Raw genomic sequence first — 72,089 nt, forward strand, 5'->3', positions numbered from 1 at the left:
TTATGTCCTTTGATGACAGCGCCAATGTTAGTTGTGGTTCTGAAAGCACCCATGCTGACATTTGAGCCCACCTACCCAAAGGCCACAGCACCTTTCAAGTGGAACAATGGGCTCTCTATTACTGTAGCCCAGACAATTAACTGCACAGCCATGGAGAAGGTACCCCACTATGTCCCACTCGAGCTTTGATCCCAAATGTAATTCTCTAGTACTGATACTCAGATCAAATTGTTCTCCCATGGAATAGCCTCTGTCTGCAGCTTGCTCTCTGTCTTCCAGTAGGCTAAGTTCTCAAACACTGCCTTTGTCCCTGATCGAGCATTAGCTGTCTTCAATACTTCAACCAGTTATTATGAACACTTCTGACTTGAGAATATGGGATCTGGTCCAGACAACATCAGTATGCCAATTACAACGTCTCCAAAGCTGCCCTATACGCATGTTAAGATGGAGTGAGTGTACATGCCTAATGAATGCCATTACGGAGGAGCTACTGTGCCGAGGACCTTGGTGACAGGAAGCTATGGAGGAGCAAAGTGGCTTATAGGATGGGTATTAACACCTAATGGACAGCCCATAGCAGGTTCCAAGAAGCCTCAATCTCAATTAGAGCTTAATAGACGTCATTGGTGGCTATGTGAGACATTAATAGCAAGATTAGCATGAAGAAGAGCATTGTACATTGGAGAAAAATTACCAATTGCAGCCCAGGCTTCCTATTTTTCATTAAACACAAATAGAGTAGGAGGGCGGGCGGGCTATGTACCAGTACCCTTAATAAGCCCTTATGGGGAGAAAGGGTACCATTAGCCATGGCTGGGATGACGTCAAAGCATTAATACCCCTGGGGGAAGCAACCCAACCCTAAGGGCACAGCAGCCTTCACCTAGTCAGACTCCTTTATCTCCTGCCAAGGTTTATTCGCAATCAAGAAAGGAAAGAGGAAGCAGCCATGTTTCACAGTACTGTAGCTGTAATCCACCTTCAAACATATCTGCCTCCCTCTTTGTCTGGAAACAGCACCCCACTAACGTCATCTGATCTCTGATCTCTATTGTTGAGAGAGGATGTGGAGGAGGAAGTAGCAGCAGTAGCAGTATTGTCACCACGCCATAGTTACCACTGCAGCCCATCTCATTTAGGGATGGTTGTGACACCCCCATACTGTGATGGCACTTAATTTTGAGTCATCACTTCCACATTAAAGAGAGAGTTAGCCTTCCTCTTGGCATGCTGTGAATAGACACACCAGGAGACCAGGGCAGTGTGGGCACACAGGAACCTCCCAGATGGATGATGTGTTTTTAATGGTGCTCACTAATGAGCGGTTGGTTATGATGTGATGGAGGATGGAGAGCAGACAGTAGGCCACCTTTCATCGAGTATGACGCCCTGTTTGTGTAATGGGAGAGGAGGAGACATTTCTACACGCATTGAGGCCAATTTGAAGTCATTGAAAGGGAAAGAAGCCCACCTGCTTATGATTAAACTAATTATTGGATAGTGTTAGGATCATGTTTCTTGCAGTATTCGTCTGGACATTTCTTTGGAACCTGATGCGAGAAGCAACAAAAAGCAAACTTGAATCGATCTGCATGTGTCATGTGTCAACAAAGCATGATCACATTGAATTTGTATTTATTTCGTTTTATTTAACCATTATTTAACTAGTCGAGTCATTTAAGAACACATTCTAATTTACAATTAAAAAAATATATATTATTTCACCTTTATTTAACCAGGTAGGCCAGTTGAGAACAAGTTCTCATTTACAACTGCGACCTGGTCAAGATAAAGCAAAGCAGTGCGACACAAATAATAACACAGAGTTACACATGGAATAAACAAACGTACAGTCAATAACACAATAGAAAAAAATCTATATACAATGTGTGCAAATGAGGTAAGATTAGGGAGGTAAGGCAATAAATATGCTGTAGTGGCGAAGTAATTACAATTAGCAATTAAACACTGGAGTGATAGATGTGCAGAAGATGAATGTGCAAGTAGAGATACTGGGGTGTAAAGGAGCAAAAAAACAAATAACAATATGGGGTTGAGATAGTTGGATGGGCTATTTACAGATGGGCTATGTACAGGTGCAATGATCTGTGAGCTGCTCTGAGAGCTGATGTTTAAAGTTAGTGAGGGAGATATGAGTCTCCAGCTTCAGTGAATTTTGCAATTCGTTCCAGTCATTGGCAGCAGAGAACTGGAAGGAAAGGCGGCCAAAGAGGAATAGGCTTTGGGGGTGACCAGTGAAATATACCTGCTGGAGTGCATGCTACAGGTGGGTGCTGCTATGGTGACCAGTGAGCTGAGTTAAGGCGGGGCTTTACCTAGCAAATACTTATAGATGACCTGGAGCCAATGGGTTTGGGGACGAATATGAAGCGAGGGCCAGCCAACGAGAGCATACAGGTCGCAGGGGTGGGTAGTATATGGGGTTTTGGTGACAAAACGGGTGGCACTGTGATAGACTACATCCAATTTGCACACTGAACTCTGTCTGAGAAGAAGCTGGTGAACCAGGCGAGGCAGTCATTTGAGAAACCAAAGTTGTTGAGTCTGCCGATAAGAATGTGGTGATTGACAGAGTCGAAAGCCTTGGTCAGGTCGATGAATACGGCTGTACAGTATTGTCTTTTATCGATGGCGGTTATGATATCGTTTAGGACCTTAAGCGTGGCTGAGGTGCACCCATGACCAGCTCAGAAACGATATTGCATAGAGGAGAAAGTACGGTGGGATTCGAAATGGTCGGTAATCTGTTTGTTAACTTGGCTTTCAAAGTCTTTAGAAAGGCAGGGCAGGATGGCTATAGGTCTATAATAGTTTGGGTCTCGAGTGTCTCCCCCTTTGAAGAGGGGGATGACCGCAGCAGCTTTCCAATCTTTAGAGATCTCAGATGATACGAAAGAGAGGTTGACCAGGCTAGTAATAGGGGTTGCAACAATTGCGGCAGATAAGTTTAGAAAGAGAGGGTCCAGATTGTCTAGCCCAGCTGATTTGTAGGGGTCCAGATTTTGCAACTCTTTCAGAACATCAACAATCTGAATTTGGGTGAAGGAGAAATGGGGGAGGTTTGGGCAAGTTTCTGTGGGGGGTGCAGAGCTGTTGACCGGGGTAGGGGTAGCCAGGTGGAAAGCATGGCCAGCCAAAGAGAAATGCTTATTGAAATGATAAATTATAGTGGATTTATCGGTGGTGACAGTGTTTCCTAGCCTCAGTGCAGTGGGCAGCTGGGAGGAGGTGCTCTTATTCTCCATGGAGAATCGGATTGGAGAATCGCTTCTTGAATCGGGGCTACAGCATTCAGGTCCTGAAAGATGCTGGTATAAGGGCTGGATTTACTTGGCAGAGAGAACTTGTTGCTAAGGGGAGTGCCTCGTGATACATCGGAGAGAGTGTATTTTGTTACAAAATACAGCACTGAAGCAGAGAGCATTAAAAGAATCATTAAAAATAATTGGAGAATCATCCAAAGTGATACGCTACTACTCCAAGTCTTTCCTGAGCCACCAGTCATAAGCTTTAAGAGATGTCCTACCCTATAAATGACAAATTAGTCCACAGTTATCTTCCGGGTGACTCTCCAAAAACTTGGCTTGACCACAAACCCAAGGGCTCTTTTAAATGTAACCATTGCAACCATTGCAGTAAGAAGAAGTATTTTGTTGACACAGCTTCCAAAATGGAGTATTACGTCAAGCATTTCATTAACTGCAAAACCACTCATGTCATCTATAGATTGGAATGTCCACAGTGCAAGGTGTTCTACATTGGACGGACAAAGGGACGCCTTCAAGACCGCTTAGCGGAACACAAGTATGCCGTACGGGTAGGCAATGAAGACTACCCCATGGCAAGGCACTACAAGTCCCTACACCATGTCAACCATGCCTCCCTACAAGCTATGGGTATTGATCATATTCCGGCCTCTATTAGAAAAGGGTACCATCTTAAACAGTTAAACCAAAGGGAAAGTTTTGGATTTACAAACTACGGACCACTAAATACCCTGGTTTAAATGAAGATATGGATTTCTCACCCTTGCTGTAGGGTCGTGATGGGTCCATTTTCTGTCATCTAGTGGACATTTTGCTCAACTGCCCTCAGCTATGGTTAGACTGTTGTTGTTCATGTTTTGCTGTGTTCTAGTGTACTATGGAATATACAGCTTTTTTATTCTTGACACTTCTCCCAGTCATATTTAAGGTTAGAACTACCTTTTAGTGTAGTTGTATTTTTATGATAACATAGCTACAGTATTTCACCTTTTAATGTGTGTAGTGTTGCTTACTAGGTGTGTCCAATCAATTGTGTAACCACTCCTTCTTCCAATTAGGACTAATTGAAAAGCTGTTAAAAAGAGGACTTTGTATTCCTTTTTTTGTTACTCCCTGGCGAAGGCCATGCAGCCGAAACGTGTTGGTTTAAAAAAAAAAATAATAATAATAATGTTTCTATTGAACATGCCATACTAATAAAGGCATTTTAATCAATTATATGAAGAGTGCCTTGGTCCTCCTTTCTTTTTGATGACCAATTTACCCCTTTTACCAAAGAGCACCTTCTATCTACCATTATTTACTATTGTGTACCTTAGTAGCACTTCCCTTCCTCCTCTTTCTACTAACAATGGCTAGACTTTGGAGATGACACAGGTGTAAGCATGTGAGTTGCCTGTGTCACAGTCTCGTAACACATTTGTGCGGGTGCGGCTGAGTCTGTGTCCTGAGAAAGTGAAGGTGACTGTGAGGCCCTAGGTGTTGACTGCTGGGTCAGTGTGTCACCTAGTAACAGTTCTTTTGGTGTGACTTTACTCAACAGTAACTGATCTATGTGCCTTTTTCCAGATGACGTCCTCTGCTGTGTGGACAGTGTAGGACAAGACCAGCCTGAGCAATGACTGTAGCAACAACCCACTTTGGTCCTTTGAGGTACTTCCTAGCTAAGATAGTTTCTCCAGGATTGAAAATTCTGTCCTTTGCTCTCAGTTCACAATGTTTGACTTGATTCTCCTGTTGACATCTCCTTTGCATTCTGCAGTTTGAGTAGGTCTAAACTTGTGTGTAGCTCTCTCTTCATGATTAGGGATACAGGTAAAGCCTTGGTGGTTTTGTGTGGTGTGTTCCTGTGGGATAGCAGGAAGCTGTTCAAGCATTGGTGCAGTGTCCCTTAACTCCGAGATGCTTTTAAGGCATGTTTCATGGTCTGTACAAACCTCTCCGCTAGCCCGTTGGTAGATGGATGATACGGTGCAGACCTGGGTTTGTATGCCATTCACCTGTAGGAACGTGGCCATTTCTTGGGAAACTAGCTGCAGTCTTCTCTGCAGTAATAGACCTCATAATGGCAACCTCAAGCCATTTGCTATGAGCATCCACAACCACGAGAAACATTCGGTTTTCAAATAGACCTGTGAAGTTGACTTGTATACGTTGCCACACCTCCTCCAGCCAATCTCACGGATGAAGAGGTGCAAGTTGACATACGTTGTGAACCGTCAGACATGAGGAAAGTGTTTTCTCTTTCTCCTCAATGCTTCCATCCAATCCAGGCCACCAGAAGTAGGTTTGTGCAATTTCCTTAACACAAACCCTCCCACAATGACCTGAGTGTAGCTAATGCAACACTTCTTTCCTCAGCGAAGGCGGAATAACAACTCTCTTCCCCCACAGCAGACAACCGCACTGTGCTAACAACTCAGTTCTCCAAAAGGTTTCAGTTCTGAAGGATCTCTAGAGGCTTTACCTTTGATGATAATGTCCATCACTTGATACCACCGGGTAATTTCCGGGTTGACTCTCACTTTTGTTGAAGTGACTGGTGTGTTTTCATTTTCCACTTGTCTGAAGTAGATGTCAACTTGGCGTGAATCTGGCTTGACCACAGGTATTATTATAGTGTTAACTGGGAAAGTCCAGCTGCATTGCAGTGCAGTTCTGTCTTGCGGTACTTGATGTTGTAGGTGTGTGCTGTAGGTGTGTGCTGACAACAACATGTCCTTTCACGACATAGAGTGGCAGCTTTTCAGTTTGTCTGTTTAACTGAACTGCGACATCAGTACTGCCTCTCACAGCGAGAGATTCACCTGTGTACGTCTTTAACACCATGTGTGCTGGCTGAAGTGGAAGGTGTTTTAGTGTCTTTTTGTAGACTGTGTCTGACACCAGGGACAGCTGCCTGTGTCACTCTCCCTACGCAACGACTGCCCCTCTAGTAAGGGAGAGACATAGTAGCCGTGCAGCCATCCAGCAACAGTCAGTATATTCAGTGTGACTTCCTCTTCTGATGAGTCACTCATCTCTGTGTTTTCTTTCTCAAATGCGTGAGCATCTCTTTATCCTTCATTGGTACTGTCTTTTTCTTGTTTTCAGTCTTTGACGTTTTCTCTGAGCTCTCTTTGTTTCTGCAGGCTCGCTCGATGTGACCCTTTTTACCACAGGCTTGGCAATCCATGTCCTTACACCAAGTTTAGGCACAAAATGCTGTGAAAGGATCCAGGAACCCAAATGACTTGGATGTATCCCATCTTTTTATAATAGGAGCTTTGTTTCCAGAAGATATCAAAATGTTGAATAAATGTTACACCCACAGAGCTGCAATAGTAACGTAGCCAGGTATAGAGGGTTTAAAGTCTGCTGAAATGTTAAATGTCACGATTTAGGGAGGGCAGGAGGACATATATTATGAGGCGTTGGTTGGTGTCAAATAGTGACCCAATCAGTTCTTTAAAATCCATCTTCAGCTGTTCTGAGCTGCCCTTCATAATGTCATTGAATCCCATGTGAACTATGATAGACTCAATTTCCTGATGCTGGTTTAAATTGTTTGGGATCAGCTTATTGATGTATTGAGTCAATACTATGTAGAGGCACCTTTGACAGCAATTACAGCTGTGATTAGAGTCTTTCTGGGTAAGTCTGAGCTTTCCACACCTGGATTGTACATTTGCCCATTTTTCGTTTCACAATATTTCAAGCTCAAATTGGTTGTTGATCATTGCTAGACAACCATTTTCAGGTCTTGCCATAGATTATGTCAACTGTAACTTGGCCACTCAGAAACATTCACTGTCTTCTTGGTAAGCACCTCCAGTGTAGATTTGGCCATGTATTATAGGGTATTGTCCTGCTGAAAGGTGAATTAATCTCCTACTGTCTGGTGGAAAGCAGACTAAACCAGGGTTTCCTCTAGGATTTTGCCTGTTCTTAGCTCTATTCCGTCTTTTTTTATCCTGAAAAACTCCCCAGTCCTTAAAAATTACAAGCAAACCCATAACATGATGCAGCCACTACTATGCTTGAAAATATGGAGATTGGTACTCAGTAACGTAATGTGTTGCATTGGATTTTCCCCAAACATAATACTTTGTATTCAGAACAAAAAGTTAATTGCTTTGTCACATCTTTTGCAGTATTTTGAACAACATAATTCCACTTTCATATTATGGTGTATTGTGTGTTGGCCAGTCACAATTTCTTTCAATTTAATCCATTTTAAATTCAGGCTGTAATACAACAAAATGTGGAAAAGGTCAAGGGGTTTAAATACTTTCTGATATCCCCGTAAATGCAAAAAAATACATAAAAATGTCCTGGACAATTTCCTTTCTAATTACAAGTGAGACATGCTTTGTTTCTGTAAAAGAAACCAACCTTAAACTTAAACTTTTTCACCAGCTCAGTGACATGTTTGTCATCAAGCCAGATACTAAGATGTTTGCAGGAAGGAACTCACTCAATTTGTGTACCATGCAAACTAATCATTACAAATTCATTTAAATATGGGTTATGGGACCTACAAAAAAGTATGCGTTTTGTAAGTACGGATTTACCACCAACTTTAGATCCAATAGTGACACCTGCAGTGCTTGAAAATCAGACTTCAAATGTGAAAACACTTGGCCAACTGATGGAGCAATGGAATATGACACGGTATTTGTATTTATTATGGATCCAAGGCAGCAGCTCCTCTTCCTGGGATCCAGCAAAATGAAGGCAGTTATACCATTTTAAAAACATTACAATACATTCATAACATATTTCACAACACATGCCAGTGTAATTATTATTTTGGGTATAGCGAAGCGTCACTTGTTTTTTTCAGCGTTAGGTAAAATGCGTTAGGTAAAATATATTTTCCTGAAGGGCTATCCATTTTCATTTCAGAGGTCCATTTTTCTCCATGTAACCCTCATTATACAGTACCAGTCAATAGTTTTGACACACCTACTCATTCAAGGGTTTTTCTTTATTTTGTACAATTTTCTACAATGTAGAATAACAGTGAAGACATGAAAACTATAAAATAACACATATGGAATCATGTAGCAACCAGAAAAAAGTGTTAGTAAATCAAAATATATTTCATATTTTAGAATCGTTAAAATAGCCACCCTTTGCCTTGAGGACAGCTTCGCTCACTCTAGACATTCTCTCAACCAGCTTCACCTATAATGCTTTTCCAACAGTCTTGAAGGAGTTCCCACATATGCTGAGCACTTATTGGATGTTTTTCCTTAACTCTGTGGTCCAACTCATCCCAAACCATCTCAATTGGGTTGAAGTCGGGTGATTGCCAGGTCATCATCTGATGCAGCAGGTCATCACTCTCCTTCTTTGTCAAATAGCCCTTACACAGCCTGAAGGTGTGTTGGGTCATTGTCCTGTTGAAAAACAAATGATAGGGGAAGGGAAACCCAGGGGAAGGGAAAACCAGGTGGGATGGCGCATCGCTGCAGAATGCTGTGGTAGCCATGCTGGTTAAGTGTGCCTTGAATTCTAAATAAATCAGACAGTGTCACCAGCAAAGCACCCTCACACCTCCTCCTCCATGCTTCATGGTGGGAACGACACATGCAGACATCATCTGTTCAACTACTCTGCGTTTGGAACCAAAAATCTAAAAATGGACTCATCAGACCACAGGACAGATTTCCACCAGTCTAATGTCCATTGCTCATGTTTCTTGGCCCAAGCAAGTCTCTTCTTCTTATTGGTGTCCTTTAGTAGTTGTTTCTTAGCAGCAAATCGACCATGAAGGCCTGATTAATGCAGTCAGTCTCCTCTGAACAGTTGATGTTGAGATGTGTTTGTTACATAAACTCTGAAGCATTTATTTGGGCTGCAATCTGAGGTGCAGTTAACTCTAATGAACCTATTTGAGCTGCTCTTGCCATAATATGGACTTGGTCTTTTACCAAATAGGTCTATCTTCTGTATACCACCCCTATCTTGTCACAACATAACTGATTGGCTCAAACTCATTAAGGAAAGAAATTCCACAAATTAACTTTTAACAAGGCACACCTGTTAATTTAAATGCATTCCAGGTGACTACCTCATGAAGCTGGTTGAGAGAATGCTAAGAGTGTACAAAGCTTTCATCAAGGCAAAGGGTGACTAATTTGAAGAACCTCAAATATATTTTGACTTGTTTAAAAAAAATGCTGGTTACTGCATGATTCCATATATGTTATTTCATAGTTTTGATGTCTTCACTATTATTATACAATGTAGAAAACAGTAAACATAAAGAAAAACCCTTGAATGAGTAGGTGTGTACAAACTTTTGACTGGTACTGTAAATAACATTCAGTCCCTAAATGATACGTCATTTGCAAGTGGGAGCTCTTACAGTATAAATTACTCTTCCTCGCCATCTTGTGGCTGCTCTTAGTAGTACAGTATATTGACTTTTCCATTTCACTGGTAGTTCAAACACAATTTGACTATGACATTATTTTGTATTAATTAGCATCATTTCAATACTGTTTACTCATTCAATTATGATGCAAAGCAATATGTAGGAGACTTATTACTATTTCATATATTATACAGTACATATGAAAATAATCAACTCCACTTATTCATAAATATGTATATACATTTTAGCTGCTCTTTTAAAATTTCACAGAGCGAAACCCACAAATTACATAAATACCGTTTTTTGGTCTTTACCATATATAGAAAAATGAATCATATTATTCCCTGACTGAAGCCCAAACAGTGACAATAAAAACTCAGAAGTTTGGGCTTGAGATTTAACAATAAAGATGTTTTAACTGAAACGGGTTGCATGATAAGCTTTCATACTTGATTTCTGATTTGATCTGTGGTCTTTGCGGATTTAAAGACTATAATTAATTTTTTTAACGATGCAAAAAAACAATTTTGATGTCAGTGAAGTTCATAAAAGGCTGCTGCATCTCCTCAGCACCATTGAATTACCTGTGTCCAACCAGAACAGATTAAATGACACTGCCATCAATCTGGAGACAGACTCAACCCCTGCATCTTACAAAAATGTTTTCAACCCACATAGTTAAATAAAGGTTACATTTAAAATAAGTCAGTTAATTAAGAACAAATTCTTATTTACAATGACTGCCTACCCCGGCCAAACCCGGACGACGCTGGGCCAATTGTGCCCTGCCCTATGGGACTCCCAATCACGGCCAGATGATACAGCCTGGAATTGAACCAGAGACTGTAGTGATGCCTCTTGCACTGAGATGCAGTGCCTTAGACCGCTGCGCCACTCGGGAGCCCATCTTAAAAAGTCAATTATAAATTGTAAGTATTCATTTTTGTTTTTGTAAAATTACTCATTGCTAAACATTATAACCCCTCATAGAAAAATGTGGTCTGCAACATCGTCATTGGAGCTGGGCCACATCAGCAGAACTGGAATAGAAAACAAATTAATATTAGTAAATTAATAGATTATTTATGTCTGTGGACCATTGTTATGCCTCAGACACCACTGTATGTGCTGGGCTAGCGTTATGTATTTTAATGGGCTTTATCTGAACTGGTGAGGGAAATGTCTCACCTTCCAGCGGTTCCCACACTCGTTACAAAGAACAAAAGAGGTCATAGGCTCGTCAGCGCTGCGGGTCTGCATCTACACACACACACACACACACACACACACACACACACACACACACACACACAGTTTATACGAAGGCAGCTTTCATTCAACAGCACAGGCTGTCTTCACTGTATCTCAATGTGTAAAATGTAACTGGAACTGGTAGAGCGTACAATATAAAACTGATATTGGGTCAGTATGTAGAGTATATGTCTGTTTTCAGTGCAGTGAGCAGTGTGTATCTGTTTAAGTAAAATATAGTATATACCTTGTAATATGCAGAATATGGTATGTTTACCTGGTTGTAGGTGCAGTTCTTTTTGCTGCACTGAAACAGATCAGAAATGGTACCGCTGGTTTTGGACAGCTGGTGTTCCCTAATGGCCTCCTTAGTCAGATTGTTCCTCAGCTGCTTCAGCTCATCAGATAGATAGATAGATAGATAGATAGATAGATAGATAGATAGATAGATAGATAGATAGATAGATAGATAGATAGATAGACGGACAGACGGACGGACGGACGGACGGACGGACGGACGGACGGACGGACGGACGGACGGACGGACGGACGGACGGAATCTCTGAGGGAAATGTGTCTACTCAAATGTTTTGGTAGGTGTTTGACTTTCTTGACTCTCTCTCTCATTAATACAACATCTTAGGAATATGTTAGAGGCAGGGGTGGGTCATGGGTTGATATGGCAGAAGTTTACAGTACCTCAGCAGACATGATGGCGAAGCGTCTCAGCTCGATGCCTCCAGCCAGGACGTTCCTCCGCAGCCCAGGGTTTTTGGGGTCCTTCAGGTTGCTGATGCGGCTCCGCACCCTGTTTTTATACTTCATATCTGTGGCTCCCATCTCCTTGTAAATATGTGCAGCGGAGGACAGTTAAGGAAGCTTTCATCACCACCTGGCTGAAATATCTGACGGTGACAATCAAAGATCAAACAAATATAAAATGTGTTATATTCAAAGCCAAGAGAGCAAATGGCAGCTCTGCAAACATACTGCAAACTGAAACCAACCCAAATTGGTAAAATACTTTAGAACCACATGCAGATTTAAAAGGATATGATCTTCAATCTCTGCTGCCAACGAGTCACAGTTTGTCTCAAATTCTTTGAAGTTATCTGAGGAGAGAAAACTGAGGGTATTACGTTTACTCTTTTTCATCTACAAAATCTATCATTTTTCTGTGTGTAATGTGACCGCTATTAATTTAATGTAACCGTTCATTTCCATACTGTACTGGGAATGAATTGAGTCACTTTATGTGTAGGTTGATCTCTTGTTACTTGTATCTCTGTGAGTCTCTGTACTTGTACTCTGATCCATTCAGTTAGTGGCTGGTCTTTTCCCCACCATCGTGCGTAGAGCAGCAACCAGCATCTCGATGCACTTGTCCCTGATGGTTACTCCAGTGGCCAGGCAAGGGGACAGGGGAACCCCTGCTGAGCTGAAGGAGGGGGACATGGGACTGGTGGGGGTGGTGGGGATCTTTGGCATCTCTTTCTTTCTCCTGGTCATCGTACATAAGCCAAACAGCATATACGTCAATCGAGAGTTTAAAATCGAATCCATATTGATATCAGTAGTACAGTAGATAGTATTTTCCAGTTAAAAAGGGTACCGTTCAATACTGTCCGTTGAGGACTTTCTCTGCAGAGGACCAGGGTGAGGACTTGGAGCCATGAGATTCTTTCCTGAAACAAACACAGAGACAGAAAAAGCAATGGAGTGAACTAACATCCGTATCTTAATGCGCTCCATTATGCAAAGTAAATAAAAAAGCCTTAATGACGCAGTAAAATACATAAGAAAAGGAAATTAGCTTTTCAATGTATACGAAATGCTTCAGTCTGGTTTTAGACCCCATCATAGCACTGAGACTGCACTTGTGAAGGTGGTAAATTACCTTTTAATGGCATCAGACCGAGGCTCTGCATCTGTTCTCGTGCTCCTAGACCTTAGTGCTGCTTTTGATACCATCGATCACCACATTCTTTTGGAGAGATTGGAAACCCAAATTGGTCTACACGGACAAGTTCTGGCCTGGTTTAGATCTTATCTGTCGGAAAGATATCAGTTTGTCTCTGTGAATGGTTTGTCCTCTGACAAATCAACTGTAAATTTCGGTGTGCCTCAAGGTTCTGTTTTAGGACCACTATTGTTTTCACGATATATTTTACCTCTTGGGGATGTCATTCGAAAACATAATGTTAACTTTCACTGCTATGCGGATGACACACAGCTGTACATTTCAATGAAACATGGTGAAGCCCCAAAATTGCCCTCGCTAGAAGCATGTGTTTCAGACATAAGGAAGTGGATGGCTGCAAACGTTCAACTTTTAAACTCGGACAAAACAGAGATGCTTGTTCTAGGTCCCAAGAAACAAAGAGATCTTCTGTTGAATCTAACAATTGATCTTAATGGTTGTACAGTCGTCTCAAATAAAACTGTGAAGGACCTCGGCGTTACTCTGGACCCTGATCTCTCTTTTGAAGAACATATCAAGACCATTTCAAGGACAGCTTTTTTCCATCTACGTAACATTGCAAAAATCAGAAACTTTCTGTCCAAAATGATGCAGAAAAATGTATCCATGCTTTTGTCACTTCTAGGTTAGACTACTGCAATGCTGTACTTTCCGGCTACCTGGATAAAGCACTAAATAAACTTCAGTTAGTGCTAAATACGGCTGCTAGAATCCTGACTAGAACCAAAAAAATTGATCATATTACTCCAGTGCTAGCCTCCCTACACGGGCTTCCTGTCAAGGCAAGGGCTGATTTCAAGGTTTTACTGCTAACCTACAAAGCATTACATGGGCTTTCTCCTACCTATCTCTCTGATTTGGTCCTGCCGTACAATACCTACACGTACGCTACGGTCACAAGACGCAGGCCTCCTAATTGTCCCTAGAATTTCTAAGCAAACAGCTGGAGGCAAGGCTTTCTCCTATAGAGCTACATTTTTGGAATGGTCTGCCTACCCATGTAAGAGACGCAAACTCGGTCTCAACCTTTAAGTCTTTACTGAAGACTCATCTCTTCAGTGGGTCATATGATTGAGTGTAGTCTGGCCCAGGAGTGGGAAGGTGAACGGAAAGGCTCTGGAGCAATGAACCGCCCTTGCTTTCTCTGCCTGGCCGGTTCCCCTCTTTCCACTGGGATTCTCTGCCTCTAACCCTATTACAGGGACTGAGTCACTGGTGGGGGCTGTGCTTTGGCAAAGTGGGTGGGGTTATATCCTCCCTGTTTGGCCCTGTCCGGGGGTGTCATTGGATGGGGCCACAGTGTCTCCTGACCCCTCCTGTCTCAGCCTCCAGTATTTATGCTGCAGTAGTTTATGTGTCGGGAGGCTAGGTTCAGTTTGTTATATCTGGAGTACTTCTCCTGTCCTATCCGGTGTCCTGTGTGAATTTAAGTATGCTCTCTCTAATTCTCTCTTTCTCTCTTTCTTTCTCTCTCTCGGAGGACCTGAGCCCTAGGACCATGCCTCAGGACTACCTGACATGATGACTCCTTGCTGTCCCCAGTCCACCTGGCCGTGCTGCTGCTCCAGTTTCAACTGTTCTGCCTGTGATTATTATTATTTGACCATGCTGGTAATTTATGAACATTTGAACGTCTTGGCCATGTTCTGTTATAATCTCCACCCGGCACAGCCAGAAGAGGACTGGCCACCCCACATTGCCTGGTTCCTCTCTAGGTTTCTTCCTAGGTTTTGGCCTTTCTAGGGAGTTTTTCCTAGCCACCGTGCTTCTACACCTGCATTGCTTGCTGTTTGGGGTTTTAGGCTGGGTTTCTGTACAGCACTTTGAGATATCAGCTGACGTACGAAGGGCTATATAAATACATTTGATTTGATTTGTGTACTAGTGCTAGTGGGAGGTGATTTTACAATTTCTTCTAGGTTTGCCGCTGTTACTTTCAAGGTCATTCTACCGTTCTTCATCTGTCTTGGTTACCACTGTCTGGTATGAAGACCATTTGAGGGCAGAGAAGTTGATGGTAAGAAAGTCTCCTTTCCATTCTCCTGTCGTTGTTTCTCCTTCCCCTTAGACAGCGCCTCTGTCAGGGGTATCTGCAGAGCAGGTGTGTCATCAGAAGCAACAGGCATGTCACTCCTCCCCATCCCTGGACTCTCTGGATATTCAGGTGAGAGCATCTGATGGCTGTTAGAAGATCCTTCTCTATCCGCCTCTCCTTCGGCTTCTTCCTGGCTCCTCCCTGGTACATTAACATCTTGGCTCCTGCCTGGCGCACTGACCTCTGCTCCCGTTCCGTCCGGACACCCGCCTGGTTTATCAGCATCCTCTGCATCTTCATGGCTCGGTGGTTGCCTCCTTCTCCCCACCGGGACTCTGTGCACTGGTTTAGATGGTACCACGTGATGCTTCCTTTCACCTGGATGACTGTTGGTGTTGCTAGGACCACTTCATAAGGACCCTCTCGCCTTGGTTAGTTCCATTTCCTCAGGAACACTTGGATGTAGTCCCGAGAGACTGAAAAACAGCTTCTATCTCAAGGCCATCAGACTGTTAAACAGCCACCACTAACATTGAGTGGCTGCTGCCAACACACTGACTCAACTCCAGCCACTTTAATAATGGGAATTGATGGAAATTGATGTAAAATATATCACTAGCGACTTTAAACAATGCTACTTAATATAATGTTTACATACCCTACATTATTCATCTCATATGTATATGTATATACTGTACTCTATCATCTACTGCATCTTTATGTAATACATGTATTACTAGCCACTTTAAACTAGCCACTTATTTCCATCTCTCATCACATAACAAAATGACATTCCAGCTGAAGCTGGCAACTTCCTCTCCTTCTGGTTCCTAAGATAGTGATAGCATAAGACTTGCAAAGCAACGAGAAACATAAAACATATCATTATTAACAATGTGATAAGCTATGCATAATTATATATGCCTGAATACCAAAGTCTGAGACCATGACAATTCCCACTCTCTCTTCACCTGACTCTGCCTCCAGGATACTTTTCTGTTGGATTCCACAAAAATAAAAGCCCTAAAGAAGCTTCCTCATGCTTTCGCCCAGTCTTCCCCTTTCGGCCCCAGGTTCCGAGAGGTGTTCCCAAGTCATGTCATTTTCACTTTGTTCCCCATCTCCTCCATTTCAACTTATAGGCAAGTCACCTGATATGCAAGTGTGTTTCCCTAATTATCATTACATCCTCTTGAGGTAACTCAGCACTGTATATGCTTTAACATTGATGCCTTCAACATGTTGTTTAGAGTACAATTACCCCAACATCTATCCTCTTCGTGTGATGCATTAACCAATAGAACAAGTAGCTCCTAGACTTAATCCATCTGCATGTATGCAATGTGATAAGCTATAGGAAGCAGAGCTAAAGATTCTCTCTCTCTCTTTAGCTCCGCTTCCTCTGTCATGGTGCTTTCAAGCTCACCCATTATGCAGCTGGACCTTACTTTTTGTGAGAATTATGCACCCACCGAAGAGAGACATGACAATCTTTACCATTGCAGATGCTGTAAGGAGTACCGTATGTGTGGACCGGACCAAATCTATAAATCTATAAACGGGAGCTATTTCGCCTACAAAAATAATCTTTTTGGAAAAAAGGAACATTTGCTATCTAACTGGGAGTCTCCTGAGTGAAAGCATCTGAATTTCTTCCAAGGTAAATGATTTAATTTGGTTACTTTTCTTATTTTCGTGAAAATGTTGCCTGCTGCCAGCAGAGCCTAGCATAGCATTTTGCCATGATAAACTTACACAAATGCTTGTCTAGCGTTGGCTGTAACGCATATTTTGAAAATCTGAGATGACAGTGTTGTTAACAAAAGGCTAAGCTTGTGTTTGAATATATTTATTTCATTTCATTTGCGATTTTCATGCTAATGCGTTTGAGGCTATGATTACGCTCCCGGATACAGGATTGCTCGTCGCAAGAGGTTTTAACTGACTTGCCTAGTTAAATAAAGGTTAAAAAAAAAATCATGAGTTGGAAAAATATTCAACCTACATATCATCCCATCTAGCACACTAGTCACTACTCCTAATGCACTTCTACAGTTATAGACATTACTAATACATTCTCAAATAATTTAGTCAATATACATCAATCCCTCCTCTGGAACAATGATCACGCTCATGTTCCACAAAACCTTAAAACACAATGACTTAACGAGAAAAATAAAAACAAATATTTGTTTAATAACTTCCCACTACTGTTAATGCAACTAAAACTGTGGGAAAAACGCCCATCCATTACGTTCTATGCCCATGTTTATACTGGTCTTCATACCATCTCCTTCATCTCCATCATTGGGTGTTATTGCGATCTCTCTTCTATTTGCTGTAATCTGTCCCCCTGATGTAACGGTCATCTGATGAAGAAGGATCGGACCAAGGTGCAGCATGGTAAGTGTTCATGATTTTTATCAACACTGAACACTAGAACAAAATAACAAAGTGAGAAATTAAACTGAAACAGTCCTGTCAGGTGCAGAACACTAAACAGAAAACAACTACCCACAAAACACCGGTGGGAAAAGGCTACCTAAGTATGGTTCCCAATCAGAGACAACAATAGACAGCTGTCCCTGATTGAGAACCATACCAGGCCAAAATACAAAACATAGACAAATGAACATAGAATGCCCACCCAAATCACACCCTGACCAAACCAAAATAGAGACATAAAAAGCTCTCTAAGGTCAGGGCATGACACCTAGGGTCCACTGAGCTGCAGAGTGCCTAATCACCCTTTGTTTCCTCTCACCGTTCTTCGCGGCACTTTAATATCTCTAGCAGGTGCTGATATAAGCTACACTACCATACTGTTCTTAATGTATCTATTACCGTTATATTTTCTAATAGCATAGATTTACTTCACCCGTATAGTATAGCTTATGCTTATCTGTATGTCATACTTTTCTACTTCACACACCAGTATATACTATATATGCCTTGTTTTATGATAGGAGCTTTGCCAAATCGGGTCAAAGTCCTATCACACCCTACACATTTATCCAAGCAGACCTCTATTTCTTTAGAGCGGTATCATAAATTACCTATCCAAGCAGCCCTCCTACTAATTCGATTGGAGTGGTATCATAGGATTTTACTATTTATTTGTGTTGACAATATGCATAGGCAGCTGCGGTCCCACACCGAGCCAAGCGGGTCAGCCGGTTAGGGCAAACAAACGCACCAACGAGACCAGACAAGTTCCCCAGATGAATGGTCCTGTGAGAGGGACAACCTGAATCACACACCCAACACGAACCACCTGATCAAGTTGATTGGGTTGTGTTTGCGCACAAGCCCAAATCAGGTCCTGAAACAGATGTGCCCGGCCGAGTAGATGACAGGACAATCCCTACACAAACAGGCCACCCATGCTGGTCCGTTAGGCAGTCCGACCAGAGCAAGTGAAAGCCCCTTCCTACCGACCACCCAACACCAGCAAAGCACACAACTCCCCATTCACCAAATCCACACAAATGCACATAAATAACTACTTTTAAAACCTCCCAAAGCTTAAGCATGCATGCAGTTATTGAATTCAAAAGCTCTGTATTACTTGGTTCGTTTAGAAATTTGGAGAGACCGACGTGGTGATCCTATCGCCGAGACAGGACTTCCGAAGCAAATCACACAAACATTCAACAGAACAAGCTTACCTGTAATTGTTGGGTACCACCCGTTTCTGAGACTGCCCGGAAGGACCAATGTCAGCTACAAAAAGCGTCATCATCCACTGGTCCCTGTAGCCACTCCTGGCAAGCTCACCATTTATGTTGTGGAATATTGAATCAAAATATTTCACAGATACCGGAACTTGTAAATTCAATTAGACTTTATTACAAACAGTAACAAAGCCGAGCAATTCCATGGAAGAACCATGGAATTGAGTGAGTTACAGATAGAGGAGCAGCTAATGGATTTACTAATGAGGGAAGTTATTTTGGGTTTCGGGCAGGGCTTTAAATTTGGCTGAAGCAATCGGGCCTGGGTAGGGCTGAATGTTGCAGGCATGGGTAGGGCTTGGGTGTAACGGTTTTCTTGTGGTGAAGGAGAGGCGGACCAAAACGCAGCGTGGTTTCTATTCATGGTACTTTAATAAAGCAACTACACATGAACAATCTACAAAACAAGAAACGTGAAAACCTAAACAGCCCTATCTGGTGCAAACAGAGACAGGAACAATCACCCACAAACACACAGTGAAACCCAGGCTACCTAAGTATGATTCTCAATCAGAGACAACTAATGACACCTGCCTCTGATTGAGAACCATACTAGGCCGAAACATAGAAATACCCAAATCATAGAAAAACAAACATAGACTGCCCACCCCAACTCACGCCCTGACCATACTAAATAATGACAAAACAAAGGAAATAAAGGTCAGAACGTGACATTGGGCTTAAATTTCATGCTCAGGGCTCTAATTGTTATTTCTCAAAAATATAAAGGTCCATTATCTTTTCTACATACTTTATATCTGGTTTTAGTCGATTAAGTTTACACAAAAATACATGTTCTATCCTGAAAATTCATTTAAAAAATCTATATACACTGAGTGCACAAAACATAATATTGAGTAGCTCTCAGAACAGCATCAATTTGTCAGGTCATGGATTCTACAAGCTGTCAAAAGTGTTCCACAGGGATGCTTCTCACAGTTGTGTCAAGTTGGCTAGATGTGCTTTGGGTGTTGGACCATTCTTGATACATACAGGAAACCGGTGCACATGGCACCTACTACCATACCCCAGTCAAAGGCACTTAAATATTTTGTCTTGCCCACTCACCCTCTGAATGGCACACATACACAATCTATGTCTCAATTGTCTCAAGGCTTTTCAATCCTTATTTAACCTGTCTCCTCCCCTTCATCTACACTGATTGAAGTGGATTTAACAAGTGACATCAATTAGGGATCATAGCTTTCACCTGGATTCATCTAGTCAGTCTATGTCATGGAAAGAGAAGGTCTTCCTAATGTTTTGTACACTCAGTGTATATACAGTGCCTTGCGAAAGTATTCGGCCCCCTTGAATTTTGCGACCTTTTGCCACATTTCAGGCTTCAAACATAAAGATATAAAACTGTATTTTTTTGTGAAGAATCAACAACAAGTGGGACACAATCATGAAGTGGAACGACATTTATTGGATATTTCAAACTTTTTTAACAAATCAAAAACTGAAAAATTGGGCGTGCAAAATTATTCAGCCCCCTTAAGTTAATACTTTGTAGCGCCACCTTTTGCTGCGATTACAGCTGTAAGTCGTTTGGGGTATGTCTCTATCAGTTTTGCACATCGAGAGACTGAAATTTTTTCCCATTCCTCCTTGCAAAACAGCTCGAGCTCAGTGAGGTTGGATGGAGAGCATTTGTGAACAGCAGTTTTCAGTTATTTCCACAGATTCTCGATTGGATTCAGGTCTGGACTTTGACTTGGCCATTCTAACACCTGGATATGTTTATTTTTTAACCATTCCATTGTAGATTTTGCTTTATGTTTTGGATCATTGTCTTGTTGGAAGACAAATCTCCGTCCCAGTCTCAGGTCTTTTGCAGACTCCATCAGGTTTTCTTCCAGAATGGTCCTGTATTTGGCTCCATCCATCTTCCCATCAATTTGAACCATCTTCCCTGTCCCTGCTGAAGAAAAGCAGGCCCAAACCATGATGCTGCCACCACCATGTTTGACAGTGGGAATGGTGTGTTCAGGGTGATGAGCTGTGTTGCTTTTACGCCAAACATAACGTTTTGCATTGTTGCCAAAAAGTTCAATTTTGGTTTCATCTGACCAGAGCACCTTCTTCCACATGTTTGGTGTGTCTCCCAAGTGGCTTGTGGCAAACTTTAAACGACACCTTTTTATGGATATCTTTAAGAAATGGCTTTCTTCTTGCCACTCTTCCATAAAGGCCAGATTTGTGCAATATACGACTGATTGTTGTCCTATGGACAGAGTCTCCCACCTCAGCTGTAGATCTCTGCAGTTCATCCAGAGTGATCATGGGCCTCTTGGCTGCATCTCTGATCAGTCTTCTCCTTGTATGAGCTGAAAGTTTAGAGGGACGGCCAGGTCTTGGTAGATTTGCAGTGGTCTGATACTCCTTCCATTTCAATATTATCGCTTGCACAGTGCTCCTTGGGATGTTTAAAGCTTGGGAAATCTTTTTGTATCCAATCCGGCTTTAAACTTCTTCACAACAGTATCTCGGACCTGCCTGGTGTGTTCCTTGTTCTTCATGATGCTCTCTGTGCTTTTAACGGACCTCTGAGACTATCACAGTGCAGGTGCATTTATACGGAGACTTGATTACACACAGGTGGATTGTATTAATCATCATTAGTCATTTAGGTCAACATTGGATCTTTCAGAGATCCTCACTGAACTTCTGGAGAGAGTTTGCTGCACTGAAAGTAAAGGGGCTGAATAATTTTGCACGCCCAATTTTTCAGTTTTTGATTTGTTTAAAATATCCAATAAATGTCGTTCCACTTCATGATTGTGTCCCACTTGTTGTTGATTCTTCACAAAAAAATACAGTTTTATATCTTTATGTTTGAAGCCAGAAATGTGGCAAAAGGTCGCAAAGTTCAAGGGGGCCGAATACTTTCGCAAGGCACTGTATATTGTAATTGTATTATTTTGGTAACTAGCCCAGTGAACAAGCACCAAACCAGCGTGCATGAGTGCAGAATTGGATGGTGAGCTGTGCATTGCATGACGTGCAATTTTGTGCTGTTCCTATCAGAATAAATCTACATGACTGGTGCTACACGTTGGAGTTCCGTTTTGATGACTGATTGTAGACAATGCAAGAAGAGTACTGTTACACCTAGTTAAATAAATTCAAAAAATATAACTCACATGCTCAGCTTCACCGTTCTGCTTCAACTCAAACCTACCTCCCAACCCCAACATCTACTGAAATAGGGCTGTTGCGGTGACCATATTACCGCCACACGTGGATATTCTAAGTTAACAAATGAGGAGAGACAAACTCAATCACCAATCAGGTTCTACTTAATCAAAAATATGTATTGTACTTATTAATTAGGGAGTCATCACAACATGCACACCAAGTGGATATAGTGAGAGCTCAATGTTTCTGAGTTGGGCTTGCCTTATATAGTACAACCTTGTTACATTTTCTAAATCCACCACAACTGTCTCAATGTGTCAAACCAACCATAGACTTCTGTGTTCTCATACTAAGAACTGTTTGTTCTTAGAATAGAAGATAACGAAAGACTTGTTCGGAATAGAGAGACCTCGTTCCGAACATGCAAGTTTCAGACTTACAGGGGGTGGGGGTAAGAACAAGAGATGTGCACAGCCGTGGTGGATTTAGAAAGATAGTTAGGTCACAACAGCATCTTACACAACCAGAGTAACAGGATTGTACATACCTATCATTTAAAGTAATGTTAATACTACCGCCGACAGCGAGCCAGGCCTAATCACCCAACATCAGTGCCCAACCTCACTAATGCTCTTGTGGCTGAATGGAAGCAAGTCCCTGCAGCAATGTTCCAACATCTAGTGGAAAAAAATCCAAGAAAAGTGCAGTTCAATTATATTCTTCTCACTATAAAATCATATAAAATAATGGCACAGGACTTATAAGCATATCTTGCCCGCTAAATGAACAAGCCTACAGCCTATGGCATGGCGCATAGCCAGATAACATAGGCCTTCAGTAGGCCCACTCATTCTGCACCTGAAATGCATTTCCTACATATCATAATGTTTCTTTAGACCTAGACTAAAATAAATAACGGATTTATTGTAATAGTGTACGTTTCAATTGGTTTATTAGACTTTTTTAAATGTAGATGTTCCAAAGACATGCATATTCAGATTGTATGCGTGGAGGCTAAACGTGTTTATGTGATTAACAGTCAATTACCATGAGACCGGCAGTCTTTTGTACTACAATAATCTGCTAACAAAATGTCATGACCGCCACAGCCCTACCCTGAATATCCTCTGGCTCTCACATCTCTATGGTTGGTCACTACTACATCTACATACATGCATTCAGTGGTGTAAAGTACTTAAGTAAAAATTCTTTAAAGTACTAGTTTTTTGGGTTATCTGTACTTTACTTTACTATATATTTTTGACAATGTTTACTTCACTACATTCCTAAAGAAAATAGTGTACTTTTTACTCCAAACATTTCCCCTGACACCCAAAAGTACTCGTTACATGTTGAATGCTTAGCAGGACAGGAAAATGGTCCGATTCACACACTTATCAAGAGAACATCCCTGGTTATCTCAACTGCCTCTGATCTGGCAGACTCATTGAACACGAATGCTTCGTTTGTCAATTATGTCTGTTTTGTAAAGTTCCCCTGGCAATCTATAAAAAAAAAAGATTTAAAAAATTGTGATGTCTAACCAGACACAATATAAGAAATGGGAAATTATTTATAATTTTACTTTGATGACAGAGTGCCTTTTGAATTACTTTTACCTTGATACTTAAGTATATTTAAAACCAAATACTTTGACTTTTACTCAAGTAGTATTTTACTGGGTGACTTTCACTTTTACTTGAGTCATCAAGGTATCTTTACTTTTTCTCAAGTATGACAATTGGGTACTTTTTCCACCACTTAAGATATTGGATCTTAACCACAAGACATGGGCTGTGTTTGAATACCCATACTAACATACTGTATACTACATACTTAATGAGTATATACTACTATTATAGTGCATCTTAGTATAATGTAAACAAATGGTATCATTTCAGTTGAGCATACTAGCACTTCGCCTGTCTACCAGAAGTTGATGCTGTTGCTATGAACCTCTTGCTAGCTTGTTAACATAACAAATGAGTATCTAAACATTTTACGATTTAGGGTGTGTTAATAAATTCAATCTGCAGTGCCAGAGTGCACTCTGGGGGTTCATAAATCCAGAGTGTTCTCAGATTGTAAATTCAGATCGTTTCACACTTGGAGCGTTCAGAGCCAACACTGGACGCTCTGGCCGAGGAGTAGGGTTGATCTGAGCTTTCAACTGCAGTCAAACACCCAAGCTAAACTGGCTAACGTTGGCTAGCTACTTCAAGACACAAATGAGAGAACACCTCACTCTGACCATTTTACTTGCCATAGCAGAGCTGGTTTTCATGGTGTCATGTTATCCAGAGTGTTGGTGACTGTAACTGTGCTGCTGGCTTCAATTTTTTCCGCTTTTTTTTGCCAATGTTTACTGACACCGGCATATTCAAAGGTGCATGAGAGTGCTCTGAAATCAGAGTAGATAGTCAGAATTAACAATGTCCATTGAAATGCATAGCAATTAGCTAAGAATGATGTAAATAATCAAGTCAATCAATACATTTTGGTCAGTTAGTTAGATAGCAGTGTGTTAATATACTGCTTGGCAAGTTTGATGTATTAGTATCCAACTGACGTTAGGTAACTAGCTAACATACCGGTACATACTGCTGTAATGCTATGCGGTTCATAAGGATAGAGTAACAAATTGTCAGCAAACATAACATGTAACGTAATTTATTTGAAAGTCATTACTTTATTACATTGCTCAACATTTTCTTAACATTTGTCATTAGTTAGTTCAATGGATTTGTATTCGCTCTCATCGGACTTCGGGGGCATATTTTCCAAAATGTTTTTCAAATCTGAAAACGTTGTGAAGCCACGCCCATTTTCTGAATAATTGCATTATGAGCCCTAAAAGTACAAAAATAGTGTCCTATTACAAAATCCCGGAACTTTTGGCATACTAACTATATCCATACATTGACCAGTAAGGATACTATAAACTCAATTCACGTCACAAATAGTAAGGTTAGTATTCGAACACAGCTTCGGAGAGAAGAGCAAAGACAAGAATCAGAGAAGCTCTTAGTAAATTCCACTGAGTGGAGCTCCATACATCATAGATACCAAGCTGAAAAGGCATATGTAAAGTTGCATTACAACCTTTCCACAACCACACGCTGGCATGCTTGACAGACATGGAGTAATTTCTATAGCATATCTGAAAAAAGATCCCTTTTCACAAGGCAGCGATTTGATCTCGGAGCTCCCTTCATCTGTGCTCATGCCCCTGCACTCTGCTGACAAACACAAAGCTCTGAGCCCTTCAGACTTGAGACAGTCAGGAAAACAAGGCCTTAAATTAAACCTGTCATATGAAGAGACGCGAAGAGACGCTTTCTAATAGCAAACATTTCATGCATGAATCCCCTGGGAAAACCTTTTTGAAATTATTTTCAGAGCATATATCTTGTTTTTATGTCAGGTCAAATTTGAGAATTAACAATGCCACAACGGGGTCATTGTGGTTTACGGTGAGTGTCTGCAAGTTTTCACGCCAGGGTAAAACAAGATATGTGTATTTGCTTAAGATAGCAGGCACTATAGCATGCTTGACAACCATAATGGCAATCTGTATTGCCCATCGACACTTGTAATTTAACCATTAAGGCCAGGCACCACAGGCAAAAATTGGGATTTCTGTCCATTTTCAGATTTAAAAAAAAATCATATAATTCAAAATCTTGTTTTCTGGAGCATATCGTTAGCTAGTCCATACATGGCTACATAGTGCTTTGTGCTGAAAGATGAGAAAATCACAAAGAATATACCTACAGTATGTGAATAAAAATAAGCAATCTCAGTTAGCCAATGCGAGGAAAGCAGTGAATGAAAGAAAAAATGAGCCTGATCAGCCGATTGAGGCAGTGGAGGTACAGGTAGAGGAGGATAAGGAGGTAGCCGGCAGCAACGCGTCGAGATGCACATTAGTCGAGATGAAGATGACAGCTAGCAGCGATCAACCAGACAGCAGCCAGACAGCCAGCCAGCCAACAGTGGTTTTTATTCCATATGTCACATATAAACCAACTTGTACATGATATGATTTGTGTCTAAAAACTGGACAGAAAATCACCATAGACCCCACCAACCAGGGATTCTGTAATTCTGTGATGATAGAATATGCACACTGTGAAGGTGACCGTGATACATTTAGGAGGAGTGTTTACTCTTCCTCCAGGCTGCAGAAGTGGTCCAGGAGTGGTGGCATTTGCTATAAATGTGAGGATGGTTCTTCTAGCCCACAAACTTGGACTTGGCTAATTATGCAGCTCCACAGAAAGTCCTAGGGATTCTTTCCTTGCGTCTCAGCTCATATCAGAGACATGACAGGAGAGTGACAGGTAAATAAAAAGGAGAGTAGCCCATTGTCAGGTGACTTGCTGTGTATAAATTATTATTTCCTTGTTCCAGCAAAAGTATTCAAAGTGAATAAACAGTGATTGGAAAGCATAATTGTACAATGAGACTGTCACACTGTAACATGTACGCTGGGAGTCGGAAAGCAAGTACAGGGAGTGAATCATTGAATAAAGAACTAGACCATGGTACAAACCAGGAAAACTCGTACAGACATGACACCACCTGAGGAAAGAACCAAGGGGAGTGACAGATATAGGGGAGGTAATAAAGAGAGTGATGGAGTCCAGGTGAGTGTCATGAGGCGCAGGTGCGCGTAACGATGGTTGCAGGTGTGCGCAATGATTAGACAACTGGCAACAACGAGCGCCAGAGAGAAGCGGGAGTAGACATGACACACATAGGCCAAGAGTGTAGTATCATAGGGCTGTAGCCTACTGTGATTACTGAGAAATTGCTAATATTTACATAAGGTAACATGCTGATATTTAGTCCTGCAGTTATGACTGACATATCAAAAGACAACAGACATAAGCACTATGTTGCAGAGATTCAGAGAGGGCTACAGTCAATGGAGAGTGCTGCAAAGCTAATTAGAAGAGCATACGCATATATAGACCCAGACATAGCAGAGATGCTGAAGGAGGATGAGGATGCCGTGATAGACATTCATATATCCTTTGATGGCAAATGTCACAAGAGAGGATTCAGTTCCAACTACGGGATAGGTGTGTGCATTGGTTCTGGTACTAGCGAGCCCTAGAAAATGATGAAGATCCACCCAGTCACAAAAACCTCAAAGGCCATACATTTTTGAATAGAGAGGTTGCAAAGAAAATGGTACCTGTATATCATATGATGACAAATGATAACCTCAAAAGAATGTAGCACAGAGGAACCCAGAATGCAAATGAATGTCTCGCTGCAATGCCCCAAAACGGTCTTTGTGGGCAAAAGCCGCATTGACGCAGCAGCTAGTATGGGTTCAACGATCACTGCTATTTCAAATGTGATGGACAAATTGTGGATTGACAGCACTTTAGTGACACTGGAAGCAATCAGAGAGGTGGATGCGAGGCGTGTTGTGAGAGCTGATGCTGCTTCAATGAAGTGTGCCAAGCGTAGGCGCAGGTCCCATGAGTAAATCGGCACCAGAAACAACTCAAAGAGGGCCTTAATACATTTGTTTCAAGCAATAGAGCATATGCTTTGTTGAATAAATATGTAGTTTTGAGCAAATTCGCATATCACTTTGCCCAATTTGTCACATACATACAAGGCTTTTTGTATGGCTGTTGAAATGCGCAGAACATTAATCAGCTATGTCTGTCCCTTATTTAAATATCAGTGCTTGTGTGAAATGTCGTTGTCTGATGCAGCTGTATTGACCCTCTGGGAGAATAAACTTGGTTAAGCTTTCATTGTAAATATGAATGTTTTCTTAACTGACTTGCCTAGTTAAATAAAAAGTTGGGGTCTCTATAAGCTTCAATATGAGGTCCTAAACCTAGCATGAAAGTATGGGCTAATATAGTCTAAATGTTTGCCTTGGGGTAAGTTGAGGTGATGGCAAGTAAAAATGCAGTGATAATATTTAATTCAGTACAGAAATTTCTATGTGCTTAAATTATACCCTGTCCCGCATCTTAGCTCCATATAGACGTGACACTTGGCATTCAGGCCAAAGAGATCAATATTGGTTTAACCAGACCAGATAATCTTGTTTCTCATGGTCTGAGAGTCTTTAGGTGCCTTTTGGCAAACTCCAAGCGAGCTGTCATGTGCCTTTTACTGAGCAGTGGCTTCCGTCTGGCCACTCTACCATAAAGGCCTGATTGGTGGAGTGCTGCACAGATGGTTGTCCCTCTGGAACGTTCTCCCATCTCCACAGAGGAACTCTAGAGCTCTGTCAGAGTGACCATTGGGAGCTTGGTCACCTCCCTGACCAAGGCCCTTTTGCCTCGATTTCTCAGTTTGGCCGGGCGGCCAGGTCTAGGATGAGTCTTGGTGGTTCCAAGTGATTCCATTTAAGAATGATGGAGGCCACTGTGTTCTTGGGGACCTTCAATGCTGCATACATTTTTTGGTACCCTTCCCCAGATCTGTGCCTAGACACAATGCTCTCTCAGAGGTGTGTGCCTTTCCAAATCATGGCCAAACAATTAAATGTTCCACAGGTGGACTCCAATCACGTTGTAGAAACATCTCACGGATGATCAATGGAAACAAGATGCACCTGAGCTCCATTTCCAATGTCATAGCAAAGGGTCTGAATACTTATGCAAATAAGTTATTTCTGTTTTTTAATTATTAAACTTTTTTTTAAACTTGTTTTTGCTTTGTCATTATGGGGTATTGTGTGTAGATTGCTGAGGATGTTTTTTTTAATTCAATCCATTTTAGAATAAGGCTGTAACATAACAAAATGTGGAAAAGGTCAAGGGGTCTGAATACTTTCTGAAGGCACTGTATTTACTGATAAAATGACACAAAATCAAAACAACAGAAGATATCAAAAAAGCCTCTGCATTAGTCTGACTGTAAGACCTAAGAACCTGTGTGTGGAATAATGTGAATATACGTCCTTTGAAAACTGAGAAAAAATGTTTTGGCGCACGGGGAACATGCCATTTTGAGAAAATGGTTGTTAAAGATAAAAATGTACTTTCCATAAATATGACCGTTTATGTCACATTAATTAATCTCTTATCATATATAACTTCTAAACTGACAAATACATGTCAAATATACCTTTAACAAATACATAAACACGTTTAACACTTCCTCCTAGGCCAGTGGTTCTTAACCTTGTTGGAGATACTGAACCCCACCAGTTTCATATGCGCATTCACCGAACCCTTCTTAATTGGAAAAATAAAATAGGATTTTTTTCAAATTCAAAACATAAGTATATATTTTACTGGTGCACAAAATGAACCGTGCATCAACATCACTGTGTTCAAAGAACAAAATCATCAAAACATGATTTTCACACAAAAACATAATAATGAATATTTACTGCAAATCAGTGTGACTTCTGCTGTTGCCTTTCAGAGACAAGTTCAGAAATGCGCGGCTTCACCTTGGCAAGTGCCACTCTCATGTCATTTTCGTAACAAAGTCTGTTCCTTTTCTTCATTTTTATGTCCAGCATCCTCGAAAAGGATTGCTCGCAAAGATATGTTGTAACAAACGGTATGAAAATATCCAGAGCTTTCTTAGCAATAACAGGGTACGTTACCATTTGTTGACACCAAAACGTTGAAAGCGTTGTTGTTCTGAAGAGTTGCTGTTGAACCTGGCTCTGCTGAATTTCAATGATTTCATCGAGGTATTCATCATTGACATCTGTTGTCTCAACACTAAACGTGAATGGCTGTCTCACCCATGCTGGATATGACTCTCTTGTAGGGAAGTATCCGTCGAGAGACTTTGCAAGCTCATCTAAGTGCGTGGCAATTGCTTGCTTCAGTTCCGCGGGTACAGAAATGTCTCCGATTCCAGATACATCTTCGATCTTACTTACACAGTCGTCCAGCAGGGGAAAGTTTGCGAAGTTATCGTTCTCTGTTTGTCGTTTCCATAACGGTAGCTCTTTTTGAAAAGCCTTCAGGTTTTCCTCCGCTTCGATGATGTTGACTCCACTGTCCTGCATCTTTTGATTGAGATGATTGAGAGCTGCAAAGATATCAGCCATGTACGCTAAAATGAGAATGAACTCAGAATTTTTGAAGCAATCTGCATGACAATGTTGGTGCTCTTGCAAAAACAGGGCTAATTCCACACGCACGGCAAAAATACGATTCAGCACCTGTCCCCGGGATAACCACTGAACGTTAGAATGGTACAGAAGTACCTCGAATTCAGAGCCCATTTCTTTACACAGATCACTGAAGATGCGGTGCCTCAGAGCACTAGTTTGCAGATAGTTCACGCATTCCACTACAATTTTTAATACTTCTGCCAGTTTTGGAGGCAAGGTTTTTGTTGCCAACGCATGCCTGTGCAGAATACAATGCGTAACAATGATGTGTGGTGCATCGGCTTTCACTAGCGCACCAAAACTAGACTTTCTTCCCAGCATGACTGGAACTCAGTCCGAACAAACTGCAGAAACCATATCCCACGAAAGATTGTGGTCTTTGAAGAAGTCATCCACAAGTTTCTTCACATCGGCTGCCTTAGTTGTTGTTGTAAGAGGCTTACAAAATAAAAAATCTTCCTTTATCACGTCGTCTTTCACATAGGGCACGAATACAGCAAGCTGGCTTAGATTGGAAACGTCTGTGGTCTCGTCGAGTTGAAGGCTGAATTTTGCCGGGCTTTAAATCAGATCTGCAACTACTTGAGCCAAGATGTCTTTGCTCATGTCCTCTATTCTGTCGCTGATGGTGTCATTTGAAAGAGGAATTTGGGATAACTTCAGCCTCTTTTCCCAGCATGATATTCGCCATCTTCAACACAGCTGGTTTTATGAGTGTTTCACCAATGGTGTGTGGTTTGCCCTGCTTTGCGATCAGGTAAGCAACTTCGTACGATGCTGTGAGGATCGGTTTGTTGATGGGTACAAAGCCGAGAACAGGCAGAGTAGCCTTTTCATCGAATCTGGCTCTCTTCACCTTGAATTCAGTGAGCGTTGTGTTCTTGTATTTTCCATCTCCATGCAGCTTAAGGAAGTGTTCTTTTAGTTTTGCCGGTGCTAGACTAGAATTGCTCAACTTGGCATTGCAAATCATGCAGTTAGGACGCTGACTCCCATCACGTTCCGTTATACATGTGAATCCATATTGTACATATTCGTCCGACCACTTTCTTTTTTTGCTTGACAAAGTAAGTATGAAGGGATTAAAATATTAAGAAAGAAATCACAAGACGTACCATCACGACAGTCACAAGTCGACTACTGAGGAGAGAGAGATTAAAGTAGACGGCACGCGTCAAAGTAATTGATTTATGACCCTGCGTCATGATGACGTGTGCATGTCCAAATATGGGCCTCCGGCCCGTCCATCCTGTTCCTGTGGTCACGTGTTAGAGGGTGTGTGTTATTTTATGTCTATATTGCATCCTTTGAAGTAGTCATGGTGATTGATGTCTAGGGGCCTGGTTGAACTGGGGGGGTTGAGTGTTTGAACTTTTGAAAGTGTATGGCCCCCCCACCACCAGTTTTATTGCACTTATGGTTGCTATCTATGAAGCAGGAATGTGTGTGTGTGTGTGGGGGCGGCAGGGGGGGGGGGTGTTAGAAACAAGGAATGGGTGTGTGTGTGTATGGGGGTTGAGTGTTTGAACTTTTTAACGTGTATGGCCCCCACCCCCAGTTTTATTGTCCTTATGGTTGTTATCTATGAAGCAGGAATGTGTGTGTGTGTGTGTGTGTGTGTGTGTGTGTGTGTGTGTGTGTGTGTGTGTGTGTGTGTGTGTGTGTGTGTGTGTGTGTGTGTGTGTGCGTGCGTGCGTGCGTGTGTTAGAAACAAGGAATGTGTGTGTGTGTGTGTGTGTGTGTGTGTGTGTGTGTGTGTGTGTGTGTGTGTGTGTGTGTGTTAGAAACAAGGTCCCTTGGCATTGTGTCCATTTCAGGCTTTAAACAACAATTAAACAGCCATCTAAATAATGTTTCTCAGCCTAGTTTCCTATTTAGTTCTCTTTATATGTACAGACACAGAGCTTCCAGATGGCTCCATCCTAAGGATTTTCAGTGCATGTACACCTGGGGAGATTAGAACCCCAAAGAAAAGATCCTAAAGGTAATTTCAGGTTTATCATGACAGCCACTTTATGAAAGGCCTTTACTTATGGCTAAACAGCTTCTACACAGCTTATTAATTAATGCTGTGGGATGAAATTAGGTGTTTCTAGGAGGGCTTAAACAAATACAGTGAAACAAACATATACACTTTACACACATATTTACTGACATTTAAAAAGACCACAGTAACATGACAGAATTTGTGCAAATGTGACGAAATCTGCTAGTGGATATTAAATGTACAACAGTAGTATTCGGTAACAAGCAATACGTGTTAAACATGTGGCACAGGCAATCATGACAGCCTCTTTATGAAAGGCCTTTAACTATGGCTAAACAGTTTTCTACACATCTTATTAATTAATGATGTGGGCATACCCAGAATTTACAGGCAGGACGGTTGATCTACACATGGAGATGGAGGGAAAAATTACGGAGTTTTGATGGAGCGGGCAAGCGTCTTTGAGTTGATGAATTCGAAACGGATAATGGTCAGGGCTAACCGGACCCTCTATCTGTAAGAAATAGTAAACATTTTGGAATTATAACATGTGTTAAAATGTAGGTACTAAATATTTTGAATTAAATCACTGGTTTTAAAAATGTATCTCACGCTTTAACGATAGGGGAAGAGGTCATTTCATATTTCGGTTTAGGGTGGTTATTAACTTTATGGAAAACAATATTCACACTATGTGGATTATAAACATGTACATACATAGAGAGCCAACACATCAAGATCTAACAGGGATGAGTGGGGATTCATAGTACAACAGGAGTCTTCTGTAACCTGCAATACGTGTTAAAGATGTTTTACATACATCCAAGACTGAATGGTTTCACAAACTACCTTTAAAGGTTTTGTAAGAAAGTTGTAACAGGCCTCATTCAGCAGTCTAGAGATGAACCTAGAGACACCAAAAACATCACCATTTAGAGCAGCTTGGAGATTATTAGCCATGTAAGTGGGGAGCAAAAGAGCTGATTTAACCAACTCTGTACAAACCCCGACACGGGGTATGATAACTCTGACGCGTACGTCTAATGATTATTGTAGATGTTTACAACTGAGGGAGTTGACAGTAGGTCAATGAGATGTATAAAGGCAAAGTGACATAACGGACCTCAAAGACCAACAGCCTACTTAATAATATAGAATGCAGGGGTGTGTACTGAACATGTAACCATTATAAAACAAAAAATGTCTCGAAACACCCCCTAGTTAGGGACAGAACATGGAGCATATACTTTAACCCTATGTTACCACAGCTTTAGCGCAAACCCACAGCCCCGAATATTTAGCTGCCAGGACAGATTAAAAAAGAGATGTGAATAAGTGAATCCCACCTAATAGATAATTCTGAAGGCTACTGGACATAGGTGATTGGGAAGCGCCTGTTAGACGTAGATTCTCAGAAGCAATTTATAGTCTTTCCTACAATGGTATGTTATAAAGTTTGTAATAATATACAACTGTAGGCCTCCAATGTTTTTACATAAAAACACTAATGATGCATGTTTAAATAGTAGTACAATATGGTAATTAATTCTAACATGTCTTTAAAAAGTTAGTACTATATATTTTGGTATTAAATCAATGGTTTTAAAAACAGTATCTCACCCATTTAACTAAAGGGGAAGCGGTCTTTTCTCTCACGCTAGGGTCTGGCGCAGACAACTGTAAGATCTGAAAAAAACATGTATTATTTTATAGTCTTTTCCTACAATGGTGTGTTATGAACATTACGGGTTATTAAAGTTTGTAATAATGTACAACTGCAGGCCTCCAAGGTTTTTTACATAAAACACGCGTGATGCATGTTTAAATATTATTCAAATTTGTTACTTAATTCAAACATGTCTTAAAGGTTGTACGAAATATTTTGGAATTCAATAAAAGGAATTTAAAAAAAACTGTATCTCACCCTTAACTATGGGAAAAGGTATTTCACATCACCCAGCTCTGTCGCGAAGGAAAAAGACCTGGCGAATCAGGGGGCGTGCGTGAGTGTGCGTGTGACGGAGCAGCAGGAGTGTGTGTGTGTGTGTGTGTGTGTGTGTGTGTGTGTGTGTGTGTGTGTGTGTGTGTGCGTCACAGAAACCAAAGGGGGTGTTCAACAGGGGTCCCAGCGCTCTATCTGTAGAGAATCGTTTGAAACCAAGGTTTGCACTATCAGGCATACGGCATGTCCAGATATCGGCCGACCGCCCGGGGTTAAACACTGATATCTAATCAGCGCCCCGGTACCCCACCAAACCGGCTGTAGACAGAATGTCTCTCTGAATTCACCGCCTTTTGGTCTCTAAACCAAACATACAGGGGGGTTGCATACATGATATCTCCCGAAACTCATTCCGTACTTTAGCAAGTTAGGGCCAGAACGGGGAGCATCTATTTTTAACACGGTTAGCACCGCTTTAGCGCAAACCCACAGGCCCGAATATTTAGCTGCCCGGACAGATTAAAAAAGAGATGTGAATAAGTGAATCCCTGCTAATGGATATTTCTGAAGGCTACTGGACATAAGTGATTAGGAAGCGACTGTTAGACGTAGATTCTCAGAAGCAAACTGCGCCCTGTCCTTTACGTAGCCCTTCACGATCACACAATTTTAGGCGTAAGTCCAAATAATCACATACCCAAGAATATTTATACATTAAAAAAAGAAAAGTGTGCACTCTGAACGACTTCGTAAGACAACAGGCAGCAGTCCCAGGACAGATAACATAGTCTGTGAAGCCCTCCTAATGGATATTTCGGGAGCTGAGTAAGTGAAAAATATATTTTAAGTTTTGTTTGAATATTATCGTGATATTATTGTAATATTAAACACGAGTTATGTGTGTTTTAAACAGGGGGGACAACGATTTATTTATTTATTTTATTTTATCTTTTTAGGTATGATGGACATCGGACACATAGGGTGACTTGGATGCATTAGGGACTCTGAACGACATCGGAGGAACCGATGAAACAGACAGTATTCTGTCTTTTTGTATGAACGTTTTTCCAAACACTCCAAGAACAGAGAATTTAAACGTCCCGACAACTCCCCCGGGAACCTCCACCCCCTCACGACATATTCCAGACCCCAACAACAAAAGCACAACTGTGGCCCAAGTGCATTGCGCAGAATCACCATAGGTATTAATTCTAGGCATTTACATGTATGTTTTTAAAAATGAAGACTATTTATACAATGAAACAATGTTTTTTTTATTCACACTGTTTGTAAACAATCATTTCTGCCCTCTTAGGGTCTACTTGACCCGCTTATTGATTAGAAAGTATGATTAGAAACCAAGGCTGTGGAATATATTCTCTCTCACAGGCTATGAAAAAGACAAAAGCTAGGACATTGACTCCGGAGTGTTGAACTTATGCCCACTACAACAACCCAGGTTGTTATATGCCCCTGAGGGTCATCTACGAACGTTGGAACATCTACAACTATTGAAGATGCAAAAAGGGGTTTTCAGAAATACATTTGTTTTGCAGATATGTATTATTATAAAAATAATATAACATTATTATCATAATCTTTAGTATTATTATGTTACATGCGAGACATAACCAGAAATGTTAACGTAGACAACTTACAAGAATGTGTTTACCAGGCTGTGATGAAAACACTTTAAAGGAGCTCTAATAAAAGGAGCTCTAATTGAAACAGGCAAGGATATATATATGATACGATTACCCACTTTAAAACTGTTGCTGCAATATCACTTCTCAATGTGTGTACATTTCAAGCTTTCAACAACAATAAACCAACCAGCTCAATAATGTTTCTCAGACTTACACACTGTTGAGTTTTCCTAGTTAGTAAAGAAACAACCACTAAGCCAAAACACAAAAAGTTGTAATATAATCGGTATACAAGTCATTCTATACAGAAAACAGGTACATTTTGATTGATCAAGAATTCCCAATAGGTTTGTGTCACGCCCTGACCATAGTTTGATATGTATGTTTATAGGTTTTGTTTGGTATGGGTGTGATCTGAGGGGGCATTCTATGCTGTATGTATAGTTTGTCTTTTTCTGTGTTTGGCCTGATATGGTTTTCAATCAGAGGCCGGTGTTAGTCGTTGTCTCTGATTGGGAACCATATTTAGGTAGCCTGTGTTGTCATTGTTGGGTGATTGGCTATGTTAGGTGCTTGTGTCAGCACATTTGGTATATAGCGTCACGGTCGTTGTTCATTTATTGGCTTGTTCAGTTTACTTTGTGTTTTCGTCATCCATTAAAACATTGCATTCACACCATGCAGCGCTTTGGACCGCTTCTTATTACCCATGACGATCGTGACAGCTTGATCTGATCCTCAACCCTATTACGACAGCATATAATGCACAGTCATATGCAAAACCATAAAACTCTGACAAGAAAACAATGAAAACCTTAACACGACTACACGCATTGCCCTTATTTTAGTTAACAGCCACCCAGGGTTGAGTTTGGTACTTTTTCTTTGTACATGTACCAAGACTCCAAGGGGGGTGACAACCGTATTCCTAATGAGAAATATAGTCTAATAAAACAAAGGTCTGCATAATGAAAGACATGAAAACTGTATCCAACAATGTATTTCGATCGGTTTTCAACGAGGATATTGTCAGTAAGGTCACTGAGACTAACAATAGACAATAGTTATTGTGGGAGGTTTAGGGTTAAAATATATGGGAAGGATCAGGAATGTTAGAGATTTGGTCACTGGGGCGATTTTGAAAGAGGGAGATTAGAACACAAAGTAATAGGGTGGTAAGAGATCCTAAAGGTAATTTAATATTTCGGTTTAGGGGTTATTAACTTTATGGAAAACAATATTAACAAAATATATGGATTATAAACATGTACAAACATTGAGAGCCAACACATCAAGATTTAACAGGGATGAGTGGGGATTCATAGTAAAACAGGAGTCTTCTGTAACCTGCTATACGTGTTAAATATGTTTTACATACATCCATGACTGAATGGTTTCACAAACTCCCTTTAAAAGTTCTGTAAGAAAGTTGTAACAGGCCTCATTCACCAGTCTAGAGATGAACCTAGAGACACCAAAAACATCAACGTTTAGAGCAGCTTGGAGATTATTACCCATGTAAGTGGGGAGCAAAGAGCTGATTTACCTCTACGGTCAAATGCATCTATAGTTTTTTAATGAAGTGGTCGCTGCATTCATTTAGATTATTTCAACAGAGTCTAGAACCAGTAAGAACAAAGATTGAATGATCTGCTATGTGCTATTGAGCAAGAGGCCTGACCCATTTCTATGTAAGAAGCCACACGTTTTATATTCAGCTTCTTAATTAACTAATGCATAAATATGTTTTTTTAAGTCAGCTTAACATATATACTAGTACAACATACTAGGTACATACACTTCAATCATTAGAATAATTTGCATAATGTAGTTCAGATAGAGCACGATCAGCAGGGCGGGCGATAGAGTACACAACTGTATCAACGGCTTGAATTTCTGACAAAATAATATTATCAATGTATACAATATATTTGTTTATTAGACCTACCAACATATAACACAATAGTGTATATCAGGGGTAACTCCCGTTTTCATGGTTAATTGATAGGTGTTCCATTCTGTGGACTGAGAATCCAAAATACTTTGCACAACATATACATTTAGATTATAAAAGAGTTATGTATATAAACTATAAACTATGTATATGTTGTGCAAAGTATTTTGGATTCTCCTGAGTCTGTGTTTGCCTGTGTTTCTGTCCTGGAGTGTGTTTCCGGTGTCTTGGAATGCACCCTGTCTGGTTGCCGGGCGAATTAGCTTGTTGGGAGATCGATGTTCACCCGCACCTGTATCCCATCAGTAATCTGCACACCTGTCCTGATCATCATCTCTCCCCTTCAAAAGCTCTGACCTGACATCCATTCCCTGCCGGATCGTTAGCCATGAACAGTATGTTGTGCCATAGTATCAGCCTCAAGTTGGATAGAATTTGTTTTGTTGTTTTTTACGTATTGCTTGCCTTAAGCTTACCTCCGTTTGTTCTGTCTTCAGTTACTCACCCGGATCATTTACCCCATTCCCGCCTGGTCGTCGGAGGATTCCGCTACCCCATTGGATCCACCTATTTACTCCCATCAACTCACCACCGCTGCCCGCTACGCCACCTGGATATATCTACCCATTCACATTCACTTGTAAATAAATACTCACCTTCTTCCTACTCTCCTTGTCCTGGTCTGCTTCTGGGTTCGATTTTGAAAATCGTGACAGAACGATCCGGCCAAGGATGAACCCAGCGGACCTGGACTCCGTTTGCCATGCCATTACCCAGCAGGGGAAGACATTGGGACAACACAAGACGGCGCTACAGGAGATAGCGGGTTCAATCCAGAAGTTATCTGCTAGCTTGACACAAATCCAGGATCAGCTCAGTTTGCCGGCGATTCATTCACCACCTGTTTCACCCATCTCACCTGCCGTGTCTGGTGTGGTTTCCTTCCGTGAACCCAAGGTACCGACGCCTGATAAATATGAAGGGGATTTGGGAAGATGCCGTTCTTTTCTTATGAAGTGTGGGTTAGTGTTTGATCTGCAGCCCCATTCTTACGCCACTGACAAGGCTAGGATAGCCTTTGTTATTGAACTGCTGCGTGGAAGAGCTCTGGAATGGGCTTCAGCCGTTTGGGAACGACAGGAGACCTGCATGGCTTCATACCAGGAGTTCACGGGAGAGATGAGAAAGCTTTTTGACCATCCAGTCCGAGGTAAGGACGCAGCTAAACGTTTGTTCACTCTTCGCCAAGGAGCTCGCAGTGTGGCAGACTTTATGATCGAGTTCAGGACATTGTCTGTGGAGAGTGGTTGGAATGAGGAGTCACTACAAGCGGCTTTTTACCAGGGGTTGTCGGAGCAACTCAAGGACGAGCTGATATCCTATCCAGAGCCTAGTGATCTAGACAGCTTGGTCACCTTAGCTATTTGGGTAGATAATAGAGTCTGAGAGAGAGGAGGGAGAAGCAGTGGGGTCCATCTAATCAATCTGAGACTCGGTTACCATTCGGGTCAGGAAGTGGACCAGAACGGGTTGATCATTTTCCTTCACACGGGATTAGTGGAGGAGTCCTGCCGCCAGATCCTGAACCTATGCAAGTGGAGCGGCACGGGTTAACTAAGGACTAAGGACGGGTTAACTAACTATTGTTTAATATTACAATAATATCACGATAATATTCAAACAAAACTTAAAATATATTTTTCACTTACTCAGCTCCCGAAATATCCATTAGGAGGGCTTCACAGACTATGTTATCAAAACATTGGAGGCCTACAGTTGTATATTATTACAAACTTTATAACATACCATTGTAGGAAAGACTATAAATTGCTTCTGAGAATCTACGTCTAACAGGCGCTTCCCAATCACCTATGTCCAGTAGCCTTCAGAATGATCTATTAGGTGGGATTCACTTATTCACATCTCTTTTTTAATCTGTCCTGGCAGCTAAATATTCGGGGCTGTGGGTTTGCGCTAAAGCTGTGGTAACATAGGGTTAAAGTATATGCTCCATGTTCTGTCCCTAACTAGGGGGTGTTTCGAGACATTTTTTGTTTTATAATGGTTACATGTTCAGTACACACCCCTGCATTCTATATTATTAAGTAGGCTGTTGGTCTTTGAGGTCCGTTATGTCACTTTGCCTTTATACATCTCATTGACCTACTGTCAACTCCCTCAGTTGTAAACATCTACAATAATCATTAGACGTACGCGTCAGAGTTATCATACCCCGTGTCGGGGTTTGTACAGAGTTGGTTAAATCAGCTCTTTTGCTCCCCACTTACATGGCTAATAATCTCCAAGCTGCTCTAAATGGTGATGTTTTTGGTGTCTCTAGGTTCATCTCTAGACTGCTGAATGAGGCCTGTTACAACTTTCTTACAAAACCTTTAAAGGTAGTTTGTGAAACCATTCAGTCTTGGATGTATGTAAAACATCTTTAACACGTATTGCAGGTTACAGAAGACTCCTGTTGTACTATGAATCCCCACTCATCCCTGTTAGATCTTGATGTGTTGGCTCTCTATGTATGTACATGTTTATAATCCACATAGTGTGAATATTGTTTTCCATAAAGTTAATAACCACCCTAAACCGAAATATGAAATGACCTCTTCCCCTATCGTTAAAGCGTGAGATACATTTTTAAAACCAGTGATTTAATTCAAAATATTTAGTACCTACATTTTAACACATGTTATAATTCCAAAATGTTTACTATTTCTTACAGATAGAGGGTCCGGTTAGCCCTGACCATTATCCGTTTCGAATTCATCAACTCAAAGACGCTTGCCCGCTCCATCAAAACTCCGTAAGTTTTCCCTCCATCTCCATGTGTAGATCAACCGTCCTGCCTGTAAATTCTGGGTATGCCCACATCATTAATTAATAAGATGTGTAGAAAACTGTTTAGCCATAGTTAAAGGCCTTTCATAAAGAGGCTGTCATGATTGCCTGTGCCACATGTTTAACACGTATTGCTTGTTACCGAATACTACTGTTGTACATTTAATATCCACTAGCAGATTTCGTCGCATTTGCACAAATTCTGTCATGTTACTGTGGTCTTTTTAAATGTCAGTAAATATGTGTGTAAAGTGTATATGTTTGTTTCACTGTATTTGTTTAAGCCCTCCTAGAAACACCTAATTTCATCCCACAGCATTAATTAATAAGCTGTGTAGAAGCTGTTTAGCCATAAGTAAAGGCCTTTCATAAAGTGGCTGTCATGATAAACCTGAAATTACCTTTAGGATCTTTTCTTTGGGGTTCTAATCTCCCCAGGTGTACATGCACTGAAAATCCTTAGGATGGAGCCATCTGGAAGCTCTGTGTCTGTACATATAAAGAGAACTAAATAGGAAACTAGGCTGAGAAACATTATTTAGATGGCTGTTTAATTGTTGTTTAAAGCCTGAAATGGACACAATGCCAAGGGACCTTGTTTCTAACACCCACACGCACACGCACACACACACACACACACACACACACACACACACACACACACACATTCCTGCTTCATAGATAACAACCATAAGGACAATAAAACTGGGGGTGGGGGCCATACACGTTAAAAAGTTCAAACACTCAACCCCCCATACACACACACACCCATTCCTTGTTTCTAACACCCCCCCCCCCCCCCACACACACACACACACACACATTCCTGCTTCATAGATAGCAACCATAAGTGCAATAAAACTGGTGGTGGGGGGCCATACACTTTCAAAAGTTCAAACACTCAACCCCCCCAGTTCAACCAGGCCCCTAGACATCAATCACCATGACTACTTCAAAGGATGCAATATAGATATAAAATAACACACACCCTCTAACACGTGACCACAGGAACAGGATGGACGGGCCGGAGGCCCATATTTGGACATGCACACGTCATCATGACGCAGGGTCATAAATCAATTACTTTGACGCGTGCCGTCTACTTTAATCTCTCTGAGGGCACCAAATTCCCTGCAGCACAGATAGGCCAAGCGATGTAGCGTGATCACCTGCAGCCAATGATGGCCAAGCGGGGCGTGTCATCACGAATCTTATGAGTCGGATGTGTGTCTTGACCCCTGCCGAACCCCTGAGACTGACTCGATCGAACCCAGGTTAAGAACCACTGTCCTAGGCCGAGTCTCCTCCTACACATCTGAACAGCCAATGCATCTCTGTTGCTAGACAGAACCTTAGTGATCTGTTCTTCCTCACTTCATCTGACCTGACCTCTACCCCAAAGTGCTCACTCCAGCCCAACTCATGGCTGTCATGGTGTCTGGTACGAGATTGTGCCTCTTCTCCTCCCAGAGCATCCCTCCCATAGGATCCCTGATGGCTAACAATAACATATCCTGAATAAGTATATTTCATATTCTCAGAACCCAACAGTCCCCCCTGCTGAACAATAGCTTTCTACTGTTCAACTTACTTAAACCTGGAAATGACAAATTAATGTGTGAAAGTTACATATTTTGGAAAAATATTTTTGAATTTCGCGCGCTGCCTTTTCCGCTAGCGGAACCTCTGCGCTATAAAGGTTAAAGGGAATTCATTTAAGGGGAATTATCCTTGTAAGGGGTGCGTACTGGCGGCAGAGAAGTCAGGTGAGGGAGAGCAAAAACTGTGTACAACGGAGCAGTTTAATAATAAAAAACACCGGAAACAGAACAAACAATCAATGGGTACAAAACCCGTTGCACACCAGATTTAACAAAGGGTTAAATACACATGTAATGATGGAATTGAAATCAGGTGTGTGGGAAGACAAGACAAAACAAATGGAAAATTAAAAGTGGATTAATGGTGGCTAGAAGACCGGCGACACCGAATGCTGCCTGAACAAGGAGAGGAACCAACTTTGGCGGAAGTCGTGACAGTACCCCCGACTTGACGCGCGGCTCCAGCAGCGCACTGACACCGGCCTCGGGGACTACCCGGAGGGCAAGGTGCAGGGCGATCTGGACGGAGACGGTGGAACAGCATTGAAGGGTCCAACACGTCCTCGACCGGAACCCAGCACTTCTCCTCCATACCACTCCCACTCCACGAGATACTGAAGGCCCCTCGCCAGATGCCTCTAATCCAGTATGGAGCGAACGGAGTACGCTGGGGCCCCCTCGATGTCCAGAGGGGGCGGAGGAACCTCCCGCACCTCAGACTCCTGGAGCGGTCCAGCCACCACCGGCCTGAGGAGAGGCACATGGAACGAGGGGTTAATACGGTAATCGGGGGAAAGCTGTAACCTATAACAAACCTTGTTCACTCTCCTCAGGACTTTAAATGGCCCCACAAACCGAGGACCCAGCTTCCAACAGGGCAGGCGGAGGGGAAGGTTTCAGGTCGAGAGCCAGACCCGGTCCCCCGGTGCGAACATCGGGGCTTCACTGTGATGCATTATGCACTGTCTGCATTATTTTTTGGCCGCAACGTGGCCCGCTGAAGGTGAACACGGGCAGATTCCCATGTCTCCTCCGCGTGCCTGAACCAGTTGTCCACCGCAGGAGCCTCGGTCTGACTCTGATGTCAAGGTGCCAGAACCGGCTGGTCCACCAGTACGCACTGGAAGAGAGCGATGTTAGTGGAGGAGTGGCAAAGCGAGTTCTGTGCCATCTCGGCCCAGGGCACAAACACCGCCCTCTCAACTGGCCGGTCCTGGCAATAAGACCGCAGAAAACTGCCCACATCCTGGTTTACTCTCTCCACCTGCCCGTTACTCTCGGGGTGAAACCCCGAAGTAAGGCTGATCGAGACCCCCAGACATTCCATTGGACGCCTTCCAGACCCTAGACGTGAACTAGGGACCTCGATCAGACACAATATCCTCAGGCACCGCGTAGTGCGTAAACAAGGTATCCGCAGTCTGTAGGGCCGTAGGGAGACCAGGCAGAGGGAGGAGATGACAGAACTAAGAGAACCAATCCACAACAACCAGGATCGCGGTGTTACCCTGTGAGGTGGAGATCGGTATGAAAATCCACCAACAGGTGCGACCAAGGCCGTTGTGGAATGGGTAAAGGGTGTAGCTTCCCTCTGGGTAGGTGCCTGGGAGCCTTACACTGGGCACACACCGAACAGGAGGAAACATAAACCCTCACGTCCTTAGCCAAGGTAGGCTACCAGTACCTCCCGCTCAAACAGCGATCCCAGGATGACCAGAGGAGGGTGACGTGTGGGCCCAATAGATCAACCGGTCACGGACAGCAGTCGGTATGCACAGACGCCCAGCGGGACACTGGACTGGAGCTGGCTCTTCACTTAACGCCTGCTCAATGTCCGTGTCCAGCTCCCACACTACCGGCACCACCAGGCAGGAGGTTGGGAATATGGGTGTTAGATCCATGGGCCGCTCCTCTGTGTCATACAGCCAGGGCAATGCATCTGCCTTCACGTTCTGGGAGCCTGGTCTGTAGGAAAGGGTGAACACAAATCGGGTGAAAAACATGGCCCACCTTGCCTGGCGAGGGTTCAGTCTCCTCGCTGCCCGGATGTACAGATTGTGGTGGTCAGTCCAGATGAGAAAAGGGTGTTTAGCCCCCTCAAGCCAATGTCTCCACGCCTTCAGAGCCTTTACAACAGCCGACAGCTCCCGGTCCCCCATGTCATATTTTCGCTCCACCGGGCTGAGCTTCTTCGAGAAGAAGGCACAGGGGTGGAGCTTCGGTGGTGTACCCGAGCGCTAAGAGAGCACAGCTCCTATCCCAGCCTCGGACGCATCCACCTCCATTATGAATGCCAAAGAGGGATCCGGATGGGCCAGCACGGAAGCAGAGGTAAACAGAGCCCTTAGGTGACCAAAAGCCCTGTCCGCCTCAGCCGACCACTGCAAACTCACCAGGTCCCCTTCAGCTGTGGGAGCCTCTACCTGACCAAAACCCCGGATAAACCTCCGGTAGTAATTGGCAGACCCAAGAAACCGCTGAACCTCCTTTACCGTGGTGGGAGTCGGCCAATTACGCACGGGTACAATGCGGTCATTCTCCATCTCCACCACTGAGTTGGAAATTCGGTACCCTAGGAAGGAGTCTGTTGGAAGAACTATAAAACTGCACAGCGTATGTGATCAGAACTAGATTAAGCATACGACACAATTAAACAGACCAATAACAGCAATAAAACAAACATACCAAAACAAGAGAAACATATATTCAGCAAGGTGAATCATTTTGAGGTCATGTTCCAACAATTGTCCAAGCACCGTGCGCACTAGGGACACATGCTCCACATGTGTAGCGGAGTATATCAGAATGTCATCCATATACACCACTACACCCTGCCGTCACCCTGCAGGTCCCTGAAAATCTCGTCTACAAAGGCTGGGCACGACTGATGGAGCATTCATCAACCCGTACGGCATGACGAGGTACTCATAATGCCCTGAGGTGGTACTGAATGTCGTCTTCCACTCGTCTCCCTCCCGGATACGCACCAGGTTGTAAGCACTCCTGAGATCTAGTTTGGTGAAGAAGCGTGCCCCGTGCATTGACTCAATCGCTGTGGCGATGAGAGGAGCGGGTAACTGTACCTCACAGTGATCTGATTTAGACCTCGATAGTCAATACACGAGCGCAGACCTCCATCCTTCTTCAAAAAAAAAATTAACTCGAGGAGGCGGGTGATGTGGAGGACCGAATGTACCCCTGATGCAGGGATTTGGAGACATATGTTTCCATAGCCACCGTCTCCGCTTGTGACAGAGGATGCACGTGACTCCAAGGAAGTGCGGCGTCTACCAGGAGATTTATCGCACAATCCCCCTGTCGATGGGGTGGTAATTGAGTCACCTTCTTCTTAGAGAAGGCGAGAGCCAAATCGGCATATTCAGGGGGAATGCGCACGGTAGAGACCTGGTCTGGACTTTCCACTGCGGTAGCTCTAACGGAAACCCCTAAACACCTCCCTGTGCACTCTCGTGTCCACCCCGTGAGAGCCCCCCCGTTGCCAAGAAACAGCGGGGTCATGACAAGCTAACCAGGGTAAGCCTAGCTCCACGGGAAACGCAGGAGAGTCAATGAGGAAGAGACTAATTCTCTCCTTGTGAACCCCCTACATCACCATACCCAGAGGAGTGGTGGCCTCCCTAATCAACCCTGACCCTAATGGTCAACCATCTAAGGCGTGAACGGGGAAGGGCACAGCCACGGGAACAATGGGGGTCCCTAAACTATGGGCAAACAATCTATCTTTAAAATTCCCAGCCTCACCTGAATCAACAAGCGCCTTGTCCTAGGAAGGGGGGGGGGGGTTGTGGAGACCCCGGTTGTGCTGGTGGAGGCACTGGTAGAACTCCCTGTCTCTCCCAGCAGTCCATTGTCTGGACAACGCGGTCCATGGTGGTGCCAAGATGGTGGAGCATTGCTGCGTGCTCCCGGACGTACCTGCTCCTGCTGACTCCATATAGCTGCTCTGGAATTCTGTAAAGGTTGCGTACTGGCGGCAGAGAAGTCAGGCACAGGCGAGCAAAAACTGTGTTTACAACGGAGAAGTTTAATAATAAAAACCACCGGAAACAGAACAAAAAATCAATGGGTACAAAACCCGTCGCACACCAGATAAACGTGCACATGCACTTACAATAAACAATTCCGGACAAGGACATGTGGGGGAACAGAGGGTTAAATACACAACATGTAATGATGGGATTGAAACCAGGTGTGCGGGAAGACAATACAAAACAAATGGAAAATGAAAAGTGGATCGATGATGGCTAGAAGACCGGCGACACCGACCACCGCCCGAACAAGGAGCGGAACCAACTTCGGCAGAAGTCGTGACAATCCTAAATGTTTATTGCATTTAGTAAAGTTCGGAATACTGCAGCCAGTGATGTGTCCCAAAATTATTGATATATTACGTTTCCAACAGGATCGGCCATCAGCAAAAAAAAGTTGTTTAGTGAAAGTTTTCAAAAACATTACAACCAACCAGAATCAATTGGACACATTAATACATAATGCAGCTTTAATATTTAAATAAACATATGATTTCTTAGAGTGGGTAAACTGAGCATTATGCAATATGGTTAAGTAATGTATGTCAAGGGACTATACAATGTTACAATATGTGCAATGTTACCATAAATACATCTTTAAGTAAATATGGACAACATTTCATTTACATGTGCTATGGCAATAAAAACAGACACTGTAGTTGCAGCAAGTTGATGAGGGTTAGGGAGAAGCGCCGGTGGGACTTTTTGAGTTAAGTGTCTAAGGGCAGTAAAGGATATCAGGGTGCCTAGGAACTTGAAACTGCTGATCATCTCCATGGCAATGTACAGTAGATGGGAGAATGGTCATTAAGTCTAACCATCTACTTTGTTCTGCTTACGCTGAGGCTGTTGTCCTATCACCATTTTGCCAGGTCCCACAGCTCCTTAATGTACTCATGATCACTGGTGTTCAGGTGTACCATGGTAGTGGCATCAGCATGTTAAGGTGTTGGGTCTATTCTGGGGATCCACATTTTTGTGATAATGTAAAAAATGTCATTTGTTATTATAGGGTTTTCACCCAGAGGCCTGAGTCTGCTAACTTTCCCCTGATGTTGATCCCTGTACAGGGAATCACAGCCATAACAGTTAACAAGTCCAATACAGCAAATTAAAGATAAACATCTTGTTAATCTACCCATCGTGTCTGATTTCAAAAATACTTTACAGCTAAAGCACAACATATGACTATGTTAGATCACCACCAAATTGAAAAAACACAGCCATTTTTCCAGTCAAGATTGGAGTCACAAAAAGCAGAAATATAAATTAAATTAATCACTAACCTTCGATGACCTTCATCAGATGACACTCATAGGACATCATGTAACACAATACATGTATGTTTTGTTCGATAATGTGCATATTTATATCCAAAAATCTCAGTTTACATTGGCACGTTACTTGCAGTAATGTTTTGATTCCAAAACATCCGGGGATTTTGCAGAAATACTCATAATAAACATTCATAAAAGATACTAGTGTTATTCACGGAATTAAAGATAGACTTCTCCTTAATGCAACCGCTGTGTCAGATTTTTAAAAAACTTTAAGGAAAAAGCATAATCTGAGAACGGCACTCAGAGCCATTTTGGAATCAACAAAGTTAGAAACAACACCATAAATATTCACTTACCTTTGATGATCTTCATCAGAAGGCACTCCCGGGAATCCCAGACTGATGTGTTCCATAAAGTTCCATCATTTATGTCCAAATAGCCACTTGTTGTTAGCGTGTTCAGCCCAGTAATCCATTTTCATGAGGCGCGAGCATTTCATCCAGACAAAAACTCAAAGTTCCGTTACAGTCCTTTAGAAACATGTCAAACGATGTATGGAATCAATCATTAGGATGTTTTAAATATAAAACATCAATAATGTTCTAACAGGAGAATTCGTTTGCCAGAAGAAAAGCACTTGAACGAGAGGTGACTCTGTCAGGAGCGCGCGTCATGAGACCAAGGCTCTCTGCCAGACCACTGACTCAAACATTTCTCATGAGCCCCTCCTTTATAGTAGAATCCTCATTCAAGTTTCAAAAGACGGTTGACATCTAGTGGAAGCCCTAGGAAGTGCAACCTCATCCATATCTCAATGTTTATTCGGTAGGCCAAGCTTTGAAAAACTACAAACCTCAGATGTCCTACTTCCTTGTTGGATTTTTCTCAGGTTTTTGCCTGCCATATGAGTTCTGTTATACTCACAGGCATCATTCAAGCAGGTTGGAGTCATTAACTCGTTTTTCAACCACTCCACACATTTCTTGTTAACAAACTGTAGTTTTGGCAAGTCAGTTAGGACATCTACTTTGTGCATGACAAGTCATTTTTCCAAAAATTGTTTACAGACAGTTTATTTAATGTATAATTCACTGTATCACAATTCCACTGGGTCAGACGTTTACATACACTAAGTTGACTGTGCCTTTAAAGAGCTTGTACATTTCCAGAAAATTATGTCATGGCTTTAGAAGCTTCTGATAGGCTAATTGACATAATTTGAGTCAATTGGAGGTGTACCTGTGAATATATTTCAAGGCCTACCTTCAAACTCAATGCCTCTTTGCTTCACATCATGGGAAAATCAAAAGAAATCAGCCAAGACCTCAGAAAATAAATTGCAGACCTCAAGTCTGGTTCATCCTTGGGAGCAATTTCCAAGCGCCTGAAGGTACCACGTTCATCTGTACAAACAATAGTACGCAAGTATAAACACCATGGGACCACGCAGCCGTCATACCGCTTAGGTATAATAGTATAGTAGTATAGTATAATATAGTATAAAAGTATAGTAGAGAGAATGATTTATTTCAGCTTTTATTACTTTCATCACATTCCCAGTGGATCAGAAGTTCACATACACTGAATTAGTATTTGGTAGCATTGACTTTAAATTGTTTAACTTGGATCAAACGTTTCGGGTAGCCTTCCACAAGCTTCCCACAATAAGTTGGGTGAATTTTGGCCCATTCCTACTGACAGAACTGGTGTAACTGAGTAAGGTTTGCAGGCCACCTTGCTCGCACACGCTTTTTCAGTTCTTCCCACAAATTTTCTATAGTATTGAGGTCAGGGCTTTGTGATGGCCACTCCAATACCTTGACATTGTTGCCCTTAAGCCATTTTGCCATAACTTTGGAAGTATGCTTGGGGTCATTGTCCATTTAGGAGACCCATTTGTGACCAAGCTTTAACTTCCTGACTGAGGTCTTGAGATGTTGCTTCAATATATCCAGATAATTGTCCTACCTCATGATGTCATCTATTTGTGAAGTGCACCAGTCCCTCCTGCAGCAAAGCAACCCCACAACATGATGCTGCCACCCCTGTGCTTCACGGTTGGGATGGTGTTCTTCGGCTTGCAAGCCTCCCCCTTTATCCTCCAAACATAATGATGGTCATTATGGCTAAACAGTTCTATTTTTGTTTCATCAGACAAGAGGACATTTCTCCAAAAAGTACAATCTTCGTCCCCATGTGCAGTTGCAAACCGTAGTCTGGCTTTTTATGGCGGTTTTGGAGAAGTGGCTTCTTCCTTGCTGAGCGGCCTTTCAGGTTATGTCGATATAGGATTCGTTTTACTGTGGATATAGATACTTTTGTACCTGTTTCTTCCAGCATCTTCACACGGTCCTTTGCTGTTGTTCTGAGATTGATTTGCACTTTTCGCACCAAAGTACGTTAATCTCTAGGAGACAGAACGCGTCTCCTTCCTGATAGGTATGATGGCTGCGTGGTCCCATGGTGTTTATACTTGCGTACTATTGCTTGTACAGTTGAACGTGGAATCTTCAGGCATTTGGAAATTGCTCCCAAGGATGAACCAGACTTGTGGAGGGCTACAATATATTTTTCTGAGGTCTTGGCTGATTTCTTTTGATTTTCCCATGATGTCATGCACTGAGTTTGAAGGTTGACTCAAATGATGTCTATTAGCTTATCAGAAGCTTCCAAAGCCATGAAATCATTTTCTGGAATTTTCCAAGCTGTTTAAAGGCACAGTCATCTTAGTGTATGTAAACTTCTGACCCACTTGAATTGTGATACACTGAATTATAAGTGAAATAATCTGTCTGTAAATGATTGTTGGAAAAATGACTTGTCATGCACAAAGTAGATGTCCTAACCGACTTGCCAAAACTACAGTTTGTTAACATGAAATTTGTGGAGTGGTTGAAATACTTAGGTTGGAGACATTAAAACTAGTTTATGTAAACTTCCGACTTCAACTGTAAGTGTTTGATGTGATTTTTGATTGCATTGATATCAGTGTGGTTACAGGGACAATAGAGCCCTGAGTACCAGGCCATTATTAACCTGATGGTCTTTAGCAAATTGAGGACCAACACATGTCCAGAGTACATAAAAGGAGATTACCATCACATAGAATTTTACTGCGTTCATGACTCATAACTGCCGGTGTGGCGGTAATATGGTCACAGCAACCACCCTAGGCCAGACAGTTTACCAGGGCGCATACTCAGAGCATACGCTGACCAGGTGGCAAGTGTCTTCACTGACATTTTCAACCACTATCTGACCCAGTCTGTAATACCTACATGTTTCAAGCTGACCACCATAGTCTCTGTGCCCAAGAATTCCAAGTTAACCTATCTAAATGACTATCACCTTGTAGCGCTCACATCTGTAGTCATAAAATGCTTTGAAAGGCTTGTCATAGCTCACATCAACTCGATCATCCCAGACACCCTGGGCCCACTCCAATTTGTATACTGCCTCAACAAATCCACAGATGATGCACTCCATGCATTTTGCACTCCACACTCCCACCATCAAGAAAGGAACACCTATGTGAGAATGCTGTTCATTGACTCCGTGTTCAACACCCTCCTGCCCTCCGAACTCATCACTAAACTAAGGACCCTGGGATTAAACACCTCCTCCTCCAACTGGATCCTGGACTTCATGAGGGGCCGCCCATAGGTGGGGAGGGTAGTCAACAACACATCCACCACGCTGACCCTCAACACGGGGGCCCCTCAGGGGTGTGTGCTTAGTCCCCTCCTGTAATCCCTGTTCAGCCATGACTGCGTGGCCACGCATGACTCCAACACCACCATTACGTTTTCTGACAACATGACGGTGATAGGTCTGATCACCAACGACGATGAGACATCCTACAGGGAGACGGTCAGAGACCTGACAGTGTGGTGCCAGGAAAACAATCTCTCCCTCAACATCAGCAAGACAAAGGAGCTAATAGTGGACTACAGGAAATGGAGGGCAGAGCAAGCCCCCATCCACATGGACAGGGCTGTAGTGGAGCAGGTCGAGAGGTTCATCGGTGTCCACATCACTAAGGAATTATCCTGGGCCACATACATCAACACATTCTTTAAGAGGGCACAAGAATGCCTCTTCCCCCTCAGGAGGCTGAAAAGATTCAGCATGGGCCCTCATATCCTCAAAAAGATTTATACAGCTGCACCATTGAGAGTATCTTGACTGGCTGCATCACCACTTAGTATGGCAACTGCTTGGCATCCGACCACAAGGGGCTACAGATGGTAATATGTACGGCTCAGTACATCACTTGGGCCAAGCTCCCTGCTATCTAGGACCTCTACACCTGTTAGTCTACACCTGTTGTTTATGAAGCATGTAACAAATAACATTTGATTTAATCCCCTTCCCCTCCCTGTGAGCCAAGAGTGAGATAGCTGCTACAAATCACATCCCTGACTGGAGCCCCCTTACTTCAGTGAGAAGAAAGCAATGTGAACAGGATGAACCATTGTCCAAAGACAGGGGAGAAATATCAATACATTTGGACTATACATCTGGAGAAAGTGGTGGGTAGGGTGGGTCCACCCTCACCACTCACTATGAGTTTGCCTTAGAGGGAAAACTGGACAAGTGGAGGCTTGTAAATGTGATGCCAGTTGACATGACTGGACGAAACAGTCATGGTTGTTGATCCCACACAGGCCTGCACCTGCTCTGGGTAAAACCAGAGACTGCTGATGAAACTAGAACTCTGGCCAAAGCATACGCATTGTGAACCAGTGTCTGGATTATTGAACACTGCAGTCTGGATTATTGAGACTCCTGAGGAGCAGTTTGAAGAACATGTAATTTCGGGAAAATAACTATCATAAATTCAAGAGTACTTTACCATGGCACAACATCCAGAATCAGGTCATATCTTTGCATATCAGAGATTAATGTCAACCAATGAAATGGAATCATTGCAAATAGATCTCATTAATCTAGACAATGTCCTGGAAGCCAATATCCCTGACAGAGAGAGGACGGCTTGCAGACTGACAGAGAGAGAGAATATGAGGGGGAGTGAGGGAAGGATTTCAGAATCAGACGTGGAAAACTTTAAAACAAACCGACATCTGATTGGATAATAATCTAAACATCTAACCCACCAACCCCAGGGGACGAACCATGTCTCCTGATGTGATACAGCCACTGAGAGGCCTGCGAAGCACCTCTCCACCAATGATGAAGAGCAAGACGACACCTTCTCCATCCAACATCCCGTCTGCTTCCAGGAATGCAGGCTGTGGAGACAAAGAAGGGCCTTAGACGAGCTCCACATGACGCCAGGCTGTGTAGGTGGGCCCATGGAAAAGTGAGGTCCTAACCCATCACCTGATCCGACTGTAGACTGTTTTTCAGTTTCATAGGGAGGCAACTGGAGAACTTACATCAACATTCTGAAGTCTTCAACAATATTCGCTTACAGCTAAAATAAGTGAAAACTTCTATGACCATTATTTTACCTTTATTTAACTAGGCAAGTCAGTTAAGAACAAGTTCTTATTTTCAATGACGGCCTATGAACAGTGGGTTGACTGCCTTGTTCAGGGGCAGAACGACAGATTTGTACCTTGTCAGCTCAGGGATTTGAACTTGCAACCTTCCGGTTACTAGTCCAACACTCTAACCACTAGGCTACCCTGCCGCCCGCTACCTAGACAGTTAGATTTTTTGTTCTGACAAAGACTTCACATGATGAACTCAAGACATCAAGATGAACAATAACTTTTTGGACATTGAAAGAGGGCAAAGACAATGGAGCGAACCAGAAAAGACAAACAGACACATGCACACACAGATGGACACACACAGACACTCACACCCACGTGTGTACAACCGTCTGGTTACTGTGAAAGCGGTAGCATCTGTTGGTTTATTAAAGAGATAGGAGAGTTTATATTGAAGAGACAGAGATAAACAAAATGAAGATGCATATTCCTCACTGTCTCAATCTTTCAATCTATTCTGAGGGTAGAGTGAAAATCCCAAATGGTGGGGGACAGAAAGTGGTGCCATGGCAAAGTTAATTGTTAGTCAGAAAAGCCAAGATGCTTCCTAGACATCTCTGAGCTGGAGTTGGCCCATCAGTTCTGGCCCATCATCCCGTTCAGCGGTGACAGCGGTGTTTCCCTTCAACTCCTAAAGCATGACGTAACTCCACTAAAGGCCATGTGATCACCATTATAAAGCTTCATGAAAAACACCTATATCCTGCCAGTCTCCCAATGCTCAATGGACTTGCAGTGTATTCAGTGATGTGAAACATTCTGAACCCTGCAGATTTTATATTTGATTTATTTCACCTTTATTTAACCAGGTAGGCTAGTTGAGAACAAGTTCTCATTTGCAACTGCGACCTGGCCAAGATAAAGCAAAGCAGTGTGACACAGACAACAACAACAGAGTTACACATGGAGTAAACAATAAACAAGCCAATAACATAATAAACAAATCAATGACACAGTAGAAAAGAAAGAAAGAAAGTCTATATACAGTGTGTGCAAAAGGCATGAGGAGGTAGGCAATAAATAGGCCATAGGAGCAAATAGTTACAATTTAGCAGATTAACACTGGAGTGATAAATGAGCAGATGATGATGTGCAAGTAGAGCTACTGGTGTGCAAAAGAGCAGAAAAGTAAATAAAATAAACACAGTATGGGGATGAGGTAGGTAGATTGGGTGGGCTATTTACAGATGGACTATGTACAGCTGCAGCGATCGGTTAGCTGCTCCGATAGTTGATGTTTAAAGTTGGTGAGGGAAATAAGTCTCCAACTTCAGCGATTTTTGCATAGATAGACAACAGAGCTGACACAATTCCCTGTTCAATCTGACAGACAATGAAATCTGTTCTACAACGTACAATTTGAAGACGAAATCTGGGCAGATTCCTGGGAGCAAATCCCATAGATGACGGGGATCAAGAGGTTGTGAACCCTCCCTTTGGCGAACATGCCCTTTTTCATTACTGGAGATGAGTACTATAGATTGTATTTATTGGACCCTTATTTTACCAGGTAAGTTGACTGAGAACACATTCTCATTTACAGCACCGACATGAGGAATAGTTACAGGGGAGAGGAGGGGGGATGAATGAGCCAATTGGAAGCTGGGGATGATTAGGTAGCCATGAGGGTATGAGGGGCAGATTGTGAATTTAGCCAGGACACACTTACAATGAGTGCCATGGGATCTTTAGTGCCCACAGAGAGTCAGGGCACCCGTTTAACAACGTCCCATCTGAAAGACGACACCCTACACAGGGCAATGTCCCCAATCAATGCCCTGGGGCATTGGGATACTTTTTTGCGGTCAGGGGAAAGAGTGCCTCCTACTGGTCCCGCAACACCACTTCCAGCAGCATCTGGTCTCCCATCCAGGGACCGACCAGGACCAACCCTTCTACGCTACAGACCATAATAAATTGTGGAAGTGTGTTGCGGAGGCTATTAAAAAGCAAGTCTGTCATTAGTATGTCTCTGGCTTGTCATCTCTTCTCCACACAGCACACACATACGGTGTATTCGGAAACTATTCAGACCCCTGGACTTTTTCCACATTTTGTTATGTGGAATGTTTGCAAATGTATATACTTTTTTTTTTTAAACTGAATATCACATTTATCACAAGTATTCAGACCCTTTGCTTGGAATTGAGCTCAGGTGCATCCTGTTTCCATTGGTCATCCTCGTTTCTACAACTTGATTGGAGCGCACCTGTGGTAAATTCAGTTGATTGGACATGATTAGGTAAGGCACACACCTGTCGAAAAGGTCCCACAGTTGACAAGTGTCATGGAATATTTTTTTTTCTCAATTATTAATATATTTTTTAGATGTACCCCTTTTTCTGCCCAATTTCGTGGTGTCCAATTGGTAGTTAGTCTTGTCTCATCGCTGCAACTCCTGTATGGAATCGGGAGAGGTGAAGGTTGAGAGCCGTGCGTCCTCCGAAACACAACCCAACCAAGCCACACTGCTTTTTGACACAATGCCCACTTGCTGACACAGATATTGCTTTGGATTATAGTGGACTAAGCCAATATATTAATTCTATGCCTGACCTTTGAATTTGGTTGGATTACAAATGTGTCGGAGGAAACACAGTACACCTGGCGACCGTGTCAATGTGCACTGCGCCCGGCCTGCCACAGGAGTGGCAGATAAACAGATAATAAAACACTTTATGGAACAGCGGGGACTGTGAAGCAACACAAACATTGGCACAGACATATGCATACATACACACACACACGGATTTAGTAATGTAGATATATTAGCTGCTTTGGCAGCAGCTAATGGGGATCCATAATAAATTCAAATACAAATACCATGGAAGAGCTAGAGGTCAAATTTCAATATTGAAACAATGTTGTAAATGTGGGAGAGAGACAGCAAGGTTATTACAAATCTCTAGTGTTGAAAACCATTTGCTAGTCGAAAAGACATGGGAGATGATGTCTAGATGCTTTTTACAGTGTAGATCTAGTATATAAATTGCCTGGCTGAGCTGATGAGACAGTGGACTGCGCAGTCAGATGTAACAGAGTAAATAAGCTTTTCAACATCATACATTTAGCCGGTGGTAACTTGTGGAATAGACACTGGCTGGAATGCGGTTTTAACTAATCCAATCCAGCATCCAGGATTAGACTCACCCTTTGTAGTATAAAAATCAGTTACACACACACACACACACACACACACACACACACACACACACACACACACACACACACACACACACACACACACACACACACACACACACACACACACACACACACACACACACACACACACACATTTAATATTGTAGATATGTGGTAGTGGTGGGAGTAGGAGCCTGAGGGAAATCTGTGAATGTATTGTAATGTTTTAAAATTGTATAAACTGCCTTAAGTTTGCTGGACCCCAAGAAGAGTAGCTGCTGCTTTGGCAGCAGCTGATAGGGATCCATAATAAATACAAATAGAGACATATCCCAAGAGACTTGCAGCTGTAATTTCTGTAAAAGTTGTCTCTACAAAGTATTGGCTTTGGGGGGTGAATAACTATCATAAATTCAAGAGTACTTTACCATGGCACAACATCCAGAATCAGGTCATATCTTTGCATATCAGAGATTAATGTCAACCAAAGAAATGGAATCATTGCAAATAGATCTCATTAATCTAGACAATGTTCTGGAAGCCAACATCCCTGACAGAGAGAGGATGGCTTGCAGACAGACAGAGAGAATGTGAGGGGGAGTGAGGGAAGGATTTCAGAATCAGACGTGAATTGCTCAAGTTCTGTTTTTTTGTCTTGTTTCTTGTTTGTTTCACAATAAAAAAATATTTTGAATATTCAAAGTGGTTGGCATGTATTGTAAATCAAATGATACAAACCCCCAAAAAATCTATTATAATTCCAGGTTGTAAGGCAACAAAATAGGAAAAATGCCAAGGGGGTGAATACTTTTGCAAGCTACTGTAGTGTTGTGTGTTCCTTCCAAACAATTCAACTCCACAGAATATTTTGCCAGTAGCGCTGTGGAACATCCAGATCCTCCCATGAACACCATTCTTGTTTAGTGTTTTACGTATCGTAGACTCGTCAGAGATGCTAGCACGTTACAGAGATTTCTGTAAGTCTTCAGCTGACAATTTAGGATTCTTCTTGACCTCATTGCGCATTCTGCGCTGTGCTCTTGCAGTCATCTTTGCAGAACTCTCCTCAGGAGAGTAGCAACAGTGCTGAACTTTCTCCATTTATAGACAATTTGTCTTACCGTGGACTGATGAGCATCATGGTTTTTAGAGTTACTTTTGTAACCCGTTCCAGCTTTATGCAAGTCAACAATTCTTCATCTTGGGTCTTCTGAGATCTCTTTTGTTCAAGGCATGGTTCACATCAGGCAATGCTTCTTGTGAATAGCAAACTCAAATTTTGTGAGTGTTTTTTATAGGGCAGGGCAGCTCTAACCAACATCTCCAATCTCGTCTCAATGATTGTACTCCAGGTTAGCGGACTCCTGACTCCAATTAGCTTTTGGAGAAGTCATTAGCCTAGGGGTTCACATACATTTCCCAACCTACACAGTGAATGTTTAAATTATGTATTAAATAAAGACAAGAAAAATGCAATAATTTTGGTGTTTTTAGTTTAAGCAGACTGTCTGTTGTTGTGACTTAGATGAAGATCAGATCTAATTGTATGACCAATTTATGCAGAAATCCATATAATTCCAAAGGGTTCACATACTTTTTCTTGCCACTGTATAAGCAGACTGGTACACATTAAGACCCATATAAACTACTCATGTATACTGTAGCTCAATGTGTTGTTTCACTTCCGGCGCCGACAGAGATGGCCGCCTCGCTTCGCGTTCCTAGGAAACTATGCAGTTTTTTGTTTTTTTACGTGTTATTTCTTACACTAGTACCCCAGGTCATCTTAGGTTTCTTTACATACAGCCGAGAAGAACTACTGAATATAAGATCAGCGTCAACTCACCATCAGTACGACCAAGAATATGTTTTTCGCGATGCGGATCCTGTGTTCTGCCTTACAACCAGTGTAACCGAGTGGATCACATGCAGCGACCAAAAAAAAAAAACGACTCAGAAAAAGAGGGAAACGAAGCGGTCTTCTGGTCAGACTCCGGAGACGGGCACATCGTGCACCACTCCCTAGCATTCTTCTTGCCAATGTCCAGTCTCTTGACAACAAGGTTGATGAAATCCGAGCAAGGGTAGCATTCCAGAGGGACATCAGAGACTGTAACGTTCTTTGCTTCACGGAAACATGGCTAACTGGAGAGACGCAATCCGAAGCGGTGCAGCCAGCGGGTTTCTCCACGCATCGCGCCGACAGAAACAAACATCTTTCTGGTAAGAAGACGGGCGGGGGCGTATGTCTTATGGCCAACGTGACATGGTGTGATGAAAGAAACATACAGGAACTCAAATCCTTCTGTTCACCTGATTTAGAATTCCTCACAATCAAATGTAGACCGCATTATCTACCAAGAGAATTCTCTTCGATTATAATCACAGCCGTATATATCCCCCCAAGCAGACACATCGATGGCTCTGAACGAACTTTATTTAACTCTCTGCAAACTGGAAACGATTTATCCGGAGGCTGCATTCATTGTAGCTGGGGATTTTAACAAGGCTAATCTGAAAACAAGACTCCCTAAATTTTATCAGCATATCGATTGCGCAACCAGGGGTGGAAAGACCCTGGGTCATTGTTACTCTAACTTCCGCGACGCATATAAGGCCCTGCCCCGCCCCCTTTCGGAAAAGCTGACCACGACTCCATTTTGTTGATCCCTGCCTACAGACAGAAACTAAAACAAGAAGCTCCCACGCTGAGGTCTGTCCAACGCTGGTCCGACCAAGCTGACTCCACACTCCAAGACTGCTTCCATCACGTGGACTGGGAGATGTTTCGTATTGCGTCAGACAACAACATTGACGAATACGCTGATACGGTGTGCGAGTTCATTAGAACGTGCGTTGAAGATGTCGTTCCCATAGCAACGATTAAAACATTCCCTAACCAGAAACCGTGGATTGATGGCAGCCTACGTGTGAAACTGAAGGCACGAACCACTGCTTTTAATCAGGGCAAGGTGTCTGGTAACATGACTGAATACAAACAGTGCAGCTATTCCCTCCGTAAGGCTATCAAACAAGCTAAGCGCCAGTACAGAGACAAAGTAGAATCTCAATTCAACGGCTCAGACACAAGAGGTATGTGGCAGGGTCTACAGTCAATCACGGACTACAGGAAGAAACCCAGCCCAGTCACGGACCAGGATGTCTTGCTCCCAGGCAGACTAAATAACTTTTTGCCCGCTTTGAGGACAATACAGTGCCACTGACACGGCCTGCAACGGAAACATGCGGTCTCTCCTTCACTGCAGCCGAAGTGAGTAAGACATTTAAACGTGTTAACCCTCGCAAGGCTGCAGGCCCAGACGGCATCCCCAGCCGCGCCCTCAGAGCATGCGCAGACCAGCTGGCCGGTGTGTTTACGGACATATTCAATCAATCCCTATACCAGTCTGCTGTTCCCACATGCTTCAAGAGGGCCACCATTGTTCCTGTTCCCAAGAAAGCTAAGGTAACTGAGCTAAACGACTACCGCCCGTAGCACTCACATCCGTCATCATGAAGTGCTTTGAGAGACTAGTCAAGGACCATATCACCTCCACCCTACCTGACACCCTTGACCCACTCCAATTTGCTTACCGCCCAAATAGGTCCACAGACGATGCAATCTCAACCACACTGCCCTAACCCATCTGGACAAGAGGAATACCTATGTGAGAATGCTGTTCATCGACTACAGCTCGGCATTCAACACCATAGTACCCTCCAAGCTCGTCATCAAGCTCGAGACCCTGGGTCTCGACCCCGCCCTGTGCAACTGGGTACTGGACTTCCTGACGGGCCGCCCCCAGGTGGTGAGGGTAGGCAACAACATCTCCTCCCCGCTGATCCTCAACACTGGGGCCCCACAAGGGTGCGTTCTGAGCCCTCTCCTGTACTCCCTGTTCACCCACGACTGCGTGGCCATGCACGCCTCCAACTCAATCATCAAGTTTGCGGACGACACAACAGTGGTAGGCTTGATTACCAACAACGACGAGACGGCCTACAGGGAGGAGGTGAGGGCCCTCGGAGTGTGGTGTCAGGAAAATAACCTCACACTCAACGTCAACAAAACTAAGGAGATGATTGTGGACTTCAGGAAACAGCAGAGGGAACACCCCCCATCCACATCGATGGAACAGTAGTGGAGAGGGTAGCAAGTTTTAAGTTCCTCGGCATACACATCACAGACAAACTGAATTGGTCCACTCACACAGACAGCATCGTGAGGAAGGCGCAGCAGCGCCTCTTCAACCTCAGGAGGCTGAAGAAATTCGGCTTGTCACCAAAAGCACTCACAAACTTCTACAGATGCACAATCGAGAGCATCCTGGTGGGCTGTATCACCGCCTGGTATGGCAACTGCACCGCCCTCAACCGTAAGGCTCTCCAGAGGGTAGTGAGGTCTGCACAACGCATCACCGGGGGCAAACTACCTGCTCTCCAGGACACCTACACCACCCGATGCTACAGGAAGGCCATAAAGATCATCAAGGACATCAACCACCCGAGCCACTGCCTGTTCACCCCGCTGCCATCCAGAAGGCGAGGTCAGTACAGGTGCATCAAAGCTGGGACCGAGAGACTGAAAAACAGCTTCTATCTCAAGGCCATCAGACTGTTAAACAGCCACCACTAACATTGAGTGGCTACTGCCAACACACTGTCAATGACACTGACTCTACTCCAGCCACTTTAATCATGGGAATTGATGGGAAATGATGTAAATATATCACTAGCCACTTTAAACAATGCTACCTTATATGTTACTTACCCTACATTGTTCATCTCATATGCATACGTTGATACTGTACTCTATATCATCGACTGCATCCTTATGTAATACATGTATCACTAGCCACTTTAACTATGCCACTTGGTTTACATACTTATCTCATATGTATATACTGTACTCGATATCATCTACTGTATCTTGCCTATGCTGCTCTGTACCATCACTCATTCATATATCCTTATGTACATATTCTTTATCCCCTTACACTGTGTATGACAGTAGGTTTTTTTGGAATTGTTAGTTAGATTACTTGCTCGTTATTACTGCATTGTCGGAACTAGAAGCACAAGCATTTCGCTACACTCGCATTAACATCTGCTAACCATGTGTATGTGACAAATAAAATTTGATTTGATTTGATTTGTTTTTGGATTTGTTGGAGAGAAAATAAAATGGCAGCGACATAGCAAGAGAGAAGCTACATCACGTTCCATGCACTGACATTTTGAGTACCATTATGTGTGTATGCATGCTAAACTGAATACATCTTCTCGTGAATGTCTGGATTTGGATCATTTAAGCTAAATGTTTGCACATTATGATTGCACTTTGTAATGCTCGGTAAGTTTTTAATGTTACCATTAATGTATGCTCCCAAGTATCAATCAAGCAAGTGAAAGGAAATGACAATTCCAGATGGGCATCCACTCCCTCCGCCACATTTTACCATGTATTAATCCACGCTGGCCACTCAACCAGTGACGCAACCATTTTCTGATATATACACAAGCAAAATAACATGGATATGGCGTTATTCAAGCAAATAGGATTCAGTTTCCACTGGCAACATGGGTGGGAGAACAAACCAGCCTTTGTCAAAGCTTTAGTATCACACCAGAGAGAGGCCATTGTGCTTCAGAAAGGCCTTCTTATGGTTCATGTCCTCAGATTGTAATGGATCTTACAAGCCCAGTTTAAGAAGTGGCACTCAGACAGACACTATGTTTTTCCACAGGCTAATTCCTGGAACTGGTCTGGGTTGTCTTTAGTTGTCAGTATGTCATCAAGATAATCATAGCTATATTACCCTCTTAAAAGGGTGGACAGCTGCATTTTTGTTGTTATCTAGAGCAACTTACAGTCCCCACAGTTTTTATGGTGTAGAAATCCTATCCCTTTATGGGTAGTTAAAGATGCATGTACAACAGATGGCAGGATCCATAAACTAGGAGCTATTTTGGTATTGTTAGGTTCTAATTCTCAGACTAAAAAACTCAGACACTATGAAAGCTTAACCAAGTTTATTCTTCCCAGAGGATCAATAAAGCTGCATTAGACAAAAACATTTTCACACAAGCACTGATATTTACACAAGCACTCCTACACATCTGTACAAACATCGTTCTTTACTGCTAGGCAGGACACTAGTGATACGGGCCATAAACTTTTATTTCTCCCTTAATGTGACCTGACCTGACCTCAACCCCCCTCCATCACTAGTCCATGGCTCTCTCCCCTTATCAATGCCTGCCGCATGTAAATCGCTTCCCTGAACTCAACACATTACAAGCTTAATTGCACACACTATATAAGTTCCTCCTTCACCCATTCCCTTCTGGTATACACTCTAAAACCTCAGCACTCCCTCAGTGACATGAATAAGTATATTTCATATTCTCAGAACCCAACAATATCAAGGCCTTTCTTTCCCATTTACACAGGCTATGCTTATAATACACATATTTCAGAATTTAAAAAACGAGGATAGGGATTTATAAAAATTGTATTTATTTAAATCGCATGAAGATGAATGTCTCTGTCCCTGAAAAGAGATTTGGAGTAATCTAGGCAACACAAACCCCTAAAAAAAAACACAGCTCTCACTTTACTGAGGCATTTTTGTAAATTGCTCAGATCATTTTAGGCACTTGGAATCACAATAATCCCTTCTGTTCTGAACAAAATACATCTTTGGTCCTGTAACTGTTGTTTAAAAAATAAGTCAACTGAAGCGGCAGTCTGAAAATAAAGCTTCATAGTTTGTTTCTTCCAAAAGAAATGTTTTTATTTTCTTATTTAAAAAAAATCTAAGATTTCTTTCTCACTTACTTCAACATTCTTGTTACATGTGAAAATGACCGTCAACTTAACAAACGTTGTGTGAGGAGAAATACAATTGTTGAGAGAAGATTGGCTAAAATCATACAGCAGTAAAGGATCGTTTCAGTCAAGTCACATTTCCATTTGCTTAGTTTATTTATTTATTTATTTTGAAAGACAAAGAGCAAGGCTACCATTCCACAGCTCCAACCCAATGGAGAGAAACATTGGATGCCACATCCACCTCTGCCCTGCACATGCTTGTTAGCTCAGTTACAGTGCAGCCACGTATGGTGAGAGTTACTGTAGTGAACTAGCGGTGGCTGTGGCTGCACATGTGCTATGTAGTAATTGCTGAAGTTGATGTCACGCACGTAGGGTGCGGGCTGGTAGAAGCAGGTGACGTTGGTCACCGTGGGGATTGCGTTCTGCTCAGCCAGCACCTGTAGCGCCAACATAGAGATGAGGCTGAGCGTCTGGCGCCGCTCATGGCCCATCAGACACACAGTGCTTTCATTCACCACCTGGTGCAGAGTCATCAGGCACTCATAGCGCTTGTGCTCCATGCCAGCAAAGTGGTTCTGCAGGTAGGCCTCCAGCTTACGCTGCTGCTCGCAGATGTCAGAGAAGTCGATGAAGAAGCGTGAGCACATGTAGCGCTGCAGAGCCTTCATCTCCGTTTCACAGATGGGCCTGAACCCCTGCGCCAGCAAGTGGCAGTACTTAAGTAGCCCCCCGCCTCGGATCTCCTCGGGGCTGCGTGTGGCAATGATCCGCTGACACAGATGACCCATGGCACCCTCAAAGTCCCCATACACACTCTCCCCAATCACGGTGGGGTGGAAGCTCTCGGACATGGCCGTCTCTGAACAGTGGTCAAACAGCAGCAGCGAGTCCAAGCCAATCTGGAAGGAGTCCACGCTGAATTCAAACTGCCGCCTGAGAGAGTCCACGAACTTGAGCTCCACATTCTTGCCCGTGTTGTTGGACAGTGAGATGAGGCTCCAGCGGTCTGTGTCGTTGCATACTTTCACCAGTTTCTGCACGTAGGCCTCTTTAAGGGTCAGCGGCGAGATGCGCTCCTTTCTGACCCCCGCTGGTAGGAAGTCCAATAGGCAGTCCATTACCACGTCCTTGACTAGCCGGAAAGCCTGGTCATCCTTCAGAGACACAACGAAGATCAGGTCCAGGTCCTTGTAGCCCATGCCAGTGTCCTGGTAGAGCACATGGCTGGCTGCAGAGCCGTTCAGCCGCACGTCTCGTACTGACACGCCCCTCTCCTCCAGTCGCGCCCGCACCACCTGGGTAAAGGAGACAGAGTATGTATTAGACATATGCTCAAACGCTTTTCATTTTTATGTTTAATTACAAAAAATACATTTCTGAAGTAATATAAATGTAATTGGTTATGTCCAAAGGCACTCCTTGCCCATACAGGACAGACATGCCTTTCCCTTGTGGAACATTTGCTGACTTTGGTGCCAGACCACCTGCCTCCTCCTTGCCAACATTATTCAACCAAAGAACACACACACACACACACACGGACCTACAAAGACTCAAGTAAACATCTTGAGACATTTCTCAATAAGTTCCAACATGGGCCTCTGGAAAAGTCAATAGGCTGTGTAAGCACTAGGCAGAGATCAATACACTGCTCACGAAAGTACATTTAATCATCACCGCCATCAGTTTGAATGGAAACTAACAGGCCCAGAAGGATAGCAGAAGAGTTAGGACTACTCACTGAGGATCTGACTCACTGTCTGGGTCATGCCTGTTTCACAAGGGCCATGTTCAGTAGGAACAAAATTAAATAAGAAAAACGAATTTTCGGGTTTCCATTGCAAAACTTTTTCAAACGCTTTCTGTTGCATGCTTTAATGAACACAACCCAGACGGCAGCAGTTAGTGCTATAGGATTTATACCCCTGCACTGCGATTCACACCGGTAGTAAGCGTTTGCCTTAGCATAGGCCCTAGTGGAGCAGACAATGAGAAAATCTTGCTCCAATCTCCACAACCGTTGGGTCAAAGGTTTCACTTTCAGAGGCCCGGTGATCTGCAGGACCAGTTCAGCAAAGAGGCCGCCACAATCATCTGTGAAGAGGGTGTCCCAAGTCTGACATCACTGGGTCTATGCTCCATAGTTAGATAGTGGTAGGAATGGCACGCTAACAGACACTGGCAGTCACACTGAGAAAGTGTGTCTAGAAGACCTCAGGAAATACAAAGATGTGGCACTAACAGCACACTCTAAAGCTAAACTCAATCCACTTGGTGGGTTGGCACCATTAAAATGCACAGTTCGTGCATGTAAAGGAAACATGTCATTTACTCTTAAAATCCAAAGAGCTCTTTCGGGTAAGAATCGATGTAACTTGCATTTGAAAGTGATCACAGCTTTCAGTCAGAATCCTCAACACTCTCAATAAGGCTTTAGCACAGGCAGATATGTAAGCTAGATGCTAGGAAATGTGTAGTCTACATTTCACCAATTTAAAAAAATTGATTGTAGAACATGGTAGGCTGTACTACCATGTTCTACCATACATTTTTTAAACTTATTTTGCATGTAACAATATGCAGTAAAATGCAATGAAATACAGAGAAACTTTTAATTTAAGAATGAATCATTTTAGCTAATGTTTATAAAAAGCCCACACACTGATAGGTGTGTAAATAGCCCATCCAATCTACCTACCTCATCCCCAATGTTTTCTTATTTACTTTTTTGCTCTTTTGCACAACAGTATTTCTAATTGCACATCATCATCTGCACATCTATCACTCCAGTGTTAGTTTACTAAATTGTAATTACTTCGCCACTATGGCCTATTTATTGCCTTACCTCATCACGCTGTTTGAACACACAGTATATAGACTTTTTTTCGATTGTGTTTTTGACTGTATGTTTGTTTATTCCATGCGTAACTCTGTGTTGATGTTTGTGTCACACTGGTTTGCTTTATCTTGGCCAGGTCTAAGTTGTAAATGAGAAAAAAAATAAACTTAAAAAATATCAAAGAGCAAACAATCTTAAATACAACTGGAAACTGGACTAACCTATTGTACAGATCCTACACATATTATATCTCAAGTACTTGCATCACACTTTAGCAAAACACCTCTCCAACTCTTACCTCCCTACCTCCTCCCATTGCAGCCTTCAAATCTCCTCGTCCTGACAGATTAGTGTCAGTCTGACAGTAATTAACATTCTCATCATGTCCATCAGATCATAAGCTGCCTCTATTTATACATAATGGGTTAGGCTGCAGACAGACAAAGGCCTGCAGTTTCATTCAACAGTACACCCCCTAAGTGCATAGACATACATCATGGGCTCTACAGCAAAGACAGACATGTGGGCTCCATGATTGGTATGTATATAATTAAAGCTAATTGAATGGTGTGGGTCACCTTAATGCCAAATGATACTAAATTCTTAGTAACTTTTTGATCAGTAGCCTTATATTGCTTTCTGCAACAAAGTAGCAGTGTCCAGTCAGATTACAGTTATCAATTGGACAGGGACTACAGATGCTGTGAAACTAGACTAAGCTAGACTCAACACTTAATAGTGCATTCAGAAATGTTTCATACCCCTTGACTTCATACCCCTAGATTTTGTCGGGTTACAGCTTGAATTCAAATGAATTAATATAATCTTTTTCTCACCCATTTATTGAAAATGTAATACAGAAAGCAAATTTACATACAGTTGTTAGTGTAATTTAATTATGCCAATGTGCTTTCATTAATTGAAAACCCTTAATCTATTTTATGAGAATTTGTAAGATTCTTGTTTGCATAAAATAGATGGAGACCAGTCTTTTCAATAATAGTTAACAGAATTTATTCTCGGAGTGCGCTGCCACTTTACCACGAGCAACAGTTTATATACAAATCATGACGTCATTTCATTGCTAAACAGAATCCCCTCCTCTCGACCGGGACAAAGTGAGGTGAAAAGTTCATTCTAACTTACTAACACACTCCCAGGTAACTTTTGACCCCTCAACATTATCAATCAACACTGAGCTGACAGTTCTAATTAACAGAAAACTTAGGAATGCACTCACTGTCTTATCTAAAAACCCCAGAGCTCAGTTCCGTAGGTTCAACCATAGGCTAACGACCTTATGTGTTTACACAGTCCACAACCCATTCGTTTCTTCCTAGTTGGAATGGTGTTCATTAACTTTAATTACTCCTTGTCCGTGTCTCACAATCCCTTCTTATGAACTCATATTGTTAATCAGATATAATAAAACAGAGTAGAAGTTTTACTTAGTTACAGTTCCATTTAAAATGGTTTGTTCAGTCATTTAATCATAACTTTCCCAACAACAGTACCAGTAAAAAGTTTGGGCACCTACTCATTCCAGGGTTTTTCTTAATTTTTTACATTGTAGAATAATAGTGAAGTCATCAAATCTATGAAATAACACATATGGAATCATGTAATAACCAAAACTTGTAGTAACCAAAAATTGTTGGCATTTACGTATAACTTTTTTGGTCAGAGTGCGTGTGTGTTTCAACTATTTAAGTCTACTAGAATGCTTAAAAGGCCGCTAAAATGTTAAAATATCTCTATCCTTTTTTGGCAAGGAGGATATCGGTATCAGCCAAAAATGTCATATCGGTGCATCCCTAGTCACAAACTTGAAACATGACATTTGAATACATTCAATAATATTTGCAGAAGTCCATTTACAACTATTAATATTCTGCTGTGAATCAAAAACACACTTGCAGATTTATCTGCACACACTTGTCACGTTACCAAGAGATTCATAAGCTTATAGAATGTTTTGTACGTTTGTATAAAAAGATTTGCAGTATTGCTGCAACCATTGGCTGGATTTTTCCATCAATCAAATCTAAGGAAATAGCTTGAAGAGGAGAAGTCATGTCTACAAAGTAACGGTAATTTGTTTAACAATGGTACATTTCAGATGAAATTGACAGCAGCTCATTTTTATATATATATTTTTTTATTTCACCTTTATTACATCTTAGAGATAAGAGTTCCGTCAAATGTAAATCATGGAGCGCCGTGTGTCATGACCGTGTCTTATATCGGCTGAAAACTTAAATTCTTGTTAATATAACTGCACTATCCAATTTAGAGTAGCTATTACTGCGAAAAAATTCCATGCTATTGTTTGAGGAGAGCTCCTAACAACAAAACACTTTTTTCACGGTGACAGGTTTGATAAATTCACCTCTGAAGTTGAAATGTGTACTTACATTCTGAAATCTTTCTCTGATTTATCATCCCAAGGGTCCCAGAAATTACATGAAGTTTCGTTTTGTTCGATAAAATCCTTTTTCAGATCCATAAAAATGTCCATATGGCATGCACGATCGATTTTGTATTTCCATTCATTAAATTTGCAAAGAAAGGAATCGGAAAATTTTACCCTAAACGTTGTTTCAACCACTCAAATTACATATTTATTTTTTCCTCAGAGATCCTAGAAAGTAACCAGACTTCAATATATCATTAGGAGAGTAGTATATCCTATAGGACACCAAATTTGGTCAGAGAGCGACGCCAAATGACACAGGCGGTCTTCACTTGATTGACTAACTTTGTCAAATAAGCACCAATCAGGGTCAAACAAAGCTAGCTAGACAGCCAATGAGCTGGGCTTTGCGGTATTATTCGGAAACCCCATATCTGTCCCAAAATGTTGCTGCTGACCTTTGACAGCAAGCCTTTTCCTTTTAGACAAAAATTGCAAGAATATGGAGAGTTATGAAGTTTTGAAAACTGGGTGTTTTCCTAATGTTGAACTTACAATATGGCTATTAATACTGGAAGAGCTAAATCAAAGTCTAAGTATACAGATTTGACAACATTCTTACAGAAAAATGTAATGTAAATGTAAATGTGTCCTTCACGATTAGCCCAAATGTACCTGGGTGACTTCACTCTAAATGTCAAGTAGCTTGCTCCTACTTCAAGTTATCAGTCTGAAACTTTGCACATACACTGCTGCCCTCTTGTGGACACCATCAGAATTACAACCAGAGTGATGGCTAGATTTGGGACCCTTCTGTTGCGTTTCAAAGATGGTTGCAGGGGGAAAAAGGTTGTTTTTTTCATTGTATATTCTTCAACAAGATCTATTGTGTTATATTCTCCCACATTCAATTCACAAATCCACAAACTTCAAAGTGTTTCCTTTCAAAGGGTACCAAGACTATGCATATCTTTTGCTTCAGGGCCTGAGCTACAGGCAGTTAGATTTAATATGTCATTTTAGGCGAAAATTTTAAAAAAGGGGGGCTATCCCGATTAACCAGTTAGGCAGTTTACAACTGCGACCTGGCCAAGATAAAGCAAAGCAGTGCAACAAAAACAACAGAGTTAAACATGGGATAAACAAACGTATAGTAAAGAACACAATAGAAAAAATCTGTATACAGTGTGTGCAAATGAAGTAAGAAGGTAAGTCAATAAATAGGCCATAGTGGCGAAGTAATTACAATTTAGCAATTAACACTGAAGTGATAGATGTGCAGATGAGGATGTGCAAGTAGAAATACTGGTGTGTAAAACAGCACAAAAACAAATATGGGACAAGATAGGTAGTTGGTTGGATGGGCTATTTACAGATGGGCTGTGTACAGCTGCAGTGATCGGTAAGCTGCTCTGACAGCTGATGCTTAAAGTTAGTGAGGGAGATATAAGTCTCCAACTTCAGTGATTTTTGCAATTCAATCCAGTCATTGGCAGCAGAGAACTGGAAGGAAAGGCTGCCAAAGGAGGTGTTGGCTTTGGGGATGACCAGTGAAATGTACCTGCTGGAGTGCGTGCTACGGGTGGGTGTTGCTATGGTAACCAGTGAGCTGAGATAAGGCGGAGCTTTATCTAGCAAAGACTTATAGATGACCAGGAGCCAGTGGGTTTGGTGACGAATATGAAGCGAGCACCAGCCAACGAGAGCATACAGGTCGCAGTGGTGGGTAGTATATGGGGCTTTGGTGACAAAACGGATGGCACTGTGATAGAATGAATCCAATTGGCTGAGTAGAGTGTTGGAGACAATTTTGTAAATAACATCGCCGAAGTCAAGGATCAGTAGGATAGTCAGTTTTACGAGGGTATGTTTGGCAGCATGAGTGAAGGAGGTTTTGTTGCGAAATAGGAAGCCAATTCCAGATTTAATTTTGGATTGGAGATGCTTAATATGAGTCTGGAAGGAGAGTTTACAGTCTAGCGAGACACCTGTAGTTAGTCGGAAGTTTACATACACTTAGGTCGGAGTCATTAAAACTCGTTTTTCAACCACTCCACAAATTTCTTGTTAACAAACTATAGTTTTGGCAAGTCGGTTAGGCCATCTACTTAGTGCGTGACACAAGTCATTTTTCCAACAATTGTTTACAGACAGATTATTTCATTTATAATTCACAATCACAATTCCAGTGGGTCAGAAGTTTACATACACTAAGATGATTGTGCCTTTTCAACAGCTTGGAAGGTTCCAGAAAATTATGTCACAGCTTTAGAAGGTTCTGATTGACATCGTTTGAGTCAATTGGAGGTGTACCTGTGAATGGATTTCAAGGCCTACCTTCAAACTCAGTGCCTCTTTGCTTCACATCATGGGAAAATCAAAAGAAATCAGCCAAAACCTCAGAAAAAATATTGTAGACCTCCACAAGTCTGGTTCATCCTTGGGAGCAGTTTTCAAATGCCCGAAGGTACCACATTCATCTGTACAAACAATAGTACGCAAGTATAAACACAGTGGGACCACGCAGTGGTCATACCTATCAGGAAGGAGACACATTCTATCTCCTAGAGATGAACGTACTTTGGTGCGAAATGTGCAAATGAATCCCAGAACAACAGCAAAGGACCTTGTGAAGATGCTGGAGGAAACAGGTACCAAAGTATCATATCCACAGTAAAACGAGTCCTATATCGACATAACCTGAAAGGCCGCTCACCAAGGAAGAAGTGAGTGCTCCAAAACAGCCATTAAAAAGCCAGACTACACTTTGCAACTGCACATGGGGACAAAGATCATACTTTTTGGAGAAATTTCCTCTGGTTTGATGAAACAAAAATAGAACTGTTCGGCCATAATGACCATCGTTATGTTTGGAGGGAAAAGAGGGATGCTTGCAAGCTGAAGAACACCATCCCAACCATGAAGCACAGGGGTGGCAGCATCATTTTGTGGGGGTGCTTTGCTGCAGGAGGGACTGGTGCATCATGAGGAAGGACAATTATGTGGATATATTGAAGCAACATCTCAAGACATCAGTCAGGTTAAAGCTTGGTCGCAAAATGGACAGTGACCCCAAGCATACAAAGTTGTGGCAACATGGCTTATGGACAACCAAGTCAAGGTATTGGAGTGGCCATCAAAAAAAAGCGTGTGTCACTCAAGGAGGCCTACAAACCGGACTCAGTTACACCAGCTCTGTCAGGAGGAACGGGTCAAAATTCACCCAACTTATTGTGGGAAGTTTGTGGAAGGCTACCCTAATTGACTGTATGGCAACTTCTGACCAACTGAGAATGTGATGAAAGTAATAAAAGCTGAAATAAATAACTACTATTATTCTGACATTTCACATTTTTTAAATAAAGTGGTGATCCTAACTGACCTAAGACAGGGAATTTTTACAGGGATTAAATGTCAGGAATTGTGAAAAACTGAGTTTAAATGTATTTGGCTAAGGTGTATGTAAACTTCCGACTTCAACTGTAGGTATTTATCGTTGTCCACATATTCTAAGTCAGAACCATCCAGAGTAGTGATGCTAGTTGGGTGGGAGGGTTTGGGCAGCGATCGGTTGAACAGCATGCATTTTGTTTTACTAGCATTTGGAGGCCACGGAAGGAGTGTTGTATGGCATTGAAGCTCGTTTGGAGGTTTGATAACACAGTGTCCAAAGAAGTGTAATGACATTCATCCTAGCATTACTATCAACTGGCTAGCTTAAAATCAGGAAGCTTTAAATGAGAGGCGAAAACAAATATAATATTTGCTAGTTAAACATCATTTTCCTTATCGTCATTTCCGGTCACAACTTGTAAACTTGTTTACGTGCTGCTGTGCGGTTTGTTGCTAACATTTCTTTGCTACTTTTTGTCATAAAAAACTAAGTTTTTTACTTTTTAATTACCATTTAATATTTTTTATTTTTCTCCCTCGCTCAACTTTTTTCATTCAACTTTTTCACCCCGGACACTATCTGGACATGGTTCTACACGACCTCCACCACCCGAAGCTAACTAGTCAAATCAAATCAAATTTTATTTGTCACATACACATGGTTAGCAGATGTTAATGCGAGTGTAGCGAAATGCTTATGCTTCTAGTTCCGACAA

General features: G+C 42.3%; 2 protein-coding genes across 2 annotated transcripts in view; both read right to left on the reverse strand.

Annotated features, from left to right (window-relative positions):
• Positions 1–10,609: 10,609 nt before the first annotated feature.
• Positions 10,610–52,473, reverse strand: LOC112234416 (transcription elongation factor A protein 3-like). The gene is made up of 8 exons (XM_042314328.1): positions 52,363–52,473; positions 12,518–12,590; positions 12,255–12,406; positions 11,961–12,023; positions 11,600–11,759; positions 11,183–11,315; positions 10,843–10,914; positions 10,610–10,694 (listed from the first exon to the last, which is right to left on the reverse strand). The coding sequence occupies exons 2-8, from the start codon at positions 12,577–12,579 to the stop codon at positions 10,686–10,688; spliced, it is 651 nt and encodes a 216-aa protein (XP_042170262.1). The 5' UTR covers positions 12,580–12,590; positions 52,363–52,473; the 3' UTR covers positions 10,610–10,685.
• A 9,446-nt stretch (positions 52,474–61,919) lies between these two features.
• LOC112234425 (terminal nucleotidyltransferase 5A) overlaps positions 61,920–72,089 on the reverse strand; it is a 22,418-nt gene continuing 12,248 nt past the window's right edge. Inside the window, exon 2 of the mRNA XM_024402548.2 lies at positions 61,920–64,023. Within this exon, the coding sequence (XP_024258316.1) occupies positions 62,992–64,023 (1,032 nt within the window). The 3' untranslated portion in view covers positions 61,920–62,991. The remainder of the gene's footprint in view (positions 64,024–72,089) is intronic.

The sequence above is a fragment of the Oncorhynchus tshawytscha genome, linkage group LG03 (assembly GCF_018296145.1).
Source record: "Oncorhynchus tshawytscha isolate Ot180627B linkage group LG03, Otsh_v2.0, whole genome shotgun sequence".
Taxonomy (NCBI): domain Eukaryota; kingdom Metazoa; phylum Chordata; class Actinopteri; order Salmoniformes; family Salmonidae; genus Oncorhynchus; species Oncorhynchus tshawytscha.

What these genes read in the sequence shown, in the direction of transcription:
- LOC112234416 (XM_042314328.1), bottom strand. Translation starts at nt 12,579, where the DNA reads ATGGCTCCAAGTCCTCACCCTGGTCCTCTGCAGAGAAAGTCCTCAACG. An exon ending in GCTGGTTGCTGCTCTACGCA is followed by an intron (nt 12,024 to 12,254) that starts CGATGGTGGGGA and finishes TCAGTTTTCTCT; the next exon opens with CCTCAGATAACTTCAAAGAA. An exon ending in AGAACTGCACCTACAACCAG is followed by an intron (nt 10,915 to 11,182) that starts GTAAACATACCA and finishes GTGTGTGTGTAG; the next exon opens with ATGCAGACCCGCAGCGCTGA.